We start from the raw sequence: 72,089 nt of genomic DNA on the forward strand, positions 1-72,089 counted from the left end.
CCCCGCGGAGGATGCTCGTCTGCGCTCGGTGCTGAACCGCATTGAAGACCTGCGCCGGGCGGGGCTTACATCGCTCATGGTGGTCGTAGATTTCCTACGTCACCGTCTGGCCCCTCTGAGGGAACGTGCCTGCTTCGCCTGGATGTACACCGGGCCTCGCGACTTGACGAGGACCTGCATAGGTGAGGACGGGGACCTCGACGAGGGGACCCTGGCGGTACTACTGAAGGTGGTGACCGGCGTCAACGACCTTGCCCGGGTGGTCCTGCCACGCAAGGAGCTGGCACTTTGTGCAGACCTGGGCTGGGCGGCTCTGCAGGAGTCAATGCCAGCCTTTGACGCCCAGGGGCTTGTCGACCATCTGGGGCGCCGAGACACCGGGACTCTGTACATCCCCGGGGCGGGCGATAATGGAGGGTGGGGTGCCGCAGCCGATGACAGCAGGTCACCGACCCGGGGTGATAAGGGGAAGCGTTCCCGGGCGTATATCCCTCAACCATCCTGATCCTCGTCGCTGTCACCTTGGCGACCACGGCCGACGGCGGGCGGATGGGGCGGCCAGTCTTCAGGAGCAGACTCTGGGGCGGAGGCTAGGGCTAGCTCACGGTGACCCAGGGGCTAGAGCCCGGCCGGTGGTACGATGGCGGGCAGGCGAGGGGGCTAGTCTTTGGGAGCAGACTCTGGGGCGGAGGCTGGGGCTAGCTCACAGCGACCCAGGGGCCAGAGCACGGCCGGCAGCGCGATGGCTGCTGGTCGAACTGGCTAGGGTTCAGAGTAGGCTCCGGGGCAGACGCTGGGACCAGCCCACAACGGCCTGAGGGCCAGAGCCCTCCCATGAAAAGGAGGAGGCAGGAGCCCGGGCCTGAGCCCAGGCTGCAGGACGTAGAGTTCCGGATCCCGTAGTCCCGATGGTGGTACCATGGGCCCAAAACCACGTAAGCCCCTTTTCTTTCTCGAGCACATTTTGCCCAGATTTTGGATGGGGGTTAACCTATTTTTGTTCCAGGCCGCCCAAGGACTCTACAGGAGGCCAGAAGTCCCCGGAGCAGCCTCAGTTGTCCCCTGCCTCTGAGCCGGGAGCCTCGGTCGACTCTGAGTCGAGAGCCCCAGCCGACTCTGAGTCGAGAGCCCTGACCGACTCTGAGCTGAGGGCCCCGGCCAGCTTTGAGTTGAGCCCTCTGAGGGAGGAGCAACTGGCTGCAGGGGAGGTTGTCACGACAAGATTGGTGCCGACGCGGTTGCTGTCGGGGTCCCTGAGCGCCTCTGCTGAGAGGGCTCGCAGGGGACCCAGCCCTCGGCCATCCCCTGGCCAGGCCCCGGAACCCCTCCTCGAGGTGCTGGGAAGCACCTGGGAGGTCATCGGGCGGCTCAAGGTGGCAGTTACGGCAGAGCGGGCCGAGCTCAAGAAAGAGCACGCCGCCCTAGTCGACAAAAGGGGCCAGCTGGAGGAGGTTCTCAGGTTGCTGGAGACCCGCATGGCCACAGCTCGCTCGGCCCACGAAAGGTCCATGCAAGAGCTAGCCATGGAGCGGGAGGCACTGGAGGAGGCTCGCGACGAGGCCGTCGCCACACAGGAGAAAGCCGACCAATTGGAGGAGGCTGGCCGCTTGCGAGGACCAACTTGCTTGGCACGAGCGGCAGGTTGCTTCATGAGAGGAGGCGGCCAGCAAGAGGGAGGAAGCCGTGCGGTCTACATAGGTGGACCTCTACCACCAGAACGACAATCTTGAGCGCGGCCGCGCCAACATCCTCCGTCGGGAAGAGCAGGTTGCGCTACGTGAGACGGATGCTGACTTGGCATCGTCAGCTCTTGACGCCCGGGATGAACAGATTGCAACGGCGTGAGGCGGATGCCGACTTGGCGTCGTCAGCACTTGCTACCAGGGAGAAGCATGTCGCCAACCAGGAGGCCGACCTAGTTGTCCGAGAGCAGGTCATCAAGGCGCAGGCCGAGCAACTGGAGCAGTACCGGATCAAGGTGGCTGCCCAATGCCAGGAGGGACTGGCCGCGAAGGACATCCCTACCAGCGCGCCGACAGCAGCAGTCTCGAGGCTCGGCCGAAGAACACCGAGGAGGAGCTTGACGCCGTCCTAGCAGAGTGAACAAACGTGAAGCTGATGATGCGGGATATCCTTCGGTGGGCGCGGGACACCGTGGAGGCAGCTGGGATTGGGCGTGTGTTTGTGGGATGCCAGTCGCTGGAAATGGAAACGATAGGCCACGTCACCCTCGGGTTTGCAGAGATCGCCTGGCACCTCGAGGCCCTTCCTGCCGCCGTCCAGGAGCTGGCGACCCGGGAGGGGCGTGCGCTAGCCCAAGGTGTGGCCGAGCACATTCTCACCTGCTACCGCAGTCGAGACCCCACCTTCCCACTGGAGCCAGCTCGGCAGGGTGTGGTTGAGGCAGAGGAAGCCGCCACCCGGGCGGCCGTCCGCGACGTCGCCACCGAGGTGGTGGAATTTTTTGTGCGGGAGTTGGGCCCGAGCAGTGACAGCAGTAGCGACACGTGTCCTCCTCCTTAGCCTGTAAAAAGTTAGGGTTTTTGTTTTTTGAATGTTTTAAATATGGGAGTGATTCCCTCCTGAATGGTTCCCTTCAGTGTAACTGAAGCCATCCTTGGAATCGAACTCTGTTCTGTGCTTGTTCTTGATGTTGTTTGCTCTTCCTTGATGTACCGAGAGGGAATGGCCAAGCCGAGCGCAGCAGCTTACCCCTGAGAAGATAGGTTGCCCTAGCCACTCATGTTCGAGTAGCGGGACAAACAGAGCATCGAGCCCCTGAGCCCTCACGAGCGTGCGGCTGCTGAGTCAAAGAGACACAGACACAAACTTCTTTGCTCGGGAAACAAGTCCACCTAGCACAGTACACGCCGCAACCAGTGAACACTTTTAGCCCTGTGACCTCTCAAACAAATAGACCGGAGATGCCCGCAGGTGGAAATGCAACCAAGAGTCCCCACAGTTTGGTAGTGTCCAGGGTAGGACTGACCAGGCCGAGCACCGACAGCTCGCCACTGGGGTCTAGGCGGTCCCAACCACTCATGTTCAAGCGGTAGGATTACCCAAGAGCCCTAGAGGATCGGTAGTGCTTGGGGTACTGCCAAGCCAGCCAGGCATTACTGTCACTGTGAGCGAGCTAGGTCAGCCATCGCCGCCTGTGCGATACTCTGACTACTGTTTGTCTTTGTTGTTCCGGAAAAGCGAACACGAGGGCGGGGTTTTGCTCGCGAGGAGGCTACCTCGCCGAACAGATTAGCATACGAGGTCCCCGAGGAAAACTCGGGGACAATAGTTTATTACGTATGTATGAAAGAAAATTCATATGACTTTAGTAACTCACTGAGCAGGTGTCAACCTTCCGACCGGCCAGGCCAGGAAGGAGTAGGTGTTCTAAGCTCGGGGCGCCCGGGAATGTGGGTTCCCTTGTGCAGAGCGCTTGAGCCCCAGGACATTATTTTAGCACCCGAGCACTGCAAACCAGGTAATGGAACCAGGGGCTAGGCGGTCCCGACCACACATGTCTGAGCGGTAGAATTACCCAAGGACCCCGAAGGCTCGAGCAGCGCCCTGAGCACTGAGGCCCTTGTGGTTGAGCTACTTGGTTCTTGAGCATTTATTTGTAAACTTAAAAATAGGCAAAGATCCTTTGCACTATGCGCTCTGTCAGTGTGGTACCCATTATAGACTGCTCTTGTTTTTGACCCGAGACCTCTCGGATGCCCGGACTGGCGAAGTGTACAGACAGAGGCATGACCAAGAGGTCCAATGGTTTGGTGGTGCTCGGGGTAGGACTGACCAGGCCGAGCACTAACAGCCCGCCCCTGGAGTCTAGGCGGTCCCGAACACTCATGTTTGAGTGGTAGGATTACCCGAGAACCCCAGAGGCTCGGTAGTTCTCGGGGTACTGCCATGCAGCCAGGCACCACAGCCTACCATGATAGACTTAAGTCAGCAATCACTACCTGCGCACATACCGACTGGGATCAATTTTTATCAGCGGGAAAAATGAGAGAGCGTGTTTTTCTCGCACAAATCGAGCATCTCACCAAGCAAATTATACATATGGATTCCAGAGGAAAGACTCAGAATAAGAGAAATATGAGCGTATATTGATGATTTGTATAGAAGTGATGAAAATAAGTATCAAGTGCTTACTTACATGGTTGGTGGCAGCCGCCAGCCAATTTGGGCAGGGGGAAGGCCCCTGTCCTGGTTGGCCCGAGCACAAACATGCCCACCTATGGATAAAACTTGCGTAGATGTTCGATGTTCCACGCGTTTCGGAGAGGCTGCCCGTCCTTTGTGGCCAGCCAAAACGAGCCTTACCGCGGGGCACCGGTCACGATGAAGGGGCCTTCCCGCATGGGGGAGAGTTCATTCTTTCCTTCGCACGTCTGGGTGCGTCAGAGAACTAGATTCCCAACCTCGAGTGACCAGGCACAGACATGGCGCTGATGGTAGCACCTTAGGCTCTGCTGATTTCTAGCGGCTTGGATGGCGGCTCGTGGCCGACGCACCTCCAAGTGCTCGATGTTGTCGCGTCTTCATTGTTCCTATTCACCTTCTAAGTAGGCATTCACCTGAGGTGAGCCGAGCGTGAGCTCAGAGGGGAGGACCGCCTCAGCACTGTAGATGAGGAAGAAAGGCGTCTCCCTAGTGGCCTGGCTTGGCGTGGTCCGGTTGGCCCATAACACAGCGGGGAGCTCATCGATCCACCCTTTCCCATGCTTTGCTAGCACATCGTAGGTCTGGGTTTTGAGCCCTTTCAATATCTCAGCATTTGCACGCTCGACTTGCCCATTGCTACGGGGATGAGCAACAGAGGCAAAGCAGAGCTTGATCCTGAGGTCCTCGTAGTATTCCCCGAACAGGGCACTTGCGAACTGGGTGCTATTATCGGTGATGATCCTGCATGCCCGTTTGGTCAAAGCAGATCTGACACGGTAGGGTGGCAGGCGATACGCCTCGAGCCCAGTGACGATATCTTCAAGCCGTTTCCTTTATGGGCCCCGCAGGGTGACATGCGATGGGACCTGTCGCATTAAATGTCCCCACATCTCCTGCTAGGCGATGGCAGGGACTGACGTACTCAGTATGACAGGCGTGGGGGGTGGTTGGAAGTGACAAGCCACACTCCCTCTTAAATGCAGTATCGGGCCTCCCACCGATTGACACCTCACCGTGAAGCCCTTGTGGGGTCCACCAGCAAGGGGCTTCTCAGGTCCTCGGGGAACTCTCGGTACTCGGGGGCCAACTGTTCATGGCCCCGAGCACCCCTCCCAGAACTGCCTCTTCTTGGGTCCTCGGGGAAATTTGGGTTCTCGAGGGCCAACTGTTCATGGCCCCGAGCACCCCTCCTGGAACTGCCTCTTCTCGGGTCCTCGGGGAACTCCGGGTGCTCAGGGGCCAACTGTTCATGGCCCTGAGCACCCCTCCCGAAACTGCCTCTTCTCGGGTCCTCGGGGAACTCCCGGAACTGTCTTTTCTCGGCCCTCGGGGGGATGGTCCCCAAGGGATGGCACCACGTGGCATTCTGTTGTCCTGGCCTCGAGACTTGGGGACCCCTGGTTCCCATGTCATTGACAGTGTCCTGCTTGGCTTCAACCTTGGTCGCGATCTCTTCTGGTGCAGCGAGGTCTTTGCCTCTTCTGGAGTTTTCGTACCGTCCCATATGGCAGTGGGGCTGTAGGATATACGTGATGTGCACCGAGACAGTCATGCATATGGTTGCATGGTTATAACGATGGATATGGCAGCTAGTGCGTTGGTGTTTTTTCTTGTGGATTTCTACCTCTCTTTGCACTTCTTTGTTTGAAATACCCACAGTCGGCGCACTGTTGGTTCAAGAGATCATCTTGCACCAGTAAGTATGGCAAGAGTTTCTTCTAAGGAGGAGACTCAAGCTTGGGGATGAAGTTTAAGAGGAAGGAACACAACAAATGTATTGATATTAAAAATATGGACTGGACTAGGAGGAGTGTCACAGGAAAACTTATGATTGTACTCCTCTGTGATGTGTTGAGCATGTCCTTTTTCGACCTCCTCTTTCAGCTAACCACGACCCCCTATTTATAAGGCAGTACGTAGCTTAGTGTACAAGTTATCATGATGTATAAATATCTAGGACCTGGCCGAATTACTGGACCTTATCCTGGATAACTACCTTTTACCCTACATAGAAGATAAATATCTACCGTGGTAACTATTTTGGTACTTGCCCCTTGAGGGGTGAGCTGGTTGCCAATTACAGCCCGGTGCTGCTCTGTCGGGGGTGTCAGGACGACTTGCATCATGTTAGGGTGTCAGGATAAGCACCATTTGCACCCCTTATACTTTGATTTGAAAGACTAGCACAATTGGAGGACATGGAACGATACGTGAATATTTCTGAATTGAGGTTGTGCTCAACAATACAACTAATTGAAGATGAGCTACCATCGAGGACAACTTCAATTCAAGAAGGTGAGATGATGAGGACATCACTGTTGTTGATATAACCATAATAAATGATCCTTTGAAATATGAGAGAAGACAGGTCAAGTCGAACCCTTGTCAAGGATTCTCTGAGCTTGTCGGGAGCTTATCGAAGCATGTTGTAGTTTCTCGGGAGCATGTCAGACTCAAGTCTAGATCCTACTCAGAATCCTAAGTTCCGAACAAGCTAGTCAGGTTCCAAGGTAGTTTCTACTCGGACTTAAAATTCTAGTCGGATTCAACAAACAGACATGCAACAAAAGTAAGATATCTTTGCCATACGGAGTCCAATGAAAGTGTTTAGCCACATGTTGGAAAGATCACGTCATGATCTTTCCAACGGATCCAACCCCATCAACATATTCCTCATGACTGACTCGAAACCTCAAAATGAGTTGACATTGTAATAGATAGAGTTAGAATCCAATTTTGTTTCCTTAGTTTGTTAGGTAGCGTCTAGGGGGCTTGCATGCCCATAAATAGAAACCAAGTGCAGCCATAATTAGTTGAGTTTTGATGAAGAATTGTTTTTGCCTAGTGCCAAACAACATTGTCTCTATGTGTGTCTTGCAACCACCTAGTTGACAACTTTGTAGAACTCCACCTTTATCAATACATCGTTCTTCATCTAGATTTGCAATTTTATATTGCCTTCAATTACTCTTGCTTGTTGTTCAGTTTCTTGTAGGGATAAGAACTTTGTTTCAGGTTGATCGTGCCTATGACAAGGTCACTAACCTTCAGGAGTTGGTTTAGCGATTGCCAAGGTGCTCCATCATCGTACGAGTGTAGCTGGATCATCAAAGTCATCTCCACCAACCCGCTGAATGTTTCTCATCAAAAGATCGGGTCACCCAACCCCATATCAGGGCGTATCAAAGTCCTTTAGCACTGACGGGTTGGGTACGATTGTGTCAGCAACTTCTGGGTCACCGGATCATCTTGATATCCCTTGGCAATTTCATCTAGCCACACCAACACCACTGACAAAATTGTGCACACCTCTGTTTCCTGCGACATAGGACAGCAGGACAATGCGTGTAACACCCTAATTTTCAGCTTTGTGAATTATTAGAAATTTTCCCACAAATTAGCGATAGCATCACCATTAGCTTAGGGTTAAAATGATATTTTCATAAGTAAAAATAAATAAATAACTTACGTTATATTTTGATCTATTGCATTCATGCTGACTCTGTAGTTGCAGTAGGCCCCTTTATCTCTCTCTGTAACTTTTGGGTGAAATTCCATGAGCTTAAGCAAGGAGCAATGTCTGTGAGTGAATATGTAGCCAAATTCACTCAATTGTCAAGGTATGCCCAGAAGACGTGGATACAGATGAGAAGAAGTAGGAGCATTTATTGGAAGGACTAAATGATGGGATTCAGTATGCATTGCTTCCTCAAGACTTTGCTAGCTTCCAGGCTATGGTGGACAAAGCATTGGTAGTGGAACACAAACACTACAAGATGGATCATAAGAGGAAGATGTCTTCTCAAGGCCAAGGCTCAAGCAATCACTCTCATCTTGCTATAACCCACCTCAACAAGGACCGATGTTCCGTCAACAAAATCAGAATCAGAATAAGCCTCAAATGCAAGTCTTGCACCCAAGCTTTCAAGCCCCTCGTCAAGCACCACCATCGGCACACCAGCAGAAAAATGGCTATCAAGCACCATCCACCGGAAGAGTGTGTTTTGTTTGTGGTGAAGAAGGGCACTATGCCAATAAATGCCTGAAGAAGCAACTCAACAACACCCCAAAGCAGAATGGCAATAGGAATGCTTCAAGGCCAGGTCAGTATCAAGCTCCAGGCCGTAATGGAAATCAAGCACCGGCTCCAAACAATCGTGCTCAACAAAATTATGCACGTGGGTGAGTAAACCATGTCACTGCAGAAGAAGCCCAAGAAGCGTAGGATGTGGTGCTTGGTATGTTCTTTGTCAACTCAAACCTAGCATCAGTTTTAAACATCATATTCTTTCATCACCACACGATATGTTGCAAAGTATAATCTACCAATTGTACTTATGAATCAGCAAATGATAATTAGCTCTCTTGGATGAGAGATGAAGGCAAAGTATATATGCTCAAAGCTAAGCCTTAATATAAGGGGGGGGGGGGTAGACTTCTTAGCCAACCTTATATTTCTGGAATCCAGTGGACTAGCTAGCAAAATACAAGGGTATTATAGATTGAACCAGAAGAGCAGTTCAAATGACCAATAGTGAAGGTATGCAAGTAGAGTTCATTGCAATTACTCCCTCAGCAGAGGATGCTCACTCAATCAAATGAAGGGTATTCCTATAGAAGAGATTAATGTGGTGAACGAGATCATGGACGTCTTTCCCGATGATCTTCCAGGTATGCCGCCAGACCGTGCAATTGAGTTCGTTATTGAGTTAGTACCTGGAACTGCTCCTATATATAAGAGGCCCTATAGAATGGATGCCAATCAGCTGGCTGAGCTCAAGGAGCAAATCCAGGAGCTATTAGACAAAGTGTTTATCCTTCCCAGTTCTTCGCCCTGGGGAGCCCTGGTCATGTTTGTACCAAAGAAGGATGGAACACAAAGGATGTGCATAGACTATTGAGCCCTTAATGAAGTAACCATCAAGAACAAATATCCATTGCCCCGCAATGAAGATCTATTTGACTAGTTGAAGGGAGCATGTGTGTTTTCCAAGATTGACCTTCGGTCCAGATATCACCAGTTGAATATTTGCACTTAAGATATTCCAAAGACCATGTTTGTGACCCGATATGGTTTGTATGAGTACACAGTAATGTCTTTCGGTTTAACAAATTCCCCAGCCTACTTCATGTATCTGATGAATAAGGTCTTCATGGAGTTTCTGGACAAATTTGTCGTGGTATTTATCGATGATATCCTTGTTTTCTCCAAAACGAGGAAGAGCACGAGGAACATCTAAGGATGGTATTGCAGAAACTCAAAGAGAACCAGCTTTATGCCAAGTTGAGCAAGTGTGAGTTCTGGTTGAAGGAAGTACCCTTCCTAGGTCATATTATTTCAACAGGAGGTGTATCTATGGACCCATCCAAAGTGAAGGATGTCCTAAACTAGAAACCCCTGCAGAACATTTCAAATCCGTAGTTTCTTGGGTCTAGCAGGATATTACCGTCGATTTATAGAAGGTTTCTCCAAGATAGCAAAACCAATGATAGAACTGCTAGAGAAAGGAGCAGAATTTAAATGGACAGTTGCTCGAGAAGCTAGTTTCAATGAGTTGAAGAAAAGGTTAACCTCAGCACTAGTTCTAATTATGCCAAATACCCAAAAGCCATTTTCAGTGTATTGTGACACATCTTGACAAGGATTGGGATGTGTACTTATGCAAGAATGTCATGTGGTAGCATATGCGTCCAGGTAGTTGAGGAAACATGAGGAAAATTACCTGACCCATGATTTAGAGTTAGCTGCAGTGATTCATGCTCTAAAAATTTGGAGGCACTACCTCGTCGACAACCGGTGTGAAATATATATGGATCATAAAAGTCTAAAATATATTTTCACACAACTGGATCTTAATCTTCGACAACGTAGATGGCTGGAACTGATCAAGGATTACGATGTGGGAATACATTACCACCCTAGTAAAGCAAATGTAGTAGCAGATGCCCTGAGCAGGAAGGGTTATTGCAACATGGTTATGTAGCAAGGAAGCCGGTCAGAATTATGTAAGGAATTTGAAACATTAAATTTGGGTTTTGTTGCTGATATGGATGCAACAGCAATAGAAATGAAGTCAACATTGAAATAAGATATCCGAAAAGGACAATGGGAAGATGAGAAAATAAAAGAAATCAAAGAAATTATTAAAATAAATAAAGCCCCTGGATTCTCAGAGGATAGTCAAGGAATAGTGTGGTTTGGAAAAAGAATTTGTGTGCCAGACCAGAAAGGCCTGAAGGAGTTGATTTTGCAAGAAGCTCATGATTCTACATATTCTATTTACCCCGGTAGTACTAAGATGTATCAGGATCTGAAAGAATATTATTGGTGGTATGGTATGAAGAGAGATATCGCAAAATATGTAGCTTTGTGTGACACCTGCCAGAGAGTAAAGGCAAAATATCAAAGGCCAGTAGGATTATTGCAACCCTTAAAGGTTCCCAAGTGGAAGTGGGAAGAAATCAGTATGGATTTCATCGTTGGGTTACCCCGTACCCAAGCAGGTTATGATTCCATCTGGGTAGTGGTGGATCGCCTAACAAAAGTTGCGCATTTTATCCTAGTTAAGACAACATATTCAAGTGCAAAACTTATTGAGCTATATATGTCAAGAATTGTGTGCTTACATGGTGTACCCAAAAAGATCGTGTCAGACTGAGGTACCCAATTTACCTCTCGCTTTTGGCAGAAGTTGAATGAGTCCTTGGACACTAAGCTGAATTTTAGTTCTGCATATCACCCTCAAACCGATGGACAGATACAGATGACTAATTAGGTATTAGAAGAAATGTTGAGAGCCTGTACATTGAAGTACAATCAGAGTTAGGATAAAATCTTACCATACGTAGAGTTTTCCTACAATAAAATCTACCAAGCCAGCCTTAAAATGTCTCCATTTGAAGCTCTATATGGAAGAAAGTGCAGAACTCCACTATACTGGAATGAGACTAGAGAAATCCAAGTGTTTGGACCAGAAGTTCTTAGAAGAGCAGAAGAGCAGGTGCAGGCCATACGAGAAAAAATGAAGATTGCACAGTCTCCACAGAAGAGTTATGCGGATAATCGATGAAGAGACTTAACCTTTGAAGTTGGCAATATGGTGTATTTGAAAGTTTCGCCTGTTAGAGGTCTCCGCAGGTTAAGGTTAAAGGGAAGTTAGCACCCAGGTATATTGGACGATTCAAGATAGTTGCTAGATGGGGAGAGGTAGCATATCAATTGGAACTACCATCTATATTGGTCGATGTGCATGACGTTTTCCATATATCTCAATTAAAGAAATGTTTAAGAGTGCCAAAGGAACAATTATCTCTAGAAGAAGTGGACCCAAAAGAAGATCTAACATATGCAGAATATCGTATCAGAATTTTGGACATTGTAGAGCGAACAATGAGAAGAAAGGATTTTAGAATGTGCAAAGTTCAGTGGAGTCACCACTCAGAAGATGAGGCAACCTAGGAGCGAGAAGATGATCTGAAGGTAGAGTTTCCGCAGCTGTTCGAGGATCAACCCAAATCTCGAGGGTGAGATTCATCCTAAGGGGGTAGGTTTGTAACACCCTAATTTTCAGTTTTGTGAATTATTAAAATTTTGTCCACAAATTAGCGATAGCATCACCTAGCTTAGGGTTAAAATGATATTTTCAGAAGTAAAAAATAAATAACTTATGTTATATTTTGATCTATTGCATTCATGCTAGCTCTGTAGTTGCAGTAGGCCCCTTTTCTCTCTCTTTGGAATTTTTGAGTGAAAAATGTTTAAAAAACTCATTTGAATTCGATTTAGATTTGAATTAGAAATAAAATTTGAAAGAAAAAAGAGAAACAAAAGAATCTTCAACTCGGTCCAAAATCCATTCAAAATCCAGCCCAAACCCTCCTTCCCTTCCTTTCTCAAGCCTGGTTTCCCCTCCCTCTCCCGCTTAGGCCTCAGCCCGACCGGTTCCTTTGCCTGGCCTCCTCCCGTGTGCACTAGGTTGGCCACCTGGCCGAGCCGGCTTGCCCTTCCCTAGTCGCCCCCGCCCTTGCTGACTAGTGGGCCCAGCTCAAGCCGTGCTGAGCCGAGCCACGCTCCAGCCAAGCCGAGCGCCCGCCCCGACTCCTTTCTTCTTCATCTAGCAGCGCCCATGCATCAATTGCCGCCAGCTGTTTTCGTCTCCTTCGCACCCTCTCCTCTCCCATCAACGATAGGATTTGAGCCCTTAAGTGCCATTAAGGCCCCCTCACCCGTTTCCCCCTATTTGGATGTGTAGAGAAGGAAGGGGTACTTCTCGATTCTACCTGGCACAAGAGGGGACTTCTGGGGTGGAGGTTACTCCACTTATGTACAGTGGTGAAACCTCAGTGGGCAAGTACATACTGGGAGACAATTTGGAAAAGCCTCATAGTGATCTCTTGGTGCACACCTTGGAAGTTTGTAAGGTACTGATGGGTACCGGCAAAAGAGCTGATCACAACTCATGTGTAAAATGTACAAACTCTGCAGAGTGTCAAATTGAATATTCAGCCGTGCTCACAGTTATGAGCGGTATGGACCCTCACATGATTAGTCGGGTGGATGTTTTCAATGGCTAAGAAATGGTTGAATTCTCGGAGGTTAAAAGATATCTTTTTTGCATCTCTTTCCTTTTTAAAATAAAACTGCTTTTCTATAGTTAAGGGCTAAAACTGGCTTTTATGGAAATAAAGCCCTAGAGAATAGAAAATCTTGGTTCAAACCACCAATTCATACTTTTCCCCCACTTGCTGAGTATTGGAAATACTCACGCTTGCTTTTCACAAGGTGAAGCTTTTGAAAAATATCTTGAAGATGGTGCAGAATTCTCGGTTTGTGGAGTTTCTGGTTGACTGCCTGTGGCATGGATCTACGGTTTGTGGAGCTTTCGGTCGACTGCCTATGGTGTGGAGCTGCGTTATGTTTCTTTTCCGCTACTGTATAATTTTCTTTAGACCCGTGTGGTCATTTTGCATTAAATAACGTTGTAATAATGAACATTGTGTCTGTTATCCACTAATGGCGTCATTATATGTATGTGTAAACTAATCCTGGCATACATATGGTTCACATTTGGTTTTGGTCTTAAAACCGGGTGTGACAATGCATCAGCGGCCCTATGCTCTGGTCCTCGTTTGTACACCAAATGAAATTAAAGCCCTAGTAGTTTGGTCATACCCTTTTGTTGCCATGGGGTGGCAAGCCTTTGGTCATCCAGGTGAACATTGCTTCGTTGATCTGTACAGATCATGAACTCGCCTTGCACCAAGTATTGCCACCAGTGTTCCACTTCCATGAGGATGGCTAGCCTTTCCTTCTCATAAGTGCTCAGACCGTGATTGCATGGACCAAAGGCCTTGCTCATGAATGCAATCGGGTGCCTATCTTGCATAAGAACGGTGTCGAACCCTTTGTCAGACGTATCGGTCTTGATCCATAACTGCTTGGAGAAGTCTAGCAATGCAAGCACATGCACGGACACCAACACTTCCTTTAATCGCTAAAAGGCTTCCTTATCTTTAGATGCCTAGTGAAACACTAAAGCCTTTTTAAGCAGAGCTATCAATGGACAACTGATCACTCTGAAGCCACGTATGAACTTGCGGTAGAAACCAGCTAGGCCCAGGAACCCCTCTGAAGCAATGGTGGCAGTATCTTGTTCATGATGCCTTGGAATGTGGCCGGCACTCCAGTCAGCCTGTAAAGCCATCACTTTGAACTCGTAGTGGCCATGATGAGTTTTAAACACCATTTCGCCTCATCAGCTGGGTTCATGCGGATTTGGTGGTACCCCGCCCACATATCCAAGCTTGAGAATAGACAGGCACCAGCTAACTCGTCTAAGAGTTCATCGATGATGGGCAAAGGATACCTATTCTTAATCGTAATTGCATTCAATTTTCGGTAATCCACGTAAAACATCCAGGAATTGTCTTTCTTTTGTACAAGAAGCACCGGCGATGCAAGAGGGCTACTGCTCTCTTGTATCACTCCTTGCTTAAGCATTTCAAACACATGTCTTTTGATTTCATCCTTCTGTGACGGGCTGTATCGGTAAGGCTGTAAATTAAAAGGTTTAGCACCGGGCACCAATGGGATATGGTGACCACACTGTAGCCTTGGAAGTAGACCCTTGGTAACAGCAAAAAAATCCTCCAATTCTAGAAGTAGAGCAACTATTTGAGGCGGCACTGATTCCACCTTGAGATCCTGTTCTGTCGCACACAAGTGTATGATCTTGGAAATCGCATCTCTCCAAGCTAGACAATTCAACTCCACTGCCTAGATCATACTGCAATGTCTCTGGCCTGCCTGATTGCCCTTTAGAGTCACCCATTTGCCACCGTGCTCAAATGACAGCCATTTGTCCCTCCAGTGCATAGTCATAGGACTATGTCGCTCGAGCCAAACCGTACCAACAATTACATCATAACCTCTCAATGCCAAAGCCTTCAAAGTGGTGCAAAATGAGATGCCTTGTACCTCACAATTGGCAATCTACTGATCATAGCACAAAAGCTCCCCATCGGCAATTCTAACCATCAGTGGTGTAATACTGTGTCTAAGCCCTGGCAAGTGGTCTGCAAATTTGTCGCTGGCAAAGCTATGAGAGCTTTTGGAATCGATGAGCAGAAGTACCTCTTTTTCTGAATAAATCCTTGGAGGCATATAGTTTTTGGGCCCTCGTTTCTGCTGATAGCCGCTAGGGATATCGACAGCAACTCTTCTGTGCCCATCTGCGACTGTTCCTCATCCGACATTGGCTTCAGATTCGCTTGCCTACCCCAGAACTCCAGCATTTCCTTGACCACATGCAATTAGATAGTTTGGGCACACAGATGATCCTTCAACCACCATTCCCTGCACTTCATACACATGCCTTCGTACTGTCAGTGATTATGCAAAGCAGTGAGGCGGTCTTCAGCATGTACAACATGGCCTCCATCAGTAACCTTACCGGCTTCAGTCTAGGACACTGTCAGCGATTGAGGTTTGCCCAGTGGCAGAGGAAGTGGCAACCCGGAACACACTGAGACCCGTGGTGCATTAGGATCAAATCGGCAACCCTCTCGAGATCGAGAGTGATCCATGACCTCCTGCAAACAAGCAAGAGCGACAATAGCATCCAAACTAGAAGGTTGATGTAAAATGACAACTCTAATATCGTCTCTCAACCCATCAAGAGTAACAAAAAATTGAGGCTCCTAAGATTGATGATGGGCCATTAGGTCGTGCATTAGAACACTAAACTTCTATGAGTACTGAGTGACGCTACTAGTTTGCCTATAGTGTGAGAATCGCCTCAACAGATTCTGAAACTCCCCTTTGCCAAACTTTTCGCACACCATCTAGGCAAACTTAACCCACTCCACATGCTGCATAAATGAATTGGCTTGAAGCAGCATCGCAGCACTCCCACTCGGATGCAAGGTAGCTAAACTCACCAAATGCTCTTTCCACATAACAAAAATTCTAAAATACGACTCGCACTTGATCTGCCAAGCCCACGGGTTCTCCCCATTGAAACGAGTAAGATCCATGCGTGGAGGCAGCACTGTGTGATAGCCACCCCAAGAACAAAAGGACTCATCCCCCTTGGAATCACTCTATGGAACTTTCACTATCGATAAGGACTCGGTTAACCCTGCAGTTGTTTAAAACCTCAGGGCAACATGACTTACCCTTGTCCGAAGGCAGCACTGGGAAGAATTTCTCCCTGGATGCCATCCCCCGGTTCCAGAGATCACCACAGTGGATTTCATGGCCGGGTGCGTGATCCTTCTTGCTCGGTGAAGGGTCGCATTCCAGCTTCCCTCCACCCACTTACGGATGCACATGCAGGGTGGGTAGTGGCAGCCCCGATGAATTCCCGATCAGCGGAGGCAGGTCCGCCAGCTTCACAAAGACATCCAAATTCTTGGAAACTTGAGTGACTTGTTGGCGCAATTCTCTGATCTCTCCACTTACATCTTCCACCGCAACATTGATCCACGGCATCCAACCCACACTACTATATAAACCCCTATATATACCATCCCATCACTGCCGGTTCCTAATGGGTCTGCAGTGATGGGGAATAACTGCCGGTTCATAATCCACGAAGGAAAAATATAATCATCATGGCTTACGAACCGGCAGTGATAAGGGTATCACTGCCAGCTGTTGTCTTGAGCCGGCAGTGATGCCCTGCTCCATCTTCACTGCCGGTTTAATCCACCGACCGGCAGTGATAGCAGGGCATCACTGCCAGCTTGTTATATGAGCCGGCAGTGATGTCTCGACTAAATAAAAGTCACCCTCTCCTTCCCCAAGCCTGAGAACACAACAGAGAGGAGCTCTGTTTGCTCGGTGGTGGCCATTTTTGGTCACCAAATTCTTAGTGGCTTCAAAATTTTGAGGAATCCTCATGCCCTAGGTGTTCCAAGGTATGTAACTTCATCTCCAATCCATTTCTAATTGAATTTTATTTGCTAAATTGCTCTAGATTTTGAAAAGATAGAGATGCACCTATGGCCATGATGTTTTAAGACAATGTAGATGCAATTATATCTCATTTATTATACGGAAGCTTCAATTAGTAGCTTATGGTGGAAAGTGTCTTTATTATTGATTTACATTAGCTATAGGTTTGAGCATATTTATTTTTTAATTAATTTAGCAAGCTCCTATATCGAAACTTTAGGTATGAGCATATTTATTTTTGATTTATAATGAATTAGAAAAATTAGCCATTATATTTAGGTATGTTGCAAGCTCCAATTATATGTTTATATTTTAATTAATTAGCATGCTCCTATATGAAAACTTTAGGTGTGAGAGTATTTATTTTGATTTTTAATGAATTAGAAAATTTCTCCATGATATTTAGGTATGTAGCAAGATCCAATTATATATTTTATATTTTATTTAATTAGCAAGCTCCAATATATAAACTTTATGTATGAGCATTTTTTATTTTTACTTAATTACTGCTACAAAAGTGTTTACTAATAAAGAAAAATTCTAGGGATGGCACCAACAAATACTCATCAGAAGCGTACGTGAAAGCAAACAAAAGGCGGCTCCTCCAACCCGGACTAATTGCCGGTAGGAGATGACGAGGTAATTTATTTGTTGGTGATCGCAAAATTTTCTAGATGGTATGAATTTAGATTTACAATAATAATATAATTGTAGATGAATAGAAGATGGATGTACAAGAACAGCATGGATTGTTTCCTGGTACAAGCCACGGTGCACAAGTCACATACACAGTCTCAATACATGTGCTATCCATTCGATGATTGCGAGAACAAGAAATAGTTTTTCACCACCCAGTAGATACATTCCCACTTGATGCCAAGGGGCTTTATGCATGGCTATACTCGTAGGACCGAGCACGGTGAAGCTGAGATCGTACAGGAAGGGCAATACATTGGCAGAGAAGACGAAGACTTGTGCACCGATATGCCGACTGACAAATACACCGATATGCCCCCTGCTGGAGATATGTTAGTTGATGATGATCTAGAGGAGATGTTGGCCGACACCGATGCCGACGATCTGGAGCAAATGTTGTGCGATGGGGAGGGGAACTTCACCAATGAAAGAGAGTTTCAAAAGTTCCAGCGTATGGTAGAGGATTCTAAAACACTGTTGTTCCCGAGCTGCGAGAGAGAGCACACAAAGTTGCGTACCGTGCTTTCACTGCTACAATTGAAGGAAAGCAACGGGTGGTCTGATACAAGCTTCACAGAGTTGTTACTATTCTTGCAAAAATTTCTTCCAAAGGGAAATGTGCTACCAGAAAACACATACTAGGCCAAGCAGGTTGTGTGCCCATTGGGGTTGGAAGTGCAGAAAATACATGCATGTCCAAACGATTGCATGTTGTATCGCAGAGAGCATGCAGACTTGGAAGCGTGTCTCATCTGTGGTGCATCACGGTACAAGCGTGACCATGATGATATCGATGGTGAATGAAATAATAAAAGGCCTCCCATCAAGGTGATGTGGTATTTTCCTATAGTCCCCCGGTTGGAGCGTTTATTCGCGAACAAAAGGCATACCGAACTGTTGCGGTGGCACGCCAAGTGGAAGTACATTATGATGCCGGTGCTGATATCAGGGCTGAGGCAACCTGGTAACGATATCGATGTATACCTGAAACCATTAATGGAAGATCTTGTAATACTGTGAAACAATGGAGTGCAGGTATGGGTTGCATACAAATGAGAGAACTTCACTCTACACGCAATGTTGTTCGTAATAATCCAGGATTGGCCTGCCTTTGGCAACCTATCGGGCCAGACTGTCAAAGGTTACTGTGCATGAGTTCATTGTTTGGATGAAACAAGGAGCTTGTGGCTGAAGAATAGCCGAAAAATGGTGTACCTAGGTCATCGTAAATCTCTTCTCAAGAATCTCCCGTACCACAGCAGCAGGAGAGCTTTTGATGGGAAAGTTGAGACTCGATCACCTCCTAAGCATCGCACTGGGAGACAGGTATATGACATGGTAAAGGGACTTAGGGTTATCCTTGGAAAGGCATGCGGGAGTACACTGGTTCTGAAATCTAATCTTAGAGCTCCTATGTTTAAAAAGAAATCTATTTTTTATGACTTAGCTTATTGGCCGGATTTGGTGGTTCGACATGCAATCGATGTCATGCACATTGAGAAGAATGTGTGTGATAGCTTGATTGGTACGTTACTAGACATACCTAGCAAAACAAAGGATACACTCCAAGCACAAAAGGACCTGAAATGTTTGAAACTCAGACATGACCTACATCCCGAAGATATGAAAGAAGGTGACAAATATCTTGGTCCTGCTAGCTACAGTATGAGCAAGGCGGAGAAAATTGTAATGTGCAAGTGCTTGCATGGAATCAAAGTTCCTGCGGGTTACTCCGCCAACATAAAGAGACTAGTAAACATGAAAGATTTGAAATTAACTGGCATGAAGTCTCATGATTGCCATGTGATGATGACACATATGCTTCCAATTGAAATTAGAGGTATTCTGCCATTGAAGGTTTGAAACCCAATCGTAAAGCTGTGTTCGTTCTTCCACGTGATATCACAGAAGGCCATCGATCTGACCAAGCTAGATAAGCTGCAAGAAGACGTGGTCAAGACTCTATCCTAGCTTGAGGTGCTATTCCCTCCATCGTTTTTTGATATCATGGTGCATCTCATTGTTCACAATGTGAAAGAAATACAGATTCTTGGCCTCATGTTTCTGTATCCGATGTACCCTTTTGAGAGGTTCATGAGAGTTCTGAAGAAATATCTTCATAACCAAAATCAGCCGGAAGGCTGCATGACCAAGGGCTGGGGAACTGAGGAGGTCATTGATTCCTGCATCGACTACATGAGGCTTGTATCTCGCTATGAGGGGAGGCTACAGGGGAAAGGGATGATAGGTGCAAACTCCGCACTAACGACCCCATTTCATTCATGCAAGCACATTTCATAGTTCTGCAATAATTATTTGTAGTGGAGCCATATGTCGAAGAACACCAAAAGATGCTACGCACCATAAACCCAGAGAAGTCCGATGTTTGGATCGCGTGAGAGCACAGAGATCATTTTGGCGCTGGTTACATAGACAGGTGATGTATAAGCAGATAGAGTGTGCTCAGTTGACTGTGTTGGCTCACGGACCATCAACTACAATCCTCACATTCCAAGGATATAACATAAATGGCTATACATTTTATATGAGAGCTCAGGATAATAAGAGCACCAAGAAAAATAGCGGTGTCTGTATAGATGCCTAGGACTGCAATAGAAATAAGGAGACCTACTACGGATTCGTAGAGGAGATCTGAGAGCTTGACTATAGAGTGTTAAAGGTTCCTCTTTTCCGGTGCCAATGGATCAGACTACCAGGGGGTGTGAAGATCGACAAGTATGGTATAACTACAGTGGACCAAAAACTCGTTGGATACATTGAAGAACCATGCGAACTATGCTATGCAAGTCTTCTATGTAAAGGATCCAGATCCGACTAACAAGGAGGAGCACCACGTGGTTCTTCAAGGAAAAAGAAGAATTGTCGGAGTGGAGAATGTTGTTGACGAGGAAGACTACAATCAATTTGATGCGCTACCTCCTTTCGGAGAGGACATCGACCTAGGTCCCATGAAAGACACTGACGAACCTCCCTATGTACGCCGTGATCATAATGAAGGGTGAATCATTAAGACAAAGTAGCTAAATTGTATTAATTACTATGTATGAATTTGTTTTAGATGCAATTAATATACCTCACTTTTGTTATGGAACCTTCAGTTTCTAATTTATGGTGGAAGATGTCTTTATTATTGAGCACATTTGTCAGTGAATCAGGAACCAGGGGTCCCCGAATCCCGAGGCCAGGCCAGCAATCCGCCACGTGGCACCTTCCCGCGGGGTTCATCTCCGCGAGGTGCGAAAAGACTAAGTCCCGGGAGAGGGCGCTCGGGGCCACAAACAGTGGTCCCCGAGTACCTGGGTTCCCCGATGATCTGCGAAGACTAAGTGACCGGGAAGAGAGTGCTCGGGGAAGTGAACAGTGACCCCCGAGCACCCAAGTCCCCCGACGACCAGAAGAACCAAGTACCGGGAAGGGTGTGCTCCGGGCTGCGAACAGTGGCCACCCGGGCACCCGAGGACCCAAGGAAGGTAGTTCCGGGAGAGAGTGCTCGGGACTGCGAGCAGCGGCCCCCGAGCACTAGGTTCCCCGAGGACCCGAACAGTCAATTCCGAGAGAGAGTGCTCGGGGCCGTGAACAGTGCCCCCCGAGCACTCAGTTCCCCGAGGACCAAGAAAGGGCGTTCCCGGGAGAGAGTGCTCGGAGAGGTGAACAGTGACCCCCGAGCACTCGGTTCCCCGACGGCCCAAGAGGTCCTTCGTCGGTGGCCCCCACAGAGGTCCAGCGATGAGGTGTCAGCCTGTGAAAGGCCCGATGCCGCATTTAAGAGTACGCGTGGCCTGTCACCTCCAACAGCTCCCGCCACGCTCGGTGTCAGTCCCTGCCATATTTTGGCAGAAGGGTGTGGGGACATTTAATGCACGGGTCCCGCATCATCCGGGTCGCCTCGGGATAGCTTCGCAAGGCCCGAGGCGCCCCGTCTGCCGCCCTGCTGTGGCAGGCGTACAAGAAAAAACAGGCACGCCGGGCCGCTCTGCGGTTGCCCGGTGGGCCCTCTCCACGGCGCCCGTTGCCAGCGCCATTATGACGACCGAAGATCGGGCGGGGGGCACGTTTTCAACCTCCCATCACTTCGTGCAGAGGCCATGATGACGCCCTTTCCATTTATGTCGCCTTGGAACTCGTGCCCTCCCTTGCGGGGCATGCTACCGCCGGCGGGTATTTAAGGCAGCCGGCAGGCATGGACAAAGACAAGCAAAAACAATCCCAGACAAGTTGACGCTAACAGAAGAACCCAGAGCAGAGGATGCTCGAACTCTCAGGCACTTGCTCAGAGATCGAAGAACATCTTCGTACAAGCATAGAAGCCCAAGAACAAGGAGCCCGAGGCTCTAGGATAGACAGATATTCTTGTAACCAGCACATTCCGACAGACATTCTCAGGGCATTTATAGCACCACACAGGAGTAGGGTATTACGCTCAGTGCAGCCCGAACCTATCTAAAAATCCCTCCAATGCATTTACTGCGTTCTGCATTAGATCATTCCACACCACCTGCCATTGCATTCATATCCATTTATTTCTCCAGCAAACATATTCAGAATCACCCCCCCCCCCGGCCGAATCTCAAAAAGGGGTCCCTCAGGATCCCTGCGATAGGAGTTAACCCTCCGACAACATTGATTTTTGATTTTTAATAATGAATTAGCAATAGCACAAGCTAGCACTATTGTTATGTATTACTATTTTTTATTTTTAATGAATTACCTATAGTTATGAGCATATTTATTTTCAATTTTTAATGAATTACCTATAGTTATGGGCATATTTATTTTCAATTTATATTGAATTACCTATAGTTATGAACATATATATTTATTTATTTATTGTATTAGAAAATTGAACTAGGAAATTTAGGTATATACAAAACATAATTTTGGTATATAGCAAGTTCAAATTTAAATAAATATTTATTAGGATTTTGGGTCAACAGAATGTTAATAAGTATAGATAGTACGAATTAAATTGAAATCACTTGAGTAGTGCAACGGTTTGTTCGGTCTAACTTATGTAGGTCTTGGGTTCGAGTCTCTTCGCACGCGCGCGAAACTTTGAAAATTTTTTTGCACCCCAAGCCACCAGCAGCGAAAGGGGTTTCACTGCCGGTGGACATATTAGGCCGGCAGCGAAACAACTTTCACTACTGGTGAAGTTATTGGGCCGGTAGTAAAAGTGCCCTTTCACTACCGGTCATCATATTGAGCCGGCAGTGAAGGTACCCTTTCACTGCCAGCGCTCAAATTGAGCCAGTAGAGAAAGTACCCTTTCACTGTCGGTCGTTATATTGAGTCGGAAGTGAAGGTACCCTTTCACTGCCAGTGCTCGAATTGAGTCGGCAGTGAAAGCCCTCCCCTATATTATATTGCTCGACACCCACCCTCTGACACTTAGAAAAAGCGAGCCCTGCCTGTGCCCTCGGTGACACCACCACCTCCTCGACACCGCCGCCTCCTCCCCAACACCGCCATCCCCGCCGCATCCTCACCGACACCGCCGTCCCCGCCGCATCCTCCCCGACTTCGCCGTCCCCAGAGCCCCACCATCCCCGTCCCCAGAGCCCCGCATCCCTGTCTCGGAGCTGAGGCCGCCGTCTCCGTCCCCTACACCGCCGTCCCCCATGCCCCCGTCCCCTACACCGCCATCTATGTCCCCTACACCGCTGTCCCGCTTGTGCCGCTGTCATCTGCGGCCACCCGCCTCACCGACCGATAGAGCAAAGGTAAATCCCCCGCCCTCCTTGGTATTGGGTGCCTCACCGACCGCTGTCAGTTTGGAACTTGGTATTGGGTGAACTATGAGCTGTGCTGAAACACCATTATGCTTACTGAAGTAGAACTAGATGATAATGTGTCATGGTTGCATTGTTAACAGACCGAGTTGGTAACAGATCAGGACTGCTATGACATGGTATGTTGTTCATCGTGGTCGGTAAAGTGGAGTGTTCTCCAGTTGGGAAGAATGCCACGCACAAGTTAATGGATTCAAAGGAGCATGTTACAAAGGATACAAGTCCAAACATGAAGCTGTTGCGGCATACAACAGTCAAGTCATCCAAGCCGAGCTAAAATTGGCTAACTTTGAAAATAAGAAATATGATTTCACGTGTAAAGATGTCATAATCCTAGTTCTAGTTATAATCATCATTATTTTGTTATGTAAGATGATGTGACATGTAAGATCAATGTGTCAATTGTCAATACCTTTATGCCTATTTTTCTTTGTAAGGTGCGACCTTTTTTTGTTAAATGTGGTTGTAACCTATCGATTCCTTCATGGTTATCTCACTCTTTCGACAACCTCCCTCCCTCGCTCATCAGTGTTATCTCTATCTTCCTCCTTCCTCTGCTCTTTATATATAGAATAATCAACCGCTCATTGTCTTCATATGCAGAACTCCCAGGAAGTGATGGCATCACCAACCGCCAATCTAGGCCAGATGTTAGAAGGAGATGTAGTGCTACCGTCAAACATTGAAGAGGTAGCCCGAGCCACTACCTCAACCTGGACCAAACAGACGCATGTGGAGGTGATGAGGTAATTCATAAGTAGATGAATGCATGTGTTGTGCATATTATTGTATATGTTCCCAATAGTTTTTTCGCTTATGTGCAGATACTTGACATTCCGGAGGGTCATGACAATGAGCAATCCCAGGAGCAGCATCATGTTCGAGGTCCCTCGAAGATGCCTACGAGACGATTTATGATCACGAAGGTCTCACCAGCAGGGGAGCCAACTGCACCAGAGAGAGTTCTAGGGCCATACAAGTCAGTCTGTGGGGTTGCTGTTAAGGATCATGTGCCCATCAGCTACAGATTGTGGACTGGTAAATGAGGTGATCCGCACATGGTTCTTGATTCGATCAAGAATGACATCTTGTGGTCCAAGATATTAGAGAAGTTCGACTTCCCTGAAAAGACAGATATGAAAGTAGTTAAGCGTAAGACGCTAATGATCATGGGCCTTTCATTTAAGAATTGGAAAGTGACACTGACCAGAACGTATGTGCAGAAAGGTACAATGTGAGATTTCCACAAATGGCTGCAACTGGAAGATCATTGGCAAGCCTTTGCAGAGTACAAGTTGTCGGAAGAAGCAAAGAGGTTGAGTGAGGTGAACAAAGCAAACTTGAATAAGAACATGTACCCCCATAGAGTCGGCAGTCGTGGGCACATGAGGAAAGAAAGGCAATGGCAACAATAACTAGATGAACAGTGAGAGAGAGGTGTCACGCCTGAGACAGAGGGCTGGAGCGAAAGATCGATACATTTCCTTCTTGGGAGGGGTGCTTCTTACTCGTCTGATGGAAGCTTATCCTTTATGACCTCCAAAGACCTGGAAGTGACGCAAGATCTTACAAAAAAAGCTTGCGGAAGCCCACGAGCAGTCTTCACAAGGCTCATTCAAGCCAGACAAGGATAGGGATGAGCTCACCTTGGCCCTGGGAAACAAGGAGCATGGTGGTCAACAATTACACCTTGGCATTGGGGTGATGGGTTGGAAATTTGGATTCCCAAGCGACGTCAATAGTTACAAGAGTCGAAAGAGATCCCAAGCAGTGTGAGATGCAAAACGAGTGGCAAAATAAGCTAGGTTGATGGAAATGCTTGAACAGACGCTAAAAAAGGAGAGGGAATATACAGAAATAAAATAGCACAAGCAGTGTCCCAAGCCCTCATGTGTCAACAGGGTACCATTGTGAGTGAACAGGAATGGCCGAAAGTGTCTCCTGATGGTGCGCGCTCCAGCTTTGGTGGTCGTCAGAGTAGCTCAGCGTCTATGAGAGTTCTGGGAGCTGAATCCATCACTTATCCTATGGACCTCATCACATCATAGACACCGTGTGAACTACACATTGGTGCTAGGAACATTACCATCAATATGGCTTCAGGCGTGGCTTATCCCCGTGGCTCCAATGAACAATTGCACGAATGTCCGATACCAGAGGGCTACACTGTTGTCGAAGTAGATGAGGCAGTTGACCAGTACCACCATGTTGAGGTGGACTACCCCGCAGAGGAGGGGGCAAACACTATAGGAGAGAACGAGCACACATTCATCGCGTGGGAGAAGGCCTACATAGTGTTTCCACCAGGGACAACTCTCGAGAACCTCTACTCACTAGTAAACCTCAGGCCATCGTCGCCTCTTAGATCTCCCTCTCCTCACCCATCTCCTAGAATAAGTCCACCTCCTCAGGAATCACCTCAAAGAAGTCCACCGCTCAAGAACCCAACACCATCAAGAACCCAGCCATTAGCTCAGAAAACACGATCAGGTTCCGCAGCATCGAAGCAGACGACATCATCTAAAAAGTCGGTGGCATCTAAGAAGTTGTCAGAACCTAAGGATGTCTATTCACTCACTGCTGAGGAAACCAAAAAGATTGTAGATGCCAGTGTCACCTCTCATTTCCATCCTCCGCCACCTCCACCGAAGCATATTGTGCCTAAAGATGTCGTGAAATTTTTCACAAAAATGGCCAAAGTTAAACATACGGGGGCAGCTTCAAGAAAGCCGCCGACTGACTATGAATGCATCAGCAAGAAGCAGGCCAGGAGCAAGTCAGGCCCAATCATTAAGGATGCTCCAAGCATTGCGAACTTCCTAGCTGAATCAAGAATAACAGCAGAGGAACTAGCACGACTTACTGTGGGAGCGGATATCCAAAAGATGGATGTTACATGGTCGTTTGAGTTAACCAAACCTTTGGTCAAACCAGAAATAGAAAGAAACCTTACAACTCAAATGTGCCGATTAAATCAATGGTACTTGGAGCATTCCAGACAGGGTTTTCAGGCGTTCCCCGTAAGATATACAGATAATTATTTCGTCAATAGGGATGGCTCCTTCTGGGTGTATTTCAAGGACTTGTATGAATTGTATAAGGCAGATGCCCTCGACGTGGCTATAGTCAGAGTGTGGACTCTGTAAGTGACATGCGTATAATTCATGTTATATGATCTTGTACCTTGAAATTGCATAGCTAACTTCTCTCTTTCGTAGAATGGAGATCCAAGCATGCAGACAAGACTTAGATAAGAAAGTAGGATTCATCGATCCTTGGCTTGTGAACCAGAAACTTATAGGCGAGAATCCAGACTTCACCGAGAACTACTTATTAAAGTGTCTGCTTCACCACCAATACAAGAAATTCATACTCTTACCCTACAATTATGAGTACGTGTTTACGCGCCAGGGCGTCCTCATTTTATGGGCAACTCAATTCCAGTACTAATTTGCTATGGTGACATATTCTGCAGTTTTTATTGGATCCTCCTTATCATCCACCCAGACTTGAGCAAGATCATTGTCTTGGACTCACAAAAGAGAGATAGACAAATTACCAATACCTCATCGACATTCTAAATAGGTTAACTCGATAATTTAATCTTCTTGACAATTGCATCTAAGTTTAATTGGTATTCATATTCACGTACAGGGCGTACACAAGATACCGAAAAAAGAGTATCATCTACTTTCCATTCAGGAAGCAATATGATGTAAAAAATAACTTTCCAGTACCTAGGGAATATTCATATCTTGCATTTCCTACTGAATAAAAAGTTTCAATTCATTCCACTGATGATTCCTTCCCTCTTGAAGTGTATAAGGCAGCCAGCCGGCAACAATCTCTGCTCGTTTTATGTTGTTACTAACATGCACGCATTCAGCCCGGACGGAGACACTGTTAGATTCAATGATCTTGAGGTATGAAATTAATAACATATCGGTACCTTCTTTTCAATTTCTATATGTGTTCAAAGACTAATTATTTCGATTCTTCAAACGTAGCGCTCGAAACTACGCACAAATATGTTACAACCCGCAGAAATATATGCCCTTCAAGAAAAGATCACTGGGTTCTTCTTAGAACATATTATCGACACAAATGGCGAGTTTCATGAACCGATCGTGCCGTCCACACGTCACAGATCTTCAGATGACACCATTCCTTCTAGTAGAGAGTATGCGACAAGGAGGAAGGCTACCAAGAGGCTTGACAACGTATTATATTTCGCCAAATGATACAATATTAATGTATGTCATTAATTACTATTTATTAATGAATGATATGAATTACTATGTATGGTGCGAAGCTGGTATCGACGGGATGGCCTTTCAACGATGATGCGAAGGAGGAGCAAGAAGCAGCGGCCAGGAAGCGTGCCCACGATGAGGATGAGAGGCTGGCCTGTCAGCTGTGCTCTACGGAGGAGCAAGAAGCTACATCCCGTAAGCGTGCCTAGGAGGAGGAGGATGAGAGGGTGGCCTGTCAGTGTGCTGCGGAGGAGACCGAAGGCTTAAACCGTAGAGGCGTTCAGGCGTCAGACTTCGATGTCTTTGACACACCGATGAGCCTGGAGCTTAGGCGACGCTGCGGTCGATCAGACGTGCTCGGGTCCAACGCTCCACCTCCATCAGCCCCTCGCGTCCTTGGATGTACACACGCCAACATTCGATAGTGTGGAGACGCGGTCCTCATCGCAGGAGAGGAAGTAGAGGTACAGATAGAGGGATACTAGACTGGCTGAACTTGGCTGACTTTTCAGGGGATGACCTGTGAGAACTATTATGTACATATGTGTGTTTGTCGATGGATATGACTTGAAATATGTGTCCATTACTATGTATTAATGAGGTGCATTTATTATTGATTTACATTAAATATATGTATCATTGTATGCATGTATTGAGAGAGAGACGGAGAGATCGAGGAGTGAGAGGGAGTACAGAGAGGACAGAGAGAGGGAGTACAAAGAGAATAGAGAGAGGGAGGAGTTCAAGTTTGTCACTGCCAGCAGAAGGATTTAGCCGGCAGTGATACCTTGAGTATCACTGTCGGCTGAATCATTGAGCCAGCAGTGATAAGGCCCTTCACTGCTGGTCCATCGAGCTGGCAGTGATAGTCTACGACTGTTGCCCACTGTCGACTACAAAATCGGCAGTGAAGGTGGTTTTAGAGCCGATAGTGAAGGGGATTTCTGCAGTAGTACCATGAGATTCGCCTGGGTCTCATGGATCTTCTGGTTGGATTCCTGCAATGCCACAAGCTCTTTACCGGTCTCGCCCAATTACTTCTCTGCTTCCATCCATCACCTTTTTCTTCTCACGTGTTTGATACGATGACTTGCGAAGATAATTCGGTGGATCTAGGATGCTGGCTCTGATACCAGATGTCACACTCCAATTAGCAAGCAAGGGGGAGGAAATTGGAGGAGGAATCCAGGTAGAGGAGCACAACAGGAGATGAGTTTAGACAAGCATTTAGGGTTCAGGTTTTTGGTTTTTAGTGCTTTTCTTATACACGCACGCCAGCAGAATAAAAGTAAGCGGGACTTAGCTTGGGCTAAGCATTTACACAACCCATTCGGCAACCTGATACTGGATACTAGGCTGACATTCACGCACGCTCACTAGACGCCTCTGGAGCCCATCGCGCCCTGGTCTCCTCTCCACAGTTGTCTTCCTCCTCAGATCGCCAGCACCAGCACATTCCAGCTTACTCTCATCACTTACCCTTTTCTGCAGTTAGCATTGACCCCGACTCGGTAGATAGAGCACTTCAAGGAGTATGAAGGCTGAGGCATGCCATAAGCGACACCACTACGAACCACATCATAAGCCGGTCACTCTACATCTTTAGCATCAGCGCCAGTGACTTCCGCCAGAGTACGAGGGCTACCTTGACGTGGCGGAGGCGGCCGTGCGTGCTATATACAGTCTCGGCGCAGCAAGTCTGGCTCACCGAGCTACCACCGCTGGGGTGTCTGCTGCTACAGCAAACCATCAACATCGCCAGGCCCGGGGACTGCAACGATTGCAAAACATGGTGGCGCGGAGCTTCAACACATGCTGAGGGCGCTGGTGTGGAAGCTCCACCGGGAGCTGCCTGAGGCACAGGTGGTGTTCGTGGACCAGAATCGCCTCTTGGCCACCATGATCGCCAAGCCATGGGAGTACGGTGACTGAGCATAGACTACATCTGAACTACCAGTTCATTACTTTGTGTGCACAATAATATAATGTTCTTTTCAGAAGCATGCATGCAATCAAACTATTCAAACTTTGGCCGTTGATATCTCTATGAATATCGAGATCGAACTTGTGAAAACCATGATAAAATTGTTTCGGATTGTAGTTTCATGATAATATAAATTTGGTATTGTAGGATCAAATATGCCCAAAATACCCAAACAAAAAGGGTGAATGATTGAAGAAATCAAATTCAAAGATTAACTCACCCAAATCAAAAATTGATTTAAACTCAGTATTCCACTCGAAATAGATTGTTCACGCTCTAGTAAAAATTATGTAGAGAAAAATCCATTGGTATGATTACCCATAAATTTGGATAACATAAACTAGATTCAAATACAAAACTATTTCAATAATAATCGAATCAATCGGATATATGTATCAAGAATTATGCCTAGTCGAAGCTGATCAAAACCTACTCGAGGTCAAATCAAAGTCCCTCAAAATTTTCTCAGATCAAACACAAGATATTCTAGTAAGGTTTTAGATGAATTAAACCAAGATAAAATTCACTAAAAACACGAAATTAATCAAAAACCACCCATCACAAAGAATATAAAACAGAAAGAAAATTTCGAATTAGCACCTCATCAACTTATGAAACTTGATTTTCATTGCATAGATAAGTTTACAAGATGCCTCTCTAAAAAATCCAACAAGGATTTTCACGAAATCCCAAACCAGCCCTCTCTAGGGTTTCTCTGTGTTTCTCTCAGTTGTGTTGTCTACCTAATACAATATACCTCTTTATTTATTGGATAGCCACACGCATAAACGTGACCAAATCTAACTACAACTCTAAGTCATATTCGACTTGGTCTGTATCCTCTTCTAATCACAAGAGAACAAACAACTTCTGTTAATTAAGTTAATTAGCCAACAACTACCACATAATCATGCATGCAACATCACCAATGCATACATAACCAACTTAGAGTCCATCTCTGACACTAACTCTTGTCTCAATTCCAGCCACCACACGATTCCCTCGTGCCTGCTCCGACTCAAACAACAATTAGTCTTCACATTCTCTCACGATCAGATCGCCTCCTACATCCATCGTGAAATCTTGTCTCCATATGCATTGTTCTCTCAACTCGAATGTCCTGTATGACATTCTCGATCACTACAACCTCAGTTCCTCCTGAACCTAGTCGTTGAATCTCAGTTCCTCCCTGAACCTAGTTCATCGATCTATCATCAACCACGTTCGCCTTTGAATGTCCAAGATATAAGAACTCCACCTCAAAATAATCTCATAGGATGAATAACACCATGTTCTCTTTGAAGAAAAATAAAATGAGAAGAATCCAAAGGTTTTGTGAAAATGTCTATCAATTGGTGTTTAGTATCCACATAGAGAAGTTTTAATGTTCCCTTTTTCAACATTGTCTCTAAGAAAATAAAATCTGATATCAATGTGTTTAGTCCAAGAATGTTGCACAGGATTTTTAGCAATACTTATTAGTGTTATCACAGAAGAGTGGAACACTCTCTAATTTAATCCCATAATCTTTAAGTGTAGCAACTATCCAAAGAGCTTATGAACAATAACTAGCAGTAGCTACATATTCAGATTCAGTAGTAGATAGTGCAATAAAGGATTGTTTCCTAGATTACCATGCAACAAGAGAATTACCAAAGAAATGATATGTACCAGATGTATTTTTTCTATTAATTCTACAACCTCCGAAATCAGCATCCGAAAAAGCTCTTAAGCTAATAGATGAAGAAGCAAAAAGCCAAATACCAAAATCTTGAATGCCATGTAGATACCTGAGAATCTGTTTGATAGCTTGTCGATATGAAGCATGTGGAGAAGCTTGAAATCATGCACACAAACATACAGTAAATTGTACGTCTAGCCTTAAAGCGGTAAGATACAAAAGTGATCCAATCATATTTTTATACTCTCTTTGATCAACTGGCTCACCATCTTCATCAGAACCAAGTGTCGTTGTTGTTCCAATGAGTGTCATGATCGGCTTGCTATTTTCCATCTCAAAACGTTGTAGCAGGTCTCGTGTATACTTACTTTGATGAACAAAAGTATCTTCTTTGATTTGTTTGACTTAAGACCCAAAAGTACGTTAGTTCACCCATCATACTCATCTCAAATTCCCTGCTCATCGTTTCTGAAAACTGGGACACTAAACCATAAGAAGAAGAACGAAAGATGATATCATCGACATAAATCATGACAAATAGTTGATCATTACCATGCTTGAGCAAACAACGTCTTATCCACTTTTTCCATTACAAAAACCATTTTCAAGCAAGAATTTTTTTAATCTATCATACCATGCTCTATGGGCTTGTTTTAAACCATACAAAGCTTTAGACGACTTGTATGCATGATCAGGATATTTAGGATTTTCAAAACAAGGTGGTTTATTAACATAAATCTCTTTATTAATGTAGCCATTTAGAAAAACACTTTTGACATCCATTTGATATAATCTAAAGCCTTTAGATGAAGCAAAAGCTAAACGAATTCTAATAGCTTCTAGTCTAGCAACCGAAGCAAAAGTTTTCTGAAAATTTAGCCCTTCTATCTGTGTAAAACCCTGAGCTACAAGTCTAGATTTCCTAAGCTACAAGTCTAGATTTGTTTCTAGCAATAACACCATCCTCACTTTGTTTATTTTTAAAAACCCATCTAGTACCGATAAGGGTATGACCCGGAAGAGGTGTGACTAGCTTCCAAACTTTGTTGCGTTCAAAATTTTCAAGTTCCTCATGCATGGCATTGATCCAAGATTCATCAGTTAATGCATGTGAAACATCTTTGACTTTAAAAGAAACAAAAAAAGTTGAATAAGCATGAGAATTAGAATGAATAAAACTAGACCATGTGACTCGTTCATGCAAATCTCCAATCATCTGACCTGGTGGATGACTCCGCTGAATGTGCAAAGGAGCATTGACTCAGAAGAAATCTCTTCTTCTCCTTCAACATGCACAGATGATGTAGTAGCTTGAGGATGCCCAACTATAGCTGAAATAATCAAAGGTGTCAAGAGATCTACAACTGATTGTGTCATAGGAAATAACATCTCATCCTCCTTCTAATCATCATCCACAAATATGCTCTCAGACTTCCCTGAATATGTGTACCTATATCGGTATCATTTGGTCTAGTTCCAAGATAAGCCTCATCGAAAGTAACCTCACAAGTTTCAACAATTTTGTTAGTCTCCAAAACAAACACACAATAGCCACGATTATGAGCAGGATATCTAAGAAAAATACCATCAGTTGATGTAGACTCAAACATATCTAAATTTCCAGATGTCAGCACAAAGCACTTACAGCCAAAAAATCTCAAATGAGATACACTATGCCTATGTACGAACTGCAGCTCATATGAAGTTTTACCCAATTTAGATATCAAGAAAATACGGTTTGAAACATAACAAGTAGTAGATATAGCTTCAGCCCAACAATTTTTAGAAGTAAAAAATTCATCTAACATGGTCCTAGCCATCTCAACCAGAGTTATATTTTTCCTTTCAACTACACTATTTTGTTGAGGTACTCTAGGTGGTGAAAATTGATGTTCAATCCTGTTTTTATACAAAAGTGATCAAAACAAGAATTCTTAAATTCAGTTCCATTATCATTTCTAATTGATCTCAACGATTCTGGGAGATTAACAGACAATCTAAGAAGTAAACTTCTAAAATAATCAAAAGCTTCATCCTTAGATGTCATAAAGTAAACATAAGAATATCTATAGTAGTCATCAACAATAACAATCAATACCATTTACTCCAAAAGATTAAACTCTAGAAGGTCCAACAATATCAAGGTGTAAAAGTTGACATGATGCATTTGTCATAACCATGGTAATAGGTGGATGTAAACCTGAATGCAATTTGTCATGTCTACAAGAAGACTAAACTAACTCACTATCACCATTAAGCTTAGGCAAGCAACGAATATGATCTAAACCACTAACTCGATGAGATGATTTAGACCAATATGACTAAGTCTACGATGCCAAAACAATAGATCTTTAGAAACATTAGCGACAAGACATCTAAGCTTAGAAGAAGGTGATGGATCAAAATCAGCTTTAAAAACTCTTCCAAAACGTGATATTCTAAAAACCAGATCACTTGAAGCATCTAATACTTTGCATTCATTTTTCTTAAAGCATACTCAAGGCCTTCATCAATCATTTGTGAGACAGAAAGTAAGTTGTCACATCCCAAATACGTAATCACATAATTAAGCATAATTATGTTTCTTAAGCATTATGTTTAATTTTGTGAGATTTTGTTTTGTAACTCTAGAGTAATTCATTTAAAGTCATTTGGATGAGAGAAACTAATCCAAGAGAGAAAAGAATAGAAATCGCATTAGAAATACTTTGTTTCTCTAGCATGTGGGTCCCACCGGAGTGGGCCAACCATCCCTCCCTCTCCCTCATGTGCAGCCACCTGCCCTCCCTCACTTTCCCATGCTCCCTCTCCACTGGTCTAGCACAGGGGAGCTACCCCCTCTCTCCCCTCTCAAGATCTCTCCCCCTTTCTCCTAAAATCCGACTTCAAGAGAAGGATTTGAGGTACGCATGTGGTACTCACGTGATCACGAGCTCATAAGATATCCATCTATCCAATTCATTTTTGTTTTTCCGAAGGATTCGAGCCAGATTTGATGTCTTCTGGTGTTCTTGGTTGAAGCACAAGGAACACCAGAGTTCTTCGATTTCCTATTGTTTCCTCCTTCTCCCGGCGGTCCCCAACCTCGGCATAGCATCTTTGGTAAGTACCCTAGGCATACATATCAAGAACCGTGTTTTGGTTGGATAGATTTCAAATTTGGAGCTATGGTTGTGAAGTTCTAGTGTTCTTGAGTATTGAAGGCAATGGCCGAGTTTCGATCATTTTCCATGTGTGCTTTTTGTCCTACACGGTAGAGGAGGTCAAGAGGATGCTCTAGGTCCAAAATACCCACCCTAAAAGCCACCGGAATCGCTGGAATCATCGCCGGTGAGCTCACCAAGTGCCTCCGGCCGAGCACAATAGTGTGACCGCGTTTTCTCGCAGTCTGACCGCGATTCCAGGAGTCTAACCGCCCCTCGGGTCGGTCTGATCGCCAGAACCCAAACCTCTCTGCATACCGATAGTCTGATCGCGACTCCCGGCAGTCTGACCACCCCTATTGGCGGTCTGACCGCGGTCAATACAGACAGAACCGTTTTTAGCACAGTTTACTGTTTGTTGAAACTTGTAAAATTCATAGTAAATTCTTTGTAGCTCTAAAAATTATGAAACCTATTTTTTTGGTTTCATAATAACATACTCTACCTAGTAAAAATGTCCCCTACCATTAAATAATTAATTAAATTTCTGAGATTTATTAATTATGTTAAAGTTTCATTAATTCACCGTTAATTCATCGCAAGCCTAAAATGGGTGAAACCAAATTTTCTAGTCTTGTTATGACTTGTTCTATCTAGTAAAAATATTTTCATGCATTATAAGGCATAATTTTATAGCATTTCATCATATACATTTTGTGGCATAAATATTTGTACTTCATTCATACTCATCATTGCATGCGTTCTTCTTTAGTAAATGAAGAACCGAAGCATGACACGGGTCTGAGCGAAGGCGATAGCAAGGTCTGGCATTTCTGTGAATTCTGTGCAGGCAGGCAAACCCAAAAGTAGCAAGGCAAGTAACTAAACATATTGCACCTTTGTTCAATTGAATGAAGTCTAAAATTTATGAATTATGCTTATGTATGTTTGAATGTGTCGAGTCGAGATTGGGTACAAGTGGGTAGATCTTATGTTGAATGCATTACTTCTACCTTGAATTGTTGTTCATCCTTTCCTTGTCGCCTTGAGTATGTTGTTGGTGTCTAGATTACAAGTTAAATTAAAATGTTTAGCAATGTATAGGTCATTCGGTACAAGTCGAGCGGTGAATTGTTTCATCGTTCGTGAGCATAGGCGTTATTTACTTTCATAATGATCAAAATGTTGGATATGGGTTGATGATTATTGGATGAGTGGTGAGTATGAGACGAGATGTGGACGGTGCTAGGGGTGTTATCTGCTCTAGAGGTAAGTCATGTGGCTAGACCGGGAGAGGAACCCGGACATCATAGACTGCTTACGTCGTTTAAGTACCGAAGGTCGGTGTAGTCAGTTTTAGCACTTACCTTACTCACCATATGCCAATCTAATGGTAAGGCGAGCCGAATACCTCTGTAGCTGTGATCATTTGGGCGTGAACATCGATGGTGCAGGCGGGCTTGTAAGAGGTGCTAGTTTGCTCTGTGAGTAGTTCTAGTATCTCTGCGCCAAGCGATGCATGATCCAAATGGTTGGGGTTTATTGGGAAAGGTTGACATGAGTACCTCATTATATGGACCTGTGTGGTCATGCAAGCCGTATGGTCCTCAAGTCGTGTGGGTCCAGGAGTATCCCCTACAGGGTGTAAAAATATTTTGAAATATCACGCTCTCGGTCATGAGCATGCTTCTGTCCACCTGCATCGGTCATAGAGTTTTCGCTTGTGGTTGATAGTTGGATATGTGGGAGATGGTTGAGTTGGTCTTTGTTACATATATATTCATAATGATTACAGCTATTTATGTTCAGTTGGTTATGGCAGGGTAGAGTTATGTTGTTGTTAATTAAGTTAGTTGCTCACATCTATGTGTCTAGGTTGATTACCGCTTATGTTTAACTTAATCATGTGGCTTTTTCTTGCTAATGGCTCAATGCATAATCCTTGGAGTCAATCTATGTATATGTGCTCTTTATGGTTTAAGTCTTGCGAGTACCTTTGTACTCATGCCTACATTTTTAGGTGCTGCTGGTGAGAAAGAGCCAGTGCTTGACTACTTCGTGTCTGCCGTTCAGGGTGGTGGGCAAGAATAGTTCATCCTACTCTCGGAGGTCGTGCTTTTGGGGTGGAGCCTAAGGGCATGTGGCTCCACTTTCTTTTGTTGTATAGGTTTATGTTTCTGCTAAGGGTGGCAATTTCCCCCATCGGGTCGGGTCCCTGTGGGTTTCATACCCGACGGGGGCAGGTTCGGGTGCAAAAAAACCCCGCAAAGCTATCGGGTTGGGTCAGGTCAGGGCCTTAACTCGGGTCGGGTTCGGGTTCGGGTCTATTTTTTCACCCGTGGGTGTCACTCGAAACCCGATACCCCACCCACCCAGTGCCCGAGCTCGCCCCGCCCCGCCCCGCCTCGCTCCGCCCCACCCCGCTCGCCCGCCCCGTCGCGCCCACCCCGACCCGTCACCGTCACACTGCCGAGTTTCGGGTTGCCCCATTGGGTTTCGGGTCCCCGTTGGGGCCGGGGTCGGGGGTGGTTTTGCGTCTGATATTGATTTCAGGTTCGGGTCGGGTTTGGCGAGTCGGGTTTTGGGTTCGGGTCTGTTCCAGCAAAACCCCACAGGGGCAGACCCATTGCCATCCCTAGTTTCCGCTGCGTAGATGTTGTTGTCTTTATTTGTAATTGGTGTAAATGGTTGCATGGCTAAAGACTTGTATATAATATTAATTACTCGCTCTTTCTTAAGCTTTGTTGTGATGTATATGTTGGAAAGGTGTGTGTTCTGATCTTAGGTATAAAACACGTGCTGGGACTACCGGGATGATATTCTAGTTAATCATCGAGGTTGTGATTATGAATAATGATCCTCCTGGTGATTAATTAGAATATTATTTTGATGGTTCCTCACATAAGGTAAATTTCAAGTTCTCAACTAGAGCAACATCCTTAAACATAAACTTATTATTTACCTGCACTGTACCTTTTATAACAACTAATGAAGAAGAAGCATCTCCAAAAGTAACACTTTCAGCACAAGATGCACGTATAAGGGAGGAGAACCAATTCTTATCACGAGACATGTGGCATGAGCATCCGGAATCGACTAACAATATGTTCTTCTTCCTCGCTCGAGAAGCCTACAAAGCAATAGAAGATATCGAGGCCTCAGTACTGGGGTTAGTAATAAAGTAGTTAGGGATCTAGTACTGAATCACTCGACTAGAAATACGAGTAGGCAAAATACGAGTAACCCGAGTAGACTCAACTCGAGAAGCTCGAGTAGGTTCAACTCAAGAAACACGAGCAGTCTAAATAATCTCAACTTGAGAAGCCCAAGTAGACTCATGATGAGTTACACGAGTAGCAAAAGGTGATGATGGTTTCACCCAAGGCACAAAGTGAGATGTCACAACCTCACGAAAGATAACACGTGCCTTTCGGAAATTAGTCCTAGCCTTAGACTTTTCTTTCATTTGTTGTTTAGCTAGTCTAAAGCAAAAATCTACTAAATATCCATCTCTACCACAATGGGTGCAAGTGTACTTAACCCGATATGTGGATTTAGAAGAAGAAGCAACATTTGCATTCATTGTAGAAGATAAAAATCCAGTAGATTTAAAAACAACCTTCTTAGGCTTCAGCAAGTGTTTCAAATTTGCCACTACATATAGCTCTAACAACAGTTGGTGCATTTGTCTTAGAACAAGCATAGGGATCAAAACCCAAACATTGTTTACATGTGCTTGACTTAGATGAATCTAGAATTAGGTTCAGATTTTTCTTTCCCTTAGAAAAACGTTATAAAGTTCCTTTCAAGTAATCAACCTGTTTAAAAAGAGTTGAGCACTTATCACAAGCAACATTCATGGGTTTCTTTTATTTACGACAATTAGAGTATGAAAGAACCTCATGAGTAATCATGTCATTAGCTATCTGAGAAACTCTAGCATTAGCATTATGCGACTTTAATTTAAGAATTGAACAATTAGAACACGAAGTTGAAACGAGCAAATCAAATGTTGAACAGCTAGCATTTTTAATAAGTTTGTAATTCAACAGAGCAGTTTTCTCATTCTTCTCAATTTCTTATATGAGCTTCTCAAGAATACAAGAATGAAAATCTCTAAGAAAAGTGAGCCCATAATAAATTAAGTCTTATAATTTCAGAATTAAGCGATTCAAGTAAAACATCATATTTCTTAATTTTTTTGTTACATTTCTCTAAGAGTGTACCAAGACGAACAACAATATTAGATAAATCATCATAAGTAGGTAATACCTCGTTTCTGTCGCTATTAAGTTCATCCTCGGTGTAGCTTTCTTTGTTGCTTGACATGAGACACAACTCAGTGAAATTACGCAATGTCTTGCTCTTGGATGTTGTGTCATCCTCGCTACTCTCTGAATCAACATCACTCAAGTTGACTTGTTCAAGTGCCGAAAGAACTCGATGCACAACCTTATGGTTGGAAAAGCTCTTTTTCTTTTTTTTTTCATTGAAAGGGCGCTTCTTTTTCTCCTTCTCCTCCTTTGATGCTTTATCTGCAAGCTTAGGAAAGTTATAATAAATATGGTTGAGATCACCACATTCATAGCATCTTTGAGGACATCCACTTCCTCTCTTCCTCAAACGCATATTCTGTAATGCTTGAGAGAAACAAGTAGAGAGTAGTGTTAAATCTTCTTCAGGAATCAACTCAAGCTAATTATTGATTAGTGAAGATATAGAAGATAAAGAAAAACTTGATGAAAAAGAATCAATATAAGACATGCTAAGTTGAGAGACCAAAGCAATCGATTTATTAGCGTTATTCCTAGAAAAGGCATCTAGCTCATGAGTTTTTAATTTAGAATAAAGAATATCTAATGTAAGTGTACTCATGACAATAGATTCTCTAATAGATGTCACATTCATCTTCCATACCGATATGTCTAAAGCTCCTAGCAGTTATTGTGCATTTTTAGCATCAGTATATGGAACATTAACAGCACACAGATTGCTAAGAACCTTATTCAAGTGAGCAAAGAAATCATCGAGAGACTCACCGGATTTCATCTCAAATTTCTTGTATTATTTCTTATATAAATCTTGGTGTACCTCTTTAATGGTAGATAAACCTTGATGGTAATCACAAAGTGCTTTTCATACCTCGTATGTTGATTTGAGATGTATCACTTGGTCGAAGTGGCTCCTTCCCAAGCCTTAGATGCTTAGTTCCTTATCTTGCTATTTGCCTCAACGGTTGGCATGTTCTGTGTCATCACTTCATTATTCTCTAGAACCAAATATGGCTTGTAGACTTTTTCCCAAATTGAAAAGCTCTGTGCTTGAATGTTTGCCTCCATCTTTACCTTCCAGAACTGAAAATCAACTCCATCAAAAACATAACATTTTGTGAAATACCTATCTGAAGTCAAATTTCTAATTACCGATTAAGATCAATTAGAAAGGACTAAGGCTATGATACCAATTGTAAGATCTAATATGCGTAAAATACCAAATCAGAGGGGTGTGAATGATTGTAGAAACAAAATTCAAAGATTAACTCACCCAAATCAAAAATTGATTTAAACTCAGTATTCCACTCGAATCAAATTATACATGCTTTAGTAAAAAGGATGTGGAGAAAAATCCATCCGTCCGATTGCCCTCAAACTTGGATACCATAAACTACATTCAAATACAAAACTATTCCAATAAGATAGAATCAATCGGATATGTAGATCAAGAATTATTCCTGATCAAAATAGACTGTATTAATTAGAATCGAGTAGATCAAAACCTAGTCAAGTTGATCAAAAAGCTACTCGAGATCAAATTAAAGCCACTCGAAAATTTCTCAGATCAAACACTAGATATTCTAGCAAGGTTTTGGATGGATTAAACCAAGATGAAACTCGCTAAAAACATAAAATTAATCAAAAATCAAAAATCAATCACGCAGAATATAGAACTGAGAGAAATTCTGAATCATCAACTCATCAACTTACGAAAGTTGATTTTCATTACATAGATGAGTTTACAAGATATCTCTCCAAAGCATCCAACAAGGCTTGTCATAAAATCCCAAACCATCCATCTCTATGGTTTCTCTATCTTTCTCTCAGCTACGTTGTCTACCCAATATAATAGGCATCTCTATTAATTAGATAGTCACATGCACAAACATGACGGAATCGAACTACAACTTCAAATAGTATTCAACATGGTCTCTATCCTTCGCTAATCATAAGAGGACAAATATCTTCAACTAATTAAGCTAATTAGCCAACAACTCTCATGTAATCATACATGAAAAATCACCCATGTATACATACATGTACGTAACCAACTCAGATTCTGTCTCTAACACTAACTCTTATCTCAAGTCCTATCACCACACGACTCCCTCGTACCTGCTCCGACTCGAACAAGAATTAGTCTTCATGTTCTCTTACGATCACGCTGTCTTCTGCGTCCATCATGAAACCTTATCTTCATATGCATTGTTCTCTCAGCTCGAATGTCCTGCATGACATTCTCGATTACTACAACCTCAGTTCCTCCTGAACTGGTCGTCGAACCTCAGTTCCTCCCTGAACCTAGTTCGCTGATCCGTCATCGACCACGTTCACCTTCGAGTAACATCTGCATATGAATCAAACGAGTACGAGCACAAGTCCAAATGAGTACGAGCACAAGTACTTCCCGATTTGACTCAAAATCAGTTCATGTAATACTACGCAAACTCCAAACAAAACCAACACACTAACATAAGCATACTCAACTTCTAATAGTACATCAAACCATCTATTTTATCCAAGCATATTCAAGCAATATCTTAGCAACTCATGAACATAATTCTAATGTCATTATACTAAATCACTTTGCTCTGTCAATTCTATTATTCAAACCAATTTTTCATCATATGATTTCATAGGTACGCTTTGTAAACATATTAAAATATAAGTTTGGAAGTTGCATTATGAAGACGACGTAAATGTCCAGAGCACGAATATTTTAACTATAGAGGCCAAAATTGTTGTTATTAATGCAATTCAAATTTGCTTACTTGACTTCCTCTGCGATGACCAGGTTTTGAGAATTCAGTGCGAGGATGTTGCGGCACAGGGTACTTCCAGACAGGAGTGCCATGCAGCTGGGACAATGCATTGACATGTGACGATGCTGATAAATATGACTTCTTCGACGCAGTCCATCCATCGGAGAGAGCATACAAGATCGTATCCAATGCAATTCTAAATGCCACAACGTAACGCACATACTCAAGTGACTTTTTCTTATCACGGCGAAAATGATTTGTTAAACAATTGTGCTTATTTGAATTTCACAAATCAATACTATCTACTAACGGTGGAAGAATTCTCAAGATCTCAGGGTCTCTGCTACTGTAGCAGTGGGCCCTAGGTATGTATATACATGTACATGTATGTATATACGTGTGTGTATATATATGTATATACGTATATATACGTATATATAAGTATACATATACGTATATATATGTATACATATACGTATATATGTAATTTTCTTTTTCGGGAAATTCTAGAAAATGTAGAAATGAATATTAGTTATATTAATAAATTAGCTGAAAAAAAATCTAAAATGCAAAGAAAAATATCTAAAACTCAAAAAAAATATGAAACAAATTTTTTTAGGTTAGTATTACTTTCACCTACATGTTAAAACTATATGCATTGATGAAAGTACTATTGTTTTCTCTATAATTAATTAAATGTGTTTAACATTAATAATTTCATAAATAAATATTGAAATATACAAAATTTGTGAACCTAATTTTTTTAGTCTTCTTTTGTCGTGCTCCATACAGAAAAATAAAAAACAGGCGCAGCGTAGGCGTGCTAATCAGACTAGTTGTACACAAATTCTAGAACTAGCAAATGGGGCACTGGGCGGCCTCCAGCGCTGCCTCATATCTTGCCGCCACCAGCCCCTGTTCCTCCTCCGTCCCTCGTGACTGATCCCGCGGAGCTCCAATTCACGCCCTCCCTCCCCGCTGGAACGCCCCGTGCTCCAACGTCTGCACGCGCGTGAAGCAGAACTAGCTTTTGGGCGAACAAGCCAGCCCCTAACACCTCCACCGGGCAAACAAGCTCTACCTTCACCTCCACCGGGCCACTAGATCTAGGGCCAGTCGCCCCCAACATCTCCACCGAACCTCAGCAGATGCACCAGATGGGCTGATCGTCGGGGTTCCGACATCGACAATTGTTGGTATGTAATCAGAATTCATAGTGGGTCTGGTCTCACTAGGATGTCTGTTTGATCTATGTTCTAGATCTTTCAAGATGTGATTGGAGTCTATTTTTTTCACCTTATGTATACATTTTGTAAACTATACGGAAAGAGCAACGGCTCATTCTAATTCCTCGATATTTGTACATAACTCCTTATACAGTGAAGTCGTCGATTGGTGCTGTAATTTTTTCCTTTAGGAGTTTTCTACATAAAAATTATATCTTATATTTGATCTATGTCATACATAATTTATAACCAGTGGTACCAGAACGAGACATGAGAGAAGAATTTTTTAGATAGGTTTTGATGCTCAACCCCAATCCGATATATTGTTCATCGCCACCCGTACTGTTCATCGCCTACCCACACATGCTCTTGCCGGCCACCATCCGCAAGCTTGCCAGCACTGTCTCACCATCGTCGGCTGCCATCTCAGGTCCGTTGTCTCGCCGCCGCCGGCCACTGTCTCACAGCCGTCAGTGCTTTGGCTCACGCACTCATTGTCGGACCACCTGTTGGTTCTCCTCTGCCATCACACATAATTGAACCAGCCACCGTGCACAGCCCGCGCGCCTCAGGCCGATGCGCACCGCTAACCAGTCACCGCTCTCCGTCGTTCGCCACCGCCATCTTCGAACACATTGATCTCCACCTCTCTCGCCAGCCACTGTCACTTGTCGTCGGCCGCCGGTTGCACCCGTTGCCCATCGGTCGCATTCGCCAAAACCAGAGCCACAAATCCGACCGAAGCCACGATCACATCAGCCAAAGCAGAATTTGCTACGCGCATACGGAAGTAGAACACAAAAATATGTTTTCAGCTTTTTTTGCTACACGCACCCAGCTCGTGTATCAGGAACTTTGTGTTTTGCACTTTTTGGGCTAATTTTGCTTGGTGCGCCAAGGATTTCTTTGATATGGCTTCTTTAAAGTATGATATTCTATTGCTAGATTGAGATGTAAGGTTTTCTTTATGGCAAATCAAGATAGGAGGCAATTTTGGCACATATTGATCTGATCTTGATGATGGGCTTGGTAGCTTCGGCAAAAATGATCAAATGTCTTGGTCTAATGAAGAAAAGAGAGGATCGTAAGGTTTTATCTTAAATTTATCTTTATTTATTAAATAATATTATGTAGGATATTTTGTAGGAGAAAATTGCTGGTGCTTTATGACTAAAGCTGGAATCGTTCTGCATGTCTAAAGATCTGACTAGCAAAATGCTTCTGAAGATGAAGTTGTTCATATACAAGTTATAAGAGAGTGGTTCGGTGTTGAATCATCTTTCAGTTTTTAAGGAGATCGTTGCTAACCAAAGTCTATGAAGGTAAAATATGATGAGAACTTGATGCTACCCACCTCGCCCCACTGTTGATCTCCACGCTATGCTGACTAGCTCTGACAAACCACTATCCTTTTGAGAGTACTCATGTTCAGTGGGTGAGCTTTCACCATTGGGGGAGGACACATAGGATTTTAGATCTGGAGCTTCCATGGCGCTGATTTGGGGCCCCCTATTGAGACCTAGCTCCTATAGGCCGACATGTAGGGACCGTTTGCTCTTGCAGTGTGGGGGGGGGGGGAATCTACAAGTTGTTTGTTGCCACCACCTCCTTAGTTGGATCTCCATCACCGAGGCTCCCCCAACTACCGTGCCCTCTGTTGGGTTATGGGTAGGCTACGCTAGCCTAAATTTTTTTTTACCGCATTCACCCAGGAAACCATGCTAGTAGGAGATCCTAGATCGTTACCGCTCAACATGCAGTGCAGCGGAAGAAGAATTGGAGTAGACCGATCCAATATTGTGCACATCAAACTCCTCGAGCAACTTCTCGATCAGATTCGCGACCAGCCCCGCGTACGTGGTCACAGTCTCTGACCAACTCCGAGCAGGTGGTCGTGCTCCTCGACCAGTTCCTTGACCAGCTCCCGATTAGGTCTGTCGCGTCCTCGACCAGTTTTGAGTGGTTATGTCGTGCTGTCTGACCAGATCCGAGTGGTCATGTTATGCTCTGCGATCAGACGAGAAGATTAGCGCCGCAATAGCAATAGCGCCTCTACAGTATCCACATGTACTGGGAGATCGTGTAAAAGGCTATGGCTAGGGTTTCGGAGTGGCTCAACCTTCGCACGCCCTACCCACGCCTCTCCTTATATAGAGCTCGCCAATGGGGTCCCACATTGGAAGCTCTTTAGGACTCTAACTTCTCATAGATCACAATCCAATCAAAACTCAAATACGAATCCAATTCGCATGTTTTGTTCCAACCCATTAAGTGTGTAACCCGTTAGGTTCATGTACAAACAGCTACGACTCGAAACCCTTTCCAAACCGAAATCAATAGTTGTCCCTAGCAGGATAGGTTGACTCCCGAGTACACACAAAAGATCATATCGGCTAAACCTTGATATACACATGCACCGATCCCTTCACCTCACGATACCAGTCAAGCTCAAGGCGAGATACATGCCACCCTTGTGATAGCTCGACCATTCACTCGATCAAGTAGTGGTTCATCATGACTAACTCTTTAATCATATTGGCATGGCCATGCACTTTCTCGATCCAACTACCTCGAGGGGCCCAGATATATCTCTCCCATTATCAAGGAGGGGCAAATTTCATCTTGATCGCTCACACTCCACGACATGTTTCATGACAAGCCCGAAAACTACTTTTATGACTACCTAGTTACAGAATAGCCAAATTACGGAATAGCATTTGGCAGCCTCAAAGTATGCCACTACACATTCTGGGAATTAATGACGATCTCAGGTATAAGGATCCTGCAGGTACACCATTTGAGATAACAATTGATGGCACATCATAAATAACAATCCCAGCAGTATCTCAAGGTGGGTCTATCCAATATCATGTTCTCTAACATAAATATCCACATTATTGACTTGGTATCTCTATATCTATGATCCATGAAACGTGATCATCAATCAATACATGAGCTAGTCTTATATATCATCACAATGATATGCGATAAGGGATCGACTAAGAATAACATCATGATATAAACAAAGAGTTTCATGAACAAGTCACATACTTGCCAATCAATGTAAAAATTAGTCATTCTTGGAATAACATATTATTCAAAAGTACATTAACATAGACGTGTGATATAATCATCTTTATGATTGCCTCTGGGGCACATCACTTTCAATCTCCCACTTGCACTAGAATCAATCATGTAAGTATCTAATACCCCTCTCATGTTCGCCTCATGCTTTGGCTGCGGGAGTAGCTTTGTAAACGAATAAAAAAATATTCAAATCCGTGTGCACCTTGCATATCTTCATGTCACCTTGATCTAAAATCTCTCAAATAAGGTGATAGCGCCACAATATATACTTTGACTTCTGATACGACTTAGGTTATTTGGCTTGCGAAATGGCTCCATTATTATCACAATAGAGATCCATTTCACTAGAAGCACTAGGCATGATGAGCTCATGGATCCTTTGGATACAATCAATATCGCCAATAATTCTAAAATCATACAACGTTCAATTATAAGAGCACGTGCACGACAATTAGACCACTAGGTGAACTCATTTCTCGCTGTTCATGCTTCCTTGGATAGATTCCTACTAAATTCTTGTGGTGTTTTATTGCTTAGTAACGTGGGAGAAGCACCACAACCTTACCCAGATATCATCCCTCAAAGGACAAGTCTACTCGGACTCGTGGTTGAGCTTTGGTCGTGGTCGAGTCGCAAAACAGCACGTCAGTAAAACAGGCATAAGTCTCTCATACGAAGTCCGTTCAGGCAATCTGGGACATTCTGGAAATCTTACGACGAGCCCTTTTCGATGGATATGCGCTCAACTAAATATTCCTTATAGTTTAGTCAGAGTCAAAGAAAAAAGGTGTTGTGCTACCATTTTGGACCCTGTTGGGTTTTGTAATCATGTCAGGGTCGGAGTCTAGGTTGTGTACGCCTCTTTCCACAGCTACACAACTCTAGGTCGACCTTCTCACATCCCCCCTATATATACACAGTAGCCGTCGTAGTTTAGGCTTGGGTTTTTCTTAGATTATTCTGTTTTATACAGTTTTGCCACTTGTTCGATTTGTGGAACCCCAACTCGAGCGCTTCATTGGTAATCTACATGTTCTTACTTATGTTCTCGATTCACTTGCAGGAAAACCCTTCTTGGCGAGGTCAACTTTGTCTTGACACGGTTTATAATGATAGAGTAATGGTGTAATGGTTGCAAGGGTCCTCGACCTGTTCTGGTTGGAGCTTTTGGATCATCAACGTCGAAACTCCACCAATCGACTTATCATATTACCTTCGGAAAATCGGGTAAACGCACATCAAGTGGTATCAAAGTCTCGGTTGCCGGTTAGGTAATGTCAGTTATCCCCTTTGTTTCATCGTTTTCCATTACCTAGAGTCCAAAAAATTGCCCCACAAAAATATTTAGATCTTAGTTTTTCCGCTGTCCAAACCACTTTGTGCCTTCATAATTTTGTTTTTAGTATTCGCGTTGTTGAGTTTGAGTCCATTATCAGTGTCTTTGTTGCTGGTTGAATCATCGTGATCTAGTTTCTAGTGTCGAGTCTTGCTGTTTAGTCGTCGTGTATCTTGGCCTGCCCTTGTCTACAATAGCTAAGATTGTGTCTCTAGTCGAGTTGACCATCAACTCTTATTCGACCACTAGTCGCTTTCACCATCTACTCAAGTTCGATCACTAGTCGAGTCGACCATCAAGTTGTGTTCAACCACTAGTCGCTTTAACCATCTACTCGAGTTCGACCACTAGTTGAGTTGACCATCAAATCATGTTCAACCACTAGTCGCTTCAACCATCTACTTGAGTTTGACCACTAGTCGAGTCGACCATCTACTTGGGTTCGACCACTAGTCGCTTCAACCATCTACTCGTGTTCGATCACTAGTCGTTCCAACCACCCACTAGGGGTCTGACCAGGTACTCCGACCACCCACTCGAGGTCCCGACCAGTCACTCCGACCACCCACTCGGGTTCTTAGCCAGTCACTCCAACCACCTAATCGAAATCGCCCACCTTCTCGGATCTAACCACCATAGCCAAAACAGAGGTAGCCAAAGTTCAGAGAGAGAGAAAGAGAGAGTATCTTTGTATTACCTTTATACCCTTGCTCTCCAGAAAAAGTTTCTGACCCACGTACCTCATTGGTCTTAGAAAAGGTGGTAGAAGAGTTTTTTAGTTTATGTCTTAGAAAAGAGAATCAGTTTGCATTGTGAATTTTGTTCCATTGTGCTTGTGTCTGTTATAGTTTTCGGCTTGCTTGAGCTAGTTCTAGGAATGTGTTCGGGCCAGCAACTGTGACGAGTATTGTGGACTTTTATTCAGCTTTGCTAATCTAATTTCAATTATTGCTATTCCTTGCTACTAAATACTGCTTGTCCAGGCTACACCTTCTCTCAATCAGAACGATTTCTTCCCTTGCAAATACCTCACCCGCACCCGATAAGGTATCACAAACTAGCCACTGGTTGTGCCAACTACTGTGATTGGTAAGAACACTTGCAAGAGCATGGTAAGACGCTTAAGAGTATGTGACTCCACCTCCATCACGTAGTAGTCAATAGGGATAATTTATCTTTTGTTGTTTTCTATCTTCGACTAACCATGGCAGGAGAAGCATCGGATGCACAGGAGTGTGTTTTGAGAGAAGAACTCATAATGGTGTTGAATGATCATCGACAAGCTATTACTGATGACTTCGTTAAGAAGCTTGCGGAGACAAACACTACATTGCAACGAATGATAGTATTGCCATGCTCAACACGCACTTTGATTGAGTGGTTAATCTGCCACCAAACCATGGGTGTGTGGATCCTCGTGGCGCAGACCATGAGCAAGAGGAGTCCATCGCAGATGATGAAATTTTGAGGCAAGAACAAGACGCCTTTGATGCACGACAACGGGACCGATTAAACTTCAACCATCAAGGTATGAGAGGTAATAATTTTCAACAACATAACCTATGTGTTAATGATGATCTATTTACTAAGGTTAGGTTTACCATACCATCTTTTGCGGGTGCTTATGATGCTAAAAAGTATTTAGATTTGGAGATGACGGTTGAATAGAAGTATAATGCTCATTTAGTTCCTGAAGTACATAGAGTTAGGCAAGCCACTGGTGAATTTAAATTGCAATTATCTGGTGGAATAGAGTATGCATCGATGGATTAGCGCCTACCACATGAAATGTTTTAAAGGTTGCTATGCGTAACAGATTTGTTCCACCCTCTTTTAAACATGATTTGCGTAAGAAATTGCAGCACTTAAACCAAGCTGATAGATCCATAAAAGAATATTATCAGGAGCTACAAATTGGTATGTTGCGTTGTGATATTATTAAGGATGAAGAGGCTGCAATGGCACTCTTTTATGGAGGGTTAAGGCGTGAAATTCAGGACATAGTTGATTACAAAGAATACAATAGTGTTTCTCGATTGTTCCAACTTGCATGTCTGGCAGAAAAAGAATTACAGGGACAATAATAGAGGCTAAGGAGCAATTTTGAAAGCACGACCACTTCAAAATCAACACCAGGACAAGTCAAAATAGCCCCACGTTCAACTACACGATCTGCTGCTCCATTCTCAAGTAGGGCGCGTTCAGCAGTACCTTCGACACCGTCACATTCTCCCGAGGTAAGCAAATCTATAAGTATGTAGGGCCCAGCCAAGAGCTCTTCTTCGGTTGCTTCTACAGACCGATCGACCGGGATTGTATGCCACCGATGCAAGGGAATGGGCCACGTCATGAAGGATTGCCCAAGTCAATGAGTGTACATTGTAACAGAAGATGGTGGATATGTAAGTGCTAGTGATGCTGAGGATGAATATGCTCTTGCAGCTAACCATGCAGGTGATGAGGATGGTCGTGAGACGGATATCGACCATAAGGAAGTGTCCGATGCCACTGCTACAAAGGATTATCGGACCCTCATTATGCAGCGAGTGTTAAGAAATCAAATGGAGCAAGTGGAATAGCTACAACGCCACAATTTGTTTCAGATGTTCCTCATAGTCAAGGATTATCATGTTCGAGTCATTATTGATGGAGGAAACTGCAACAACTTGTAGAAAAAGCCTTCTTAGCGAGGTCAACCGCGTCTTGGCACAGTTGATAACCACAGAGTAGTGGTCTAGTGGTTGCAAGGGTCCTCGATCTGTTCTGGTCGGAGCCTTTGGATCATCAACGTCGAAACTCCACCAATCGACTTATCATATTATCTTCGGAAGATCGGGCAAAAGCACATGAAGGCGCCACACCTAACTCAGAAAAAAACTTTCTGATCCAAATAGCCTCCTTTGCAGCTTTAGAAGTTGTGATATACTCGGCCTCCATCATGGAATCGGCCACCGTTTCTTATTTGGAACTCTTCCAAGTCACTACTCCTCCATTGAGGCAAAACACAAAACCAGATTGCAAGTTATTCTTTACTGTTAGCCAGTGAGCTTCACCCAAGTTTGATTGGTATCTACTCGTAGCACTTAGAGCATAGGAGACATCTGGGTGTGTACAAAGCATTGCATACATGATGGATCTGATAGCAGAAGCATAAGGGATCGCACTCATTATCTCAAGCTCATCAGTGGTCGAAGGACACTGACTCGTGCTGAGAGTGATGCCATGTGACATCAGCAAGAAACCCTTTTTGGAATCTAGCATATCGAACATTTTCAATACCTTGTCGATGTATGTACCCTAGCTTAATCTGATCAGCCTTCTCGACCTATCTCTATAGATCTTTATGCCCAATATGTAAGCTGCCTCTCCTACATCTTTCATTGAAAAACTCTTTTGGAACGAAGATTTGACAGCATCAATCATCTTAATATCATTCCCGATCAATAATATGTCATGTACATTCAAGACCAGAAACACAAGTGCACTTCCACTAGCCTTTTTATAAACACAAGACTCTTCTTCATTCTTGATGAAACCAAACCCTTTGACCACCTCATCAAAACGAAGATTCCAACTCCAAGAAGCTTGCTTCAGCCCATAGATGGACTTTTGCAGCTTACATATCTTCCTAGCATTTTTCGGATAGACAAAACCTTCAGATTGTGTCATGTACACATCCTAACTTAGGTTTCCATTAAGGAAAGCCGTTTTGACATCCATATACCATATCTCATAGTCATAATATGCGGTAATTGCTAGGATGATCCGAATAGACTTTAGCATTGTGACGGGCGAAAATGTTCTCATATTGCTTCTGAAGCTCAGAGGACATAGTGGCAAGCGTGAGACAGCTAACATCGAGTGAATGGTTGGTATGCTTCTTGTAAGCCCTCTGATCAGCGGCAGATGCATTATCTGCTGGTTCATCAGGATAGGGAACCTCTAGAACATACTCAATTTTCTCTTGTTTGAGAACAATTATCATGTTTCTATACCAATCAATAAAGTTTATTCTAGATAGCTTTTCTTTTTCAAGAATCAAACGCAAATTAAAACTGGAATTGGTGTTAACAATAGGTGCCATGATCTACAACAGAAATAAATATGCAAAGTTTAGCACTATGTTTATGTAACCTTTCATTAAACAATTTAACAAAAGATACTCCCACTATATGTTTTGAAACCGTTTCCCTCTAACGACATATAGTGGAACTAGATCTATATTCAACTAGGTTCTAGTAAGCTTCAGCATCACTGCTAGAAACTTAGGTGACATAGGTAAGTAACATCTTGCTAATCATATCCCTATGTGACTCTTGTTTGTTGGGTGGCATCGAATGCCTCGGCACCCAACACTATGCCCCAAAGCCCAAAATCATTTTGATAGCTTTGTTAAGTAAACCAACACTATATGTGTGGATATCCGACATCCACCCTAACTAGTTAAGGTAAAAGATGGCACCCTGCTTTGGCAGACCTACCAAACAATGATCAAAACCTAAGTAGGTGCAACTATTGGAAGGGCATCAATTATTCTTAATTTTTCTGAGGGAAGCTACTCTATCATATAAACATATCTATCTCATAGAAAACATGAATAAAATAACATGACACGAACATAGATAAACATCATAGGCAATCATATTCACTGTGACATAGTATGGGCCCTTCACATGGTGATCTCCATCACCATGGTCCCTGTCCTTCGGGTCATCACGCTTCAAGTCTCCATGATCATGTATTAGTCTATTACACCTAATAGCACTATATAATTACATGAGAAATAGAAGCATCACAAGTCGGCACGCAGGTCGTTATACAATAACATGACAGCCTTTGGCTGTAATTAACCTCTCAAAAATTCATAGATTGTATCTATGAAATTACTATGAAAATCTCATTGGATTGATCATATCAAGCCGATTCTGAGTCATTCACAATGCCTCAATTTTCATTGGATCAATCATATTGATCATCACGTGAGATTTTCTAAAAACGACGACAACACGTACAACCTCGATATGCTATTCTCCCAACCACTAAGCAGCGCGTGCTACCAACCCCAATGGTGATTCCAACCAGTAGGGACAAGTCGCACGCGCGGCCAGGTGAGAGATCGAGCTAATCTTTTTGGTCGTATGGTTCCATCGACTCGCACCTCATCCGATCCCAATTACACCAAACCGTGCAGCGACCAATCCATCACATGAACCAATGACTAAAATAATATATCCAATCTATTACTACCACATATCACATATATGTGACAGATCCAGATCAAAAACTACGCAAGATGTCTCTGATACCACTCTGTTGGGTTATGGGCGGGCTACACTAGCCTAAAACTTTTTTTATCGCATTCACCCAGGAAACCATGCTAGAAGGACATCATAGATTGTTACCGCTCGACGCACAGTATAGCGGAAGAAGAGTTGGAGTAGACTGATCCAATATCATGCGCATCAAACTCCTTGAGCAGCTTCTCGATCTGATCCACGACCAGCCGCACGCAGGTGGTCACGCTTCCCGACCAACTCCGAGCAGGTGGTCGTGCTCCTCGACCAGTTCCCAATCAGGTCTGTCACGTCTTCGACCAGTTTTGAGTGGTCTTGTCGTGCTGTCCGCCTAGATCTGAGTGGTCGTGTTGTGCTCTACGATCAAACGAGCAGGTACATCAACCAGTTCGTCACGGCCGGCGACCAGTCTTAAACACGTCGCGATCAACTCGCCGAGAAGATCAGCGCTGCAATAGTGGCAGCACCTCTACGGTATCCACACGTATTGGGTAGAAACGCCAAGCGCCAACGTGCTAGCACTGAACACACGGTTAGGGTTTCGAGAGATCATGTAGAAGGCTACGGTTGGGGTTCCGGAGTGGCTCAACCTTCGCACGCCCTACCCGCGCCTCTCCTTATATAAAGATCGCCAATGGGCTCCCATGTTGGAAGCCCATTAGGACTCTAACTTCTCATGGATCACAATCCAATCAAAACTCATACGAATCCATCGCATGTTTTGTTCCAACCCATTAAGTGTGTGACCCATTAGGTTCATGTACAAACAGCTGAGACTCAAAAACCCTTTCCAAACCGAAATGAACAGCAATCCCTAGTAGGACATGTTGACTCCTGAGTATACACAAAAGATCATATCGGTTGAACCATGATATACACATGCATTGATCCCTCCGTCTCATGATACCAGTCAAGCTCAAGGCGAGATACGTGCCACCCTTATGATAGATCAACCATTCACTCGATCAAGAAGTGGATTCATCATGACTAATTCTTTAATTATATTGGCATTGCCATGCACTTTCTCGATCCAACTATCTCGAGGGGCCCAAAGATATCTCTCACGTTATCAAGGAGGAGCAAATTCCATCTTGATCACTCACACCCCATGACATGTTTCATGATAAGCCCGAAACTATCTTTATGACTATCCAGTTACAGAATAGCATTTGGCAGCCTCAAAGTATGCCACTACATGTTCTGGGAATCAATAACGATCTTAGGTCTAAGGATCCTGTAGGTACACCATTTGAGATAACAACTGATGGCACATCATAAATAACAATCCCAACAGTATCTCAAGGTGGGTCTATCCAACATCATGTTCTCTAACATAAATGTCCATATTATTGACTTAATATCTCTATACCTATGATCCATGAAACGTGATCATCAATCAATACATATGCTGGTCTTATGTATCATCACAATGATATGCGACCAGGGATCGACTAAGAATAATATCATGATATAAACAAAGAGTTTCATGAACAAGTCACATACTTGTCAATCAATGTAAAAGGTAGTCATTCTTAGAATAACATATTATTCAAAATTATATTAACATAGACGTCTGATATAATGATCTTTATTATTGCCTCTGGGCACATCACTTTCACCCTCCCCACCTAAGCCGCTGATGCCCACACCCCATGGGTCGACATGGCCACCTGCATGTCCTGATTTGCATGGATTCTTTGTTGACAACCCCACCACATTGGCTAGGTGTTGTTTGTCAAAGCTCGACAAAATTGTTGAGCTACCAGCCACTCATGATTCTGAAGGCCTTCCACCTCTCTTATGTTGTAGTGACGCGGATCCATCATCAACCTCTAGCTTGGCAAAACTTCATCATCAATGTGACACATCGGGATAGCTTAGGGAAAGGCTTTGTCTTTGCTTCACTTATCCCCTTGTGCCTCGGCTGAGGTGACTCATCCATTCGCAACTTGGTAGATATGTCCACTATGGTCCAAGGACCTTTGAATGTTGCACATGACTCAGGTTGGAACCCAAGTCAGGGGAAGGCATTGTTGGAGAAAGGTTGGGCCTTCAAGTAGGAGGCATAACTCAAGATCAAGAGGGAGATATTAGAGTTCCACCTCAAGGGAAAGAGAAAACTTCATTGATACTCCTATGCACTTTACCTCTTTTTCACAAAGACCTTTGGTCACTGCTTCATCTGCTTAGCATTGGACCATTGTGCTTCCTACTATAAGGACTCGGTATGGTGCTTCCACTGCTACCTCCCTAGGCATTAGGCATGAGAGTGCATGTTGTCACCCTACCACCACTTGGCCAGCAATTATTTCCATGATGAGTTGCATCAGGAGAACTCCCGCTCCACCGGACATCCGGTTTGGTATGGCGATCATCATGATAAGCGTCAACATCCTGATGTTGTCCAATCAACAATGTCACTGCCCTCACCCATCGGACAATCAAACCTAGCTCCTTCCCACCACTCGTTGCCATCTTTGAATGGGCTTAAGGCCTAGGAGGTGGTTGTGCTCCAGGAGCTCTTCACTTTTCAAGCAGCCTCACTCTGGGATGAATTTAGCAACATGCTAAGAGATTAGGTGCGTGAGCAGGTGCATGTCGCTATCTCACCTCTCCTCCCTGATATCCAAGCCTTGAAGGAGGCCCACGTCAAGTGGGTGCATGGCATCAAGGATTATTTCCTCAAGCCATCATGTTTGTTCAACATATTGCGCATCCTCGATGCTCCCATGATGTCGTCCACCCTGTCGCCCGTCTTGCACACTTGAGAGAACGAGGCCTTATCTGCTCCCATAGCTCATGATGGGTCATCAAGAGATCACTTGGTGGCACCAACCCACGATGAGGTAGAGGAGAGACTCCATCACTTCAACCAATCCATTTGTGACATGGCGGCCTCTGAAAGTGTGGTAGATGCACAAAAGGCTGAGGTTGGCATCATTCACATGGTCGTGACTGTTGATTCGCCACTGACTATTTCAAGGCCTGATGATGCCCAGGAGCTAGCTGCCCATTGTGAAGGGGCTCTTTTACTTTCACTCACTTGGGAAGCCCACCTCTCGACGTCAATCAATTGGCAGACCACAAAATTTCTACACCTCACATCACATGTGATGTCACGGTCTCGACACAACTTGACATGGTCATCCCTTTGACATTGATAGTTGGCATTGTGCCACCCTTGGAAGCTAGTTCCACCCCTTCAGAGAGAGCGTTGGCCCTAGTGTCACTTGGCTTAGACCTAAATCCAGGGCAAGCACGAGAAGATGCTAATCTGGCTCGGATAACGGTGGATACTCCCTCGCTGCCAATCGCTAAGGTGCGATGAGTGGAGGACCCTTTCACCACCCTGGAATGTCCCATACTGCAACACCAACCACCACTCCCCTATCGATGGCGGCGCTGGTGGGACATCAACATTGAACTTTTGTCATGTACACAGTCTGTTGAAGCGCACATCTTGACTCACGACAACTAATGACAACCATACAACATACCCAACGAAACTTATGGCAAAATCTCAGCCTTCTTAGGGATGATCTCGAGCCATTGAAAGCGGCTCTGCAAGAGTACATGGCTATGTTTTAAGGCCCATTGCCACCAGAGGTGATTTCAATGCTGACGTCACTTTTCAAACTTAACGGCGATGTCATCATCTAGATGGATAACGCCCTTATCGAGCTATCTGGGAGGTGTTAGTGACTTGGAAGTTACAACTGCTCCAATGGCGGCCTAGCTGACCCAAGGCGTTTCAAGCATTATTATCAATCGGCATGCAAGAAGCAAACAAATTTATCAGAGGGGTTATCGTCTAAATAGTTTCTTGCACTGAATGACTATTGGACACGAGGAGGCACTCTACTTCTTTGGAACGAAGCCATTGTTGACTTTAGTTTCTTGCTAGATGGGAAATTGTAGGAGTACAACACAAGATAAAGAGATGTCCCCACAACAGTCGATGGCCAAGAGAAAAAGGGAGGCTCGAATGGGGACCTTTGTAGGAGCTAGATGATTTGCTCGCTTCATCATGAGAGAATAGTCTTTTATGTTTTTTTGACTTTATTGTCCCTTGTACTTCGCATGTCTGGACTTTACTCCTTTCTAATATAAATAGGTTGTTCTTCTGCCAGTTTCGTTCTAAAAAAGGCATCTCAATGCATCAACCAATGTTGTGGATCATATGTACAATGAATTCAGCATTTTCTAAAAATATTAAGCTACAATATGCCTGTTGGAGCAAGAGTTCGTCTTTCCCCAGGAAGTACGGTGAGAGTTTCTTCTAAGGAGGAGACTCAAGCTTGGTGACAAAGTTTCATAGGAAGGAACACCACAAATGTATTGATAGTAAAAATATGGACCGGGCTAGGGGGAGTATCACAGGAAGACTTTGTAATTGTGCTCCTCCATGTTGTGTTGACGTGCTCCTCGTGACCTCCTCTACCAGATGACCACGACCCCCTATTTATAGGGTGGTACATAGCTTAGTGTAAAAGTTATCATGATGTACAAATATCTAGGACCTGGCCGAATTACTAGGCCTTATCCTAGATAACTACTTTTACCCTACATAGAAGATAAATATCTATAGTGGTAACTATTGTGGTGCCTGCCCCCTGAGGGAAGATCCGGTCGCCAATTGCGACCCGGCGCCGCTCTACCGGGTGTATCAGAACGACTTGCATCGCGCTGGGGTGTCAGGATAAGCACTACTTGCACCAGCATTAATCGCCCGTCACCTCATGTCAGGTTAGCTGTAGGGGGTGTCCTTTCTTCCCAGATATTATCTCCGAAGGCCAGCTGTATCTTTAGTCTTCGGAAGGCCACATGGGCACCGGAGGAGTGGCCCAAAGGGATTTGCAACCTCTGGGGATAAGGCCTCCTACTGAGTTCGAAGGCCGAAGGCTCTTAGGGTCTTTTGATAGCGATCGTCAACCATTATCCTCAGGCTGGTCTATTTTTTCTCCAATAGTACCCCCTCATTCTCTGGCCTTGATGTTTGGAGAGGTGAGAGGATCTAGAGGAATACCAACATTAGCCTGGTTTTGTAACAAGAATGCCCGAAGGCCATACCCCGTCCTTGAGGAGTTTCTCGACGGGAACTGCGGGCATTGATGGTGAATCTCAAGGCTGACGATGCATTGGTGGTGGTAGCACATCCTAGGTTATGCTGAGGTCAGAGGTGCAGCCGGTGTCGAAGTCAAAATCGAAGACCGAAGACGTATTAGCAGAGGAGGTACGCTCCGGAGCCTGATGGAGCTGGTGTATGCGGTATCAAGACCGGAGACTGGAAGGGCGTCGGTGGAGGTGATGCACTCTAGGGTCTGTGCCAAGGTTGATTTAGATTCTTCAGACTTTTTTGGTGATGGGTCTTCTTGCCATTTGTGTTTGTCAGAGTGGGGGATTACGTATGGGATCAGGGAATCCCTATGTTCGCCAATTTGAGGACAGTAGGATGGGATGTGCCACTAGCGCATTCTGAATGGATAATGCGTGGGTTCATTTAGGGTCATATGCCCATGCCCCTAGCATGCACCAAAAGGAGTCAAGGTCATTAACGTGATGGGACGTTCGTGCAAGAAAACAAGGCGTTGTCGTGGGATGTTTCCATGTCTCGGTGGAGCGACTGGGATATGGTGACAAGCCCCCAGAGATTAATGAGGGATGCCATGGATCAACGCCGCATTGGTTCTGTCTCACCTCCCGAGCGTATGTGGCTGCTTGGCCCGGATATAAAGCTAGGGTCACACGGCTGGATTTACCACTGCCCCATGAGCGAGCACTCAACCTTGACTTTGAATATGGCATCGTCTTCCTCCTCATCCTCTTTGGAAATGTCGATGATCTCAACTACTTCTACTAGGGCTGGGCTGTCTCAGCCACTGGCGGTGGCGCCAGTGGTGGTCCTACTTCCGTCCCTGCGGGGTGGACAGCTGCCTGTTGCTCTTGCCCAGCCCCCGGTTCGGGAGACCACGCTTGTTGAGATCATTGATATTTCTGATGATGAGGAGGAGATCGACTGGGATCTCCTGCGGAGGGAGAGTGACAAGGAGGAGCAGGTTTCAGCGTCGAGGGAGGGGGCCGGGAAAAAGCGGGAGGAGGCCCCGATTGTGGCTCCTTCGGTTTCTTCTTCGTCTTCCGACAGCTCGGGGGTCAACTACTGCATCAACTTCTATGGTGGCAGGCCGCGGATGAAGTGCATACGCCACTCCATGCGTGGCCCCTACCGGGATCCGTAGGAGGCGAAGGTGGCCTTCGAGGGTGCTTCGTGGATATCCCTGTTTTGCTGTTCGACTATGGCCCTACCGTGGGCCATAGTTACCTTTTGCCACCTTGTACTCTTTCTCCCCATGGTTTGCTCTTTCAGGGTCTGTCTCCTCCGTAGCGGCCTTTGTACTGTTTACTTCTTTGTACGCGTCCTCTGGATGCACAATTTGTTTAATAATATAATTTGGATCTTTGGGGCGATTGTATCTCTTTTTGGCCGAAGTGTAAGGGGATCCTTCGAGCAGGGGACACATGTCTGTGTTCCTTCGAGCCGCACTTCTTCGTTCCCTTCACAGGCGATGGCTAGTTTTTTGGATGACTGAAGTACCAGACCTTTGCATAGATCATAGTCGGTTTCGTTCCTTCCAGGGGAGAGCTGGCCTCGGGAATCTGGTGGTGGTAGACACATAGGGTAACTAAGGAGGGTCAGGCGAAGCAATGGCGACCTGGTCGTTCCCGGTCATCGCGTAATCCTCGGGTTCGGTGTTGGTAGGACCTCCTTCCAAATTTGATCTAGATTTCTGACCCAACGAAATCCATCTGGAACCTTTGGGGACAAGCTTTGGAGATAGTCCTCAACCCTTTGGGTTCTTAGCCGCTACCTGGCTTCAGAGGCGATCCGTTTAAAGCCTGGCGACAGCGTGTCAGAGGCGAAGTCGAAGGATAGACAGGAGAGGTGGTCCTCGACCCCCTCGGCCCTTAGCCATTGCCCGGCTTCGGAGGTAATCCCTTCAAAGCCTGGAGACGGCGCATCGAGGTGAAGCCGAAGACCAGATGGGAGAGGTGGTCCTCAACCCCTTCGGTCCTTAACTGCTGCCCAGCTCCGGAGGTAATCCGCCCGGAGCCTGGCAACGGCATGTTCGGGGCAAAGCCGAAGACTAGACGGGAGAGGTGGTCCTCGACCCCCTCAGCCCTTAGCCACTGCCTAGCTCCGAAGCTAATCCGCCCGGAGCCTGACGATGACGTGTTGGAGGCAAAGCCGAAGAATAGACGAGAGAGGTGGTCCTCAACCCTCTCGGACCTTAGCCGTTTCCTGGCTCTAGAGGTAATTGAAGGGTTGCGGGTAGGCTACGCTAGCACAAAATAAATTTTCTCTACCGCATTCAACCAGGAAGCCATGCGAGTAGGGGATCATGAATCGTTACCACTTGACGAGCAATGCAGCGGAAGAAGAGTTGGAGCAGACCAATCCAACGTCGTGCGCGTCAAGTAGTCGATCGTCAACCTCGTCCCGAGCACCTTCCGAGTACTCGCGGGTACGTCCCAAGTACTCCCGAGCAGATCAGCACCGCAATAGTAGCAGCACCTCTACGGTATCCACACGTACAAGGATGGAATCGCCGTGCGCCGGTGTGCTAGCATCGCGCGCCCGGCTAGGGTTTCGAAGGGAGTTCGGGAATAGGAGGCGGCTAGGGTTTCTAAAAAACTCAATGCACCTTGGCCCCTGCCTATTCTTATATAGAGCACGCTAATGGGCCTTTAATCAACATTAAAGCCCATTATGACTCTAAACCCTAATGGTCCTTTAATCAATATTAAAGCCCATTAGCAGATCCAATCCGCAAACTCAATCGCCTCTAGGGCATATCACCAACAATCTCCCACTTGCACTAGAGTCAGTACAAGTTTTATATTCCATCCCCTTAAGTGTGTGACCCGTTAGGTTCATGTGTAAACGGCCGCTATCCGGAAACTCTTTTCCGAATTGCAAGTCAATAGCGGTACCTAGCAGGACATATTGACTCCCGAATGCACACAAAGATCATATCGGCTGAACCTTGATATACTCATGCACCAATCCCTTTACCACACGATACCAGTCAAGCTCAAGACGAGATTCGTGCCACCCTTGTGATAGCTCGACCATTCACTCGATCAAGTAGTGGATTCACCATGATTAACTCTTTAATCACATTGGCATGGCCATGCACTTTCCAATCCAACTACCTCAAGGGGCCCAGAGATATCTCTCCCGTTATTTAGGAGGGGTAAATTCCATCTTGATCACTCACATCCCACGACATGTTTCATAACATACCCGAAAGCAACCTTTATAACTACCCAGTTACGGAATAGCGTTTGGAAGCCCCTAAGTGTGTTACTACACATTCTGGAATCAATGATGATCTCAGGTCAAAGGATTCTGTAGGTACACCATTTGAGATAACAACTGATGGCACATTAAAAATAACAATCCCAGCAGTATCTCAGGGTGGGTCTATCCAACATCATGTTCTCTAACATGTGTCCACATTACTGATTTGATATCTCTATATCTATGATCCGTGAAACATGATCATCATTCAGTCAAATGTGCTAATCTATAAATCATTATTGTCCCACACAATGATATGAGATTAGGGACTATTTAGAATAACATCATAAAAACAAAGAGTTTCACAAACAAGTCACATACTTGCTGATCAATGTAAATGATAATTATTCATGGAACCAGATAACAATTATCCAAAAGTACATTAGCATAAACAGAACACATTCTCTCACATGCACTAGAGTCTATCCCGCAAGTATCTAATACCCATAGAGCTCAAGTGTGCCTCATGCTTGGGCTGTGGGAGAGGCTTCGTCAACGGATCAGCAATATTCGAATCCGTGTGCACCTTGCATATCTTTACATCACCTCTATCAATAATCTCTCGAATGAGGTGATAGCGCCGAAGTATGTGCTTGGACTTCTGGTGCGACCTAGGCTCCTTGGATTGTGCAATGGCACCACTATTGTCACAATAGAGGTCCATTGGACTGGACGCACTAGGAACCACACCCAACTCAGAAACAAATTTTCTGATCCAAACAGCCTCTTTTGCAGCTTCCGAAGCTGTGATATACTCGGCCTCCGTCGTGGAATCAGCAACCGTTTCTTGCTTGGAACTCTTCCAACTCACCGCACCTCCATTAAGGCAAAACACAAAACCAGACTGCGATCTCGAGTCGTCCTTGTCGGTTTGGAAGCTAGCATCGGTGTAACCATTTACAACGAGCTCCTCCTCACCTCCATAGACTAGGAACATATCCTTAGTTCTTCTCATGTACTTGAGGATACTCTTTACTATAGCCCAGTGACATTCACCTGGGTTCGATTGATATCTGCTCGTAACACTTAGAGCATAGGAGACATCTGGGCGTGTACAAAACATAGCATACATGATGGACCCGATAGCAGAAGCATACGGGATCGCACTCATCCTCTCGAGCTCATCAGATGTCTTAGGACATTGATTCTTGCTGAGAGTGATGCCATGTGACATTGGCAAGAAACCTTTCTTGGAATCTTGCATATTGAACCGATTCAATACCTTGTCAATGTACGTGCTCTGGCTTAATCCGATTAGTCTTTTCGACCTATCTCTATAGATCTTTATGCCCAATATGTATGCTGCCTCTCCTAAATCTTTCATTGAAAAACACCTTTTCAATGAAGATTTGACAGCATCGAGCATTGGAATATTATTTCCGATCAATAATATGTCATCCACATATAAGACCAGAAACACAAGTGCGCTCCCACTAGTCCTTTTGTAAACACAAGGCTCTTCTTCATTCTTGATGAAACCAAACCCTTTGATTACTTCATCAAAACGAAGATTCCAACTCCGAGAAGCTTGCTTTAGTCCATAGATGGACTTTTGCAGCTTGCAAATCTTCCCAGCATTTTTCGGATTGACAAAACCTTCAGGCTGTGTTATGTACACATCCTCACTTAGGTTTCCATTAAGGAAAGCCGTTTTGACATCCATTTGCCATATCTCATAGTTGAAATATGCAGCAATTGCTAGGAGAATCCGAATAGACTTTAGCATTGCGACGGGCGAAAACGTTTCATCATAATCAACACCTTGAATTTGCCTGAAACCTTTCGCCACCAATCGTGCCTTATAGATGTGAACATTTCCATCAACGTCTATCTTTTTCTTAAAAACCCATTTACACTCGATAGTTTTCACACCATCAGGTGGATCGACCAAGTTCCAAACTTGGTTTTCTCGCATGGATTCTAACTCGGATCTCATGGCTCCAAGCCATTTTTCGGAGTCTGGTCCCACCATTGCTTCCGAGTAAGTCTTAGGTTCATCATTGTCCAACAATAATATGTCGCGCTGCCCCGTGGTTAGGAACATAAACCGCTCGGGTGCACGACTGAACCTTTCCGACCGACGTGGGGCTGGTGTCTCGACAACAGGTTCTGCAACATCTTGCATACCGAGTTGTGGTTCAATAGGAGTTGAAACACTTTCAAGTGGTTCCCGAATTTCTTCGAGTTGCACCGTACTCCCACTAACTCTCTTCGCGAGAAACTCTTTCTCAAGAAAGACACCATTACGGGCGACAAACACTTTGCCTTCTTCCCGGTTATAGAAATAATATCCTTTGGTTTCCCTAGGATACCCCACAAAGAAGCATTTATCAGATTTGGGAGTGAGCTTATCAGACGACAAACGTTTTACATAAGCCTCACAACCCCATATCTTAAGGAAAGACAATCCGGGACGCTTCCCGGTCCATATCTCATATGGTGTCCTCTCTACAGCCTTAGATGGAACCCTGTTTAACGTGAAAGCAGCAGTTTCTAGAGCGTATCCCCAGAAGGACAATGGAAGATCAGATTGGCTCATCATCGACCGGACCATGTCTAACAAGGTTCGGTTCCTCCGCTCGGACACCCCGTTCCATTGTGGTGTACCCGGTGGAGTCAATTGTGGAACGATTCCACATTGCCTTAGATGATCACCAAATTCATGGCTCAAATATTCGCCTCCACGATCTGATCGCAGAAATTTAATTGTCTTGCCTATATGATTTTGTACTTCATTCTGGAACTCCTTGAACTTTTCAAAGGATTCAGACTTGTGCCTCATTAGGTAGATGTAACCATATCTACTAAAGTCATCGGTGAAAGTAATGAAATACTGAAAACCACCTCTAGCTGTAGAACTCATCGGTCCACATACATCTGTATGTACTAGGGCCAATAATTCATTTGTCCTCTCACTTCGACCAGTGAAAGGCGTCTTAGTCATCTTACCAAGTAAACAAGACTCGCATGTATCAAATGATTCGAAATCAAATGAATGTAGAAGACCATCTTTATGGAGCTTCTGCATACGCTTCTCATTTATATGACCTAATCGACAATGCCAAACAAAAGTGGGATTCAAATCATTAAGCCGAGGCTTCTTTGTATCAATGTTATAGATAGTTATATCCTCAAGATCCAATATATATAATCCATTTACTAATGGACAATTACCATAGAGCATACCATTCAAAAATATTGAACAACACTTGTTCTTTATTATGAATTCATAACCGTCTTCTTCCAAACATGAAGAAGAGATAATGCTTTTGCCCAAGGCAGGAATATAATAACAATTATTTAATTCCAAAACTAATCCTGAGGGTAGTGATAAGGAGTAAACGCCAACGGCCAATGCAGCAACGTTTGCACCATTGCCGACGCGAGCATCCAGTTCGCCTCTTGCACACTTCCTAGTCCTTTTCAGTCCCTGCAACGATTTGCAAGTATGAATCATTGATCCGGTATCAAATACCCATGAATCATCAGGACGAGTAGCAAGATTAATTTCAATAACATTTATACCTGAAGATGAAGTCTTACTTCCCTTCTTCTTTTTGAGTTCTTCCAAGTACAATTTGCAGTTCCTCCGCCAATGACCAGTCTTATGGCAGTGGTGGCAAGTGTCAGAAGCGGCAGGGCTAGCCTTGGGCTTTCCAACAGGTTTAGGCTTAGAACTCGAGATCTCATCCGAAGTTTTAGCCTTGTCCTTGCGCTTTCTCTTCTTGCTATCCTTTTGAACCATCATCACATGACTAGAGCTCTTCTTAATGCTTTCCTCGGCAGTTTTTAGCATCCCATGCAATTCAGCCATGCTTTTCTCCATGCTGTTCATATGAAAGTTCAAAATGAACGGCTCGAAGCTCGCAGGGAGCCACTGGAGAATTACATCCGTAGCCAACTCAGGGCTAAGGGGAAAACCAAGTTTTTCCAGGCTTTCAATGTAACCAATCATTTTGATCACATGAGGACTGACTGGACTGCCTTCTGTTAACCTGCACGCAAACAAGGACTTTGAGGTGTTGTACCTCTCGGCCCGAGCTTGGTTCTCAAACATGCCTCGGAGTCCCACAATCATATCATGGGCATCCCTGTTCTCATATTGCTTCTGAAGCTCAGAGGACATACAGGCAAGCATGAGGCAGTTAACATCCAGTGAATCGTTGGTGTGCTTCTCATAAGCCCTCCGATCCGCGGCAGGAGCATTATCAGCTGGTTCATCAGGATAGGGGACCTCTAGAACATATTCCTTTTTCTCTTGTTTGAGAACAATTCTCAGATTTCTATACCAATCAATAAAGTTTGTTCCAGAAAGCTTCTCTTTTTCAAGAATTGATCGCAAATTAAAACTGGAAGTGTTACTAGCGGCCGGTGCCATGATCTACAACAGAAAATGCAGGTTCAGCACTATGCCTATGTGAATCTTTTATTAAACAATTTAACAAAAGATACTCCACTATATGTGTTTTCCCTCTAACAACATATAGAGGATCAAGATCCATATTCAACTAAGTTCTAGTGAGCTTTGGCATCACTGCTAGAAACTTAGTGACATAGGTAAGCAACGCCTTGCTAATCACATCCCTATGTGACTCTTGTTTGCTGGGTGGCATCGAATGCCCCAGCGCCCAACACCATGCCCCAAAGCCCAAAACCGTTTTGATAGCTTTATCAAGTAAACCAATACTGTGCGTGTGGATGTCCGACATCCACTCTAACTGGTTAAGATAAATGATGGCACCCTGCTTTGGCAGACCTACCACACAATGATCAAAACCTTTGTAGGTGCAGCTATTGGAAGGGCATCAATTACTCTTGATTTTTCTGAGGGAAACTACTCTATCATGAAAATCATATCCACCACATATAAAACATGAAAGAATAGTATGACAGGAACATAAAAACATCACAGGCAATCATATTAACTGTGACATAGTATGGCCCCTTCACATGGTGATCTTCATCGCCACGGTTCCTGTCCTCCGGGTCATCATGCTTCAAATCTCCATGATCTTGTTCTAGTCTATTACACCTAATAGCACTAGATAAATTACATGAGAAGAAGCATCACAAGTCGACACGCAGGCCGTTATACAATAACATGACAGCCTTGGGCTGCAATTAACCATGACACGCAGGTCATGAAAAATTACACACATGCATCACATATCACAAGGCCATACCAGTCACAACATTCTCTGCAAAAACGAGTTAAGCGTAGAATCGAATTCTAATGTCGTGATGGGATCATGTTATTACAACAATCTATGATCATATCAAGCCAATTCCGAGTCATTCATAATGCCTCAATTTCCATTAGATCAATCTCATTGATCATCGCGTGAGGTTTTTCCAGAAACGATGACAGCACACACGACCTCGATCTGCTGTTCTCCCGACCATGTCGCGATGCATGCAGTTAGCCCCGATGGTGATTCCAGCCGGTAGGGGCAAGTCGCATGCAAAACCAGGTGGGAGATCGAGCTAATCTTTTTGGCTATGTGGTTTCATCGACTGGCATCTCATCCGATCTCTAATTCACCAACCGTGCATTGATCAATCCATCATATGAACTGATCAAAAACAATAGATCTAATCTATTTCTATCACATATCTTCTATATGTGACTGATCCAGATCAAAAACTACGCAGGATGGCTCTGATACCACTGAAGGGTTGCGGGTAGGCTACGCTAGCACAAAATAAATTTTCTCTACCGCATTCAACCAGGAAGCCATGCGAGTAGGGGATCATGAATCGTTACCACTTGACGAGCAGTGCAGCGGAAGAAGAGTTGGAGCAGACCAATCCAACGTCGTGCGCGTCAAGTAGTCGATCGTCAACCTCGTCCCGAGCACGTCCCGAGCACCTTCCGAGTACTCGCGGGTACGTCCCAAGCACTCCCGAGCAGATCAGCACCGCAATAGTAGCAGCGCCTCTACGGTATCCACACGTACAAGGATGGAATCGCCGTGCGCCGGTGTGCTAGCACCGCGCGCCCGGCTAGGGTTTCGAAGGGAGTTCAGGAATAGGAGGCGGCCAGGGTTTCTAAAAAACTCAATGCGCCTTGGCCCCTGCCTATTCTTATATAGAGCACGCTAATGGGCCTTTAATCAACATTAAAGCCCATTATGACTCTAAACCCTAATGGTCCTTTAATCAATATTAAAGCCCATTAGCAGATCCAATCCGCAAACTCAATCGCCTCTAGGGCATATCACCAACAGTAATCCGCCCGGAGCATGGCGACAGCGTGTTGTAGGTGAAGCCGAAGATTAGACGGGAGAGGTGGTCCTCAACCCCCTCGGCCTTTAGCCGCTACCCGGCTTGGGAGGTAATCCGTCTGAAGCCTGGCAATGGCGTGTTGGAGGCGAAGCCAAAGACTAGACGGGAGAGGTGGTCCTCGACCCTCTCAGCCCTTGGCTGCTACCCGGCTCCAGAGGTAATCCGCCTGGAGCCTGGCAATGGCGTGTCGGGAGCGAAGCCGAAGACTAGACGGGAGAGCTGGTCCTCGACATCCTCGGCCTTTAGCCGCTGCCCGGCTCCGGAGGTACCGCCCGGAGTCTAGCAATGGTGTGTCAGAGGTGAAGCCGAAGACTAGACGGTAGAGGTGGTCCTCGACCCCCTCGGCCCTTAGCCGCTGCCCGGCTCCGGAGGTAATCCGCCTGGAGCCTGGCGACGGTGTGTCAGAGGCGAAGCTGAAGACTAGACGAGAGAGGTGGTCCTCGACCCCCTCAGCCCATAGCCACTGTCCGGTTCCTGCAATAAATAGTTGGGGATTCCATACTATTTCTCGTGCCATGCAAAGTGGGCTTTTACTTAATATTAGCATGATCTTCATAAACAATGTATGAATCATGTCTGTAACACCTTGATTTTTATATTTCTCAAATTTCTAAAATTTTTCAAGATTATTGAATAGCTTCACTAGTAGAATAGGTTTAAAACCTATTTTCTTAATCAATCAATCAATATATGTTATTATTTTCTGTGCATTGCATGCTGAGTTTTGTTAGGAGCCAGGTAAATGTATTAGAGTTCTTTTTCTTTTCTTTCTGTTTGGTGTTTTGAGTGAAAAAGATTTTGAAAAGGTTTTTTCAAAACTCAGTAGTGAATAAGTTAAGGATCTTAATGGTTGGAATTCAAAGTCCTTGAATTCATCATCTATTCAATACTTGATCATACATGATCCTTCTCTAGTTCAATTCAAATCTTATCAAAATCCTTATTTAAAGTCAATCTCTCATCTTTCTCAAAATTCTACCCAAATACAAATTCAAATTCCTTATCTACTTCTATTCTTGTTCAACCTTATTTTTTGTTTCTCTTAAATTCACTCCAAACTCAATTCAAATTCAAATCCTATTCAAATTTTCCTGCAAAAGTTTCTTTTTTAAACCCTAGATATACCTAAAGTGTCTTTGGGCTCAATCTTGCTCAAGTCCAAACCCTTAGCCAAGTCTTCTAGATGGCCCAACAAAGGATCCACGAAATCTGCAAAATTTTCGCGGAGTCCTGGATAGCCTCATATTCTCATGAAGTTTCGGAATTCAAAACGGCCTCAAATGCAAATATTTATAATACCAAAGTTGTAGGTCTCGTCGAGAGCTTCGATTTAAACCTATGGAAGTCACCTTTTGGATAATGGAGCTGCGAGTTATGGCCCCCGAAATCAGTACTGTGCAGATAAGTCCGAGTTCAAACAGTTTATCTTGTGACGCATTTGTGGAAATTAAGATGACGTTTTCAGAAGTTCCAATGACTACCAAAGTTGTATATCTTTTTTAGTACTACAATTTAGAATCAAGAAGCATCCAATTTGGAGTCTGGACGATGGAGATATCATTCTCGCAATATAGAGCTGCGAAAAAGGAAACCGTAACCGACTCGAACTCGAATCCAATTCGTGTTCGGTTTGGACTCCACCTCATCCAGCCGTCCCTAGCCCTATATATATGAGTTGCACGCCCTCTCCCACCCCTATTCCATGCCCCCAAGCCCTAAAAGTCGCTGCTTCCCTGTCCGTGAGTCACCAGAGCGTCGCCGTTCGCCGGAGCCGCCGCCGCCCCCGCCCGTGATGCGCTACGTCGTCTTCTCCGCGAATCCTTCTTCCTCGACCACCAAAGCAACATGAGGACCTCTTTTTCTCCTCCCTTACTACTGTTTTAGCATCATACTAAGTCCCTAGCCAAGCTCTAGCCCCGGTCAAAGCCCGATCTATGCCGCCATGATCGTCGCCGTCGCGGACAGCTGCGAGACAGCCACGCTGTAGCTGATTGGCATCGACGTTCCTGACCGATCAGAGGTCAAATCACCAAGCCCTTTCACCGGTGCATGTAATATGATGTTCCCCATGCCCTCACCAACCGGTTTGGCCAGTAGATTAGCCAAACTATCGAAATCAAGGTCGACATACCCGCTGTCCGGTTTCTAGACGCGTTCTGCACGCGCACCGGATTTGCATTCGCGTCCCCCGTCAATCCAAAGGCCGTATGGATGCACCAACCGCGTCACGAAGTTTCCCATGGAGTTTTCTACGTTACCCTAGGACCCCATCCCCGTTTGTGCAGCGATACGACCAGGATGCCATTGGCAACCGCAGCATGTCGCAGCCATCACCCGTCTCATATATGTTGATCGTTCTTCCTCTCAGTGGATGATCTATCAAAATCCATGCCACAGCATTGTGTTCCCAGGATATATGAACATCTTTATTCAAACGGTTTCTCAAATTTCATAGCCAATCTCCTGGAACGCGAGCGTCTTTGTTCTTGCATCTGTTCGCGGTCACCACCAAACCTAGAAGCACTCATCGCTGTTTTGCCGCTATCTCGGATGAACCCTTCCAAAACCAACCATACCACTGAGTTAGTCTTTCCACATTATACGCCATGCTCCCCTCGTTTCACTGAAACACCACTGAAGCCGACATCGTTGTCTGTAGCCACGTGCCCGATCGCCATCTTCGACGAAACCCGAACCACCACTGCTACATAGAGTCACCAGTAGTATCCTAAACCTAGAAGCGCAATCTTCGGCCTTTTTGATCCATCATAGGCGATCGATACTAGACCTTAGTGTATCCCTTCTTTAATCCAAGATGGTACTTGCATAGCATGCCAAGTCAGCGCCACATCATTCTCCTTAGCCTAGTCAGTGAAGTCTAGTCTGCCCTACACTTATTAAATCTTGCGCAATAATGTTGTCAAGCCTAACACAGTGATTGTGCAATAATCTCTTTTCCTAAAGTAAGATAACTCCAGTAAACTAGTTTTTCCTTTTCAGCCTAATCCATCTCCTGAAAGATGTTCTCTTTTCATCTTCACTCCGATTTAGGCGATTCTTGTGTCTAAACATTTCTGAAATCATGCCTATCCAACCATAGTGTTTTTAAAGTGTTTTGATGATGTTTGGTATGTTGTTCTTAGTGTTTTCCTTTGTGTTGTTTGTCGGTAGTTCTCGCGATTAGTCGATAACGTTCCGGAGCAGTTCGAGGGACTTCAAGACCAAGATTTCGACAACACTGAGCAGCATTGGGAATAAGGAAAGTGTCCTTGATCATATTGAACCTATGTTTTTAAATGTTTTGTTTTACAAAATTGCATGCAGTGTCAATATGATGGGTAGTCGCCTATGTTAGGGTTTTTCCTAGATTTTCCCTTATCATCCCTTGGAACCTAGATGGTTAATGGTTAGGTGTCCTTTGTGGGTAGATTGCTTAGCCATGCTTTTGGGATACTGGGAAGTGTCATAATCTTGATTAATGAACATATACAACATTGATGGTTAATATGTTAATGGTCTAGCAACATGGAACCTTAGGCCTTGAGCAAAGTGGTTTTGACGGTTGTCATGGTTATGATGTTGGTTTAGTGTTTGCTCAAGTAATCTAAGTAAGGACCGGTTCGTGGAGCAAACCACGAGGCTGATATGGGTAAGGCGTGACATACTGATTAGAGTCTATCCAGTGTGTGTTGGGTCAACACAAAAGGGGGCTTCTGGGTAGGAGCTTTGCTTGCGTAAAGCCTGGCGGTGAAACCTAGTGGGCAGACACATACTGGATTAGTCTCTGTTTAGTGGCAAATGTCATTCAGTGATTCTTGGCGGCACACCACTGGCGTGTGTTAAGTGTTTTGCGAACACGGTAACATGGAATTCACTGACTCGTGAGGAAAGCTGGACAACATCTGCAGAGTGTAAAACTGTTATAACAGCCGTGCTCACGGTTATGAGAGACTTGGATCCTCAAATGATTAGTTGGGTTGTGGTTATGGTTCTGGTACAGGGAGTACTAGATGGTTGTGGTTATGGTTCTGGTACAGGGAGTACTAGATGGTTGTGGTTATGGTTCTGGTACAGGGAGTACGAGATGGTTATGGTTATGGTTCTGGTACAGGGAGTACTAAATGGTTATGGTTTTGGTTATAGTACAGGGAGTACTAGACGGTTATGGTATGCAAGGTGGGGAGCCTTGTATGCTGCGTGTTGGACTATATGGGTTGCATTCACTTAATAATTGCTTAATGCTTTTGAGTCCAAATATGTTTTCATTACTCGCATTTACGCAAATAAACCCTTGTGTTAGCCTATTCTTGATATAAGCCTGCATATCATTACTTTTCCACACTTGCTGAGTACTCTATGTGCTCACACTTGCTATTTTCCCTATACCATGCGATATATATGCTACTGCTCAGTGAGTGAAGATGTTGAAGACTATCAAGATGAGGTTGTGACGTTCTAGGCGCGTGTTTCCCGATCAGTTGCCTGCGGTGTTGTTGGGCACCAGTGCTTCTGTTCCACTGCAGATATCTTCATAGAAGATAATATATGTCAATTGTTGTAAGAGTTTAACGTTTATTCTATAAAAGTATTGCTTTTGTTACTTCACCTGGGATGTCCTTATGTGTGTTGAACATCCTGGGCACACATAAGCCGCATCTGGTTTTGGCCGTTAAAACCGGGTGTGACAATGTCTTAGATGAGACTGCAGGGTAATGACTTTACCTTTTACCATACGTGTTTGACTCACGTGGGCCATACCTCTTCCTGTGGGGAGGGGGATTTATACCCTTTTGGTCTGTTGGTTGTGCCTGTCGGGGGCTAGTGGGTTTCGCACCCCTCCGGTACGGAGGCGCTTGCCTTCAAGATGCCAGAGGATTTTGTCCGATAGGTTTCTTAGAACCTCTCCATTTGACGGAGGTTTTTGGAAGACATTCCCACTTGCGGGGGTTTTTTAAGATTCTCCGTCTTACGAAGGTTTTTGCAAGGCTCTCCCTCTTGCAGAGGTTTTTGCAAGACTCTCCGTCCTACGGAAGTTCTGTAAGACTCTGTCTTGCGGAGGTTTTGGGAGTCTCTCCGTTTTGGTAGAGGTTTTTCAAGACTCTCTGTTGTTGGCGGAGGTTTTTGTAAGAAGTTCTGTCTCGCAGAGATTTTCGGAAGTCTCTCTGTTTTTGCTGGAGGCTTTGTAAGACTCAACGTTTTTGCTGGAGCTTTCACAGGACTCTCCGTTTTTGTCGGAGGCTTTGTAAGTTTCTTCGTTTTTCCCTAAGGCTTTGTA

The 72,089-nt window shown here is 44.7% G+C and overlaps 1 pseudogene; it reads left to right on the top strand.

Annotated features, from left to right (window-relative positions):
* Positions 1–2,121: 2,121 nt before the first annotated feature.
* On the top strand, positions 2,122–41,441 carry LOC133896840 (GDSL esterase/lipase At4g26790-like; annotated as a pseudogene).
* The last annotated feature ends 30,648 nt before the right edge of the window (positions 41,442–72,089 follow it).

This window comes from Phragmites australis, chromosome 17, assembly GCF_958298935.1.
Source record: "Phragmites australis chromosome 17, lpPhrAust1.1, whole genome shotgun sequence".
NCBI lineage: Eukaryota > Viridiplantae > Streptophyta > Magnoliopsida > Poales > Poaceae > Phragmites > Phragmites australis.